This window comes from Panicum virgatum, chromosome 6K (genome assembly GCF_016808335.1).
Source record: "Panicum virgatum strain AP13 chromosome 6K, P.virgatum_v5, whole genome shotgun sequence".
Classification (NCBI taxonomy): Eukaryota; Viridiplantae; Streptophyta; class Magnoliopsida; order Poales; family Poaceae; genus Panicum; species Panicum virgatum.
This window is the reverse complement of record NC_053141.1, coordinates 1,628,115-1,689,344: the sequence shown is the minus strand read 5'-3', so window position 1 is coordinate 1,689,344 and position 61,230 is coordinate 1,628,115. Positions and strand designations below refer to the sequence as shown.

Below are 61,230 nucleotides of genomic sequence, written 5' to 3'. Positions count from 1 at the left end.
TCTTGTACCGAGGAACACGTAGTGTTGACCCACACCGGATCCCAGTTTTAACCTGCTACCGTATTCCTCATCCGCCGTAGCACACGGCACAACTGCCGTACACTTTTCCAAAACAACTCACGCCAACCCATCCAATCCCAAAAGAAACACTAGTTATGCGACCACACCGTAACTCGCCCAGTACCGTGGGCACGACTATTTGAATAGATTTTAACTTTGCAGAGGTGTGCAACTTTACCCACAAGCGGGGTACCACAGCTCGATCACCGTAGTGTCGGTGCAGATCCCAACAAAGCCATTACCCACCTTAGCTAGACCTGACTAGCCATCACGGGCTCCACCAAGGGGTCATTGACCTATCACAGAGGTTTTAACCGGGGCATGAGTCACACAGAGCTAATCCCTTCTCCTTGATCACCTGTTGCTCTCAGCTCTCCTGATGGCTATCAGACTAACTAGTGGGGTTTATGCTAAGCCGTTGCCCATACAACGGTCGAGTGGTTTGCACGATAGTGGAGTTAGGTGAGATGACACACCAACTCGGTCCTTAATTGTGACAAGATGGATATCTCCCTTCCTTGCCTTGCCACACAGGCACGAGCACACCGTTTGGCAAATCACACAGAAGTGCCATCCATCCTGTTTAAACTTATCTTTCGAAATTTCCACATTTTTCCCTTCCCACACACTCACACATTTTCCTTTTATAAAACAAGTAATATTGTGTTTAAGATCCTAAGCATTCTAGCAGCGATTAATGAAAAACAAATCACATTCAGACATTAATCTAGGTGGTCAAGGAATGGTTATAACAAATCAAGGGGTGGCTATCCAATCTTTCTTTCTGCAGGCAAAATATATGCAATTTTATAAAATAGGCCAATAGGTTGTGTTTATAAAAACTAGGACAAAACATGCATCAAAGGGCGGGATTGAACTTGCCGTCTTCGAAGCCTTCCGGGAAGTCCTGCTCGAGGTACTGTCCTTCGGGTTTGGGGTCGCGGAACTGATCCTCGTTCGCTTGTTCGCAGTATTGCTCGTCGACGGGTTCTCCCTCGTTCACACCGTGATCTACGACGCGTACAAACAAACACACAATCAAGAAAAGAAATGAAAGTTTCATCGCTGAGCTCGATTCGGAAACAATTAAGATATGGATATAGGAGTAATATTTTTTGGGTGGTTTCCTATTGGCATGGCCAAAACTATGTTAGAATTGGCGTGGTAGAGTTTCAGGTCGATCGGAGATCATTTGGCTCATGAAATGATAGGTTATATAAATGTTTAGGGGTTAAATAAAGAGTCAGGGACCTATTTGTAATTATTTCTGAGAAGGCAGGGGCTTGATTGGTATTTTAGAAATCATCCGAGTTATTCTGCAAAAGGTCAGGGGTTTATTTGGAAATATGTTTATATGAGGAAAGGATTTATTTTGGAATATAATAAAGGAAATGGTTTAATTTACAAAAAGGCTAAAGGGTGGAAGGGTTCTTAAACAAATAGAAGAGAGGGGAGGGGGTCCGGGCAAATGTGCCCTTCCTCTTCCTCCTTCCTCCCGTGAAGCAGAGGAGGGGGAGCAAGGCGCCGGCGGCCCTGGGGCACGGCGGCACGGGGAGCAGGGGAAAAGGGGGAGGACGACGTGGGGATCCCGTCCCCCACCTCGATTTGGGTCGGAGCACGGCGAGGCGGCGGCGCCACGGAGGCCGGCGGGCGGCAGCGCAGTGACGGCGGCGCTATGGAGCGCGGCGGCGGCCATGAAGTGGTGGGAAATGGAGAGAGGGGTGAGGGGGTTCGGGTGCCCTACCTAGCTCGGGATGGAATGGAGCGGGGCGGCCTGGCCACGAAGGCCGACGGCGGCGGGCGGAGGTGGCCCTGGCGGCGGCGCCGCAAGGCGAGGGGGAGGGCTAGCGGCGGCGGAAGGGTTTGCGGTGGTGGGGAGCGTGATGGGAGGCCTATTTAAAGGCGGGGTAAGGCAGTGGAGGAGGGACACGGCGGTGGTGGCGTCCGACGGGGCGCCATTAAAGGCACTCGACCGGTTGCGAGTGTCGGCGGCGCGATTCGCGGCGGCGGCGCGACGTCTCGGGCAGCTGGCACGTGGGGTGGCAGGCTGTGGAGTTCGGCGTCGAGCTGTACGGGCGTGAGCGTCGAGGCGGGGCGCTGTGCGGCTCGGCGGGCGGCGCGGCGAGCGGCGCGTCCGCGTGGTGCGCGTGCGCGTGCGCGCGTGGAGCACGTGGGGTGGCCGGGCGCGGGCGCGCGCGTGTGGGCGAGGAGCAGGGTCGGTGCGTGGGCAGGCCGGTGGCGGGGCGCGCGCACAGGGGCGTGGAGCGGGCGGCGCGCGTCGCGTGCGGGCCGAGCAATGCTCGGGAGGGCGCGGCAGAGAGGAGAAGGAGGAGGGAGGGAGAGAAGGAGGGAGGAAAGAAAAAAAAGAAAAGGAGAAAAGAAAATGGAAGAGAGAGAGAGAGAGAGAGAGAGAGAGAGAGAGAGAGAGAGAGAGAGACGGCGGGAATCACAGCGGCGACCGCGACTGGACTAGCACGCGCGCCGGTCGGGCGTGACGCGCGGGACGCGGGCGAACAGGGAGTTGGGACAGCAATGGATTCGGATGTCGGGACCGGTTTTTCGGGAGTTCGGGAGATCGGGCAGGGAACGATTTTGAATGGACTGAGCTCAACGATTGAAAATTTTTGAAGATTATTTTCCACGCGTGATTTATTTGTTAGATTTTCGGGATGTTACACTTTGGTATCCCGAACCAAACATCAAACCACGCCTTCATTGTCGGGACATACCCTGGCAGTAGTTGAGGACAAGTCCCAAGCCACAGGATGTCCTCAGCAACAAGTTTTGGCCTCTCCTCGCTCCTCCCTTGCTTGAGCGAGAGGAGTGCAGCCTTTTCATCATCAGTCAGCGATGAGGGGTGAATTTGACGATTTTGTCCACCTCCTCGCCTGACACAGCAAGCTCACCATCCTCTAGGTCCAGGGGAAGTCCTTTATCTGAGGTCATTGCCAAGTTGCTTGAGAGAAAGAGATGAATATACTTGATTGCTTATTGAACTATATAAGATTGTGAATTAAACAGTATGCATGTCGTTGGCCCGAGGAGCGCCCAGCCGAGTGGCACTGATTATAGCAACGCTTATCTATGTCGTTGTGCTAACTACAAACACACAAATTAAGAACATGCATAGCATAACGCCTTGGTCACGAGCGCCCAGCAAGAGGTCCCCATCGAGCAGCCACGCGCGTCCATAGACTTGTCATTTGGCGTGATCGGTGCGCAAGGCTAAGCACTGCGTCTCTCTCTCTCTCTCTCTCTCTCTCTCTCTCTCTCTCTCTCTCTCTCTCTCTCTCCCTCCCTGCAAGCATATGCTCCATGCTGGTTACCAAGACGCCACACGCAAGAATTGCATTCTGGCCCTAATTGCAGCAAGGAAAAAAATGAAAGAAATTAAACAAAAATTGATAGATCTAATTGTGGAAACCTACCTTCCTTGAGTACCCTCTCCTTGGTCCTCTGCCTGTTCGGGGTAGTGCAAGACAGCGAGAGGAGGGGGGAACGGTGGAGTTGGGTATGGACGGTGGCGGCGCTGGTTTCTTACCGGGAGGTGGGGGGCGTGGGCGGGGCAAGAAGAAAGCTGGTTAGGTCAACATGGTTACATGGTCTCTACACTGGACCAGATAGATATGCCCTCATCCAGCAGGCCCAACAAGGGGCGAGTGGGCTAGTTCACACCTCGTGATAGCGTAGGCCCATGCAAGCTTTTATTGAGCGGCACATCGCGTCGCGCCAACGCACTGCCGCGTGACCCTACGCCGGCCTGGTCACGGCCTCCTCTCGTCTCCCTCGCGTCTTTCCTTCCACATTTTACATTTGTTTCTTTTTAAATTAAGCTGTTCATAAAAAATTGTCTTTCTCGTACGGGCTCCATTTTCAAATTCTTGGATTGGGTAATCACACTTCTGCAAATCCTTAGATTGGGTAATCACACTTCTGCAAATCCCCCTTCCCACTCTCCCTGTGGCTCCCCTTGAATGTTGATCCAGTGGCCTAGATTAAAGTTTGCATGGTTTGTACGGAAAGGTTGGTTTGCACCTAATATGTCCCCTTCTTATATTTGAGTGAGACTATCGAGGCGTTCAAAAGTCACACTGCGACAAGAGTTTGTCGAGATCCTAATTTTGAATGTTATATACTCCCTTGGTCTCTCTCATAAATAGAATAATTCTAATTTTTCATGCAAATTAATGGTTATGTGAAAAGACTATCTCATGTCCTTATTTGTTAGCTAGCCACATGTAGTTTGTTTTGACATGTAAATGAAATATGACCACTTAATTAGACAGGTGTCTGATATCAAATTTTTAGGATTGCACTTTTTGTGAGATCTTATTTCAAATGCAGGATTGGATTTTTCTCAGGACGGAGGGAGTATCTATTTATATACAAATTCTTTGTATTTTTTCCAATAATAAATTAAATGACAATATATGATAAATTGACTGAGCGGTGACTGAGTAGCCTACGTGGCGTGCCACGTTACATTCAAGGATGGAGTTGATCCAGTTAGAATAGTTCAGGGACTAAATTGAGTCGAGCCTCATAGTTCAGGGATGATTTTGGCTATTTTGCATTAATCCGAGAAAAGCAAAGAATGATCCATTCTAAATGAAACTAAGCTAAGATGGTTACATACCGTGGCTTCATAGCAAGACAAGAATTTTCTAGAATTAGATATTTTGCATAGTTGGATAAGTATGAAAAAAATCTAGAGTTACATATATATTTTGTAAAGAAAAGTGTGGAAGTTATCATATGGCAACACCAAAAAACATGTGAGCACCTATAAATAGATGTGCTTCCCTCTCCTATTGCCATATCATGGCATAAGAGATCTCAAGTAGGAGGTGTTATGATAGTCATGTAGTGTAGTTGTGTCATGGTCGGGTGCTCACATAAAGAGTAGATGATATAAGAATTTTGTGTTCTAAAATTTAGTAAATAAAGAGTTGTTCTCTTGTTGAGTTGATCTCCCGTGTTGGAAAGAGTCATTCTCTTGTATAGAGTTGAATATTCGTGTTGGTGCGTTGGTTTAGATCCTCGGTATAGTATGTGTACAGGGTCCACAAAAGAAGTGGTATCATACTATTTGCTATTGCTTCTCGGAAGTCGGTATCAGTTCAGGAGCACCAATTTCTCAACATGACTATATTGAAAAGATATCTTTAACATTACTAAATCACAACAAGAATGCAGAATCTAATGCCCGCATGCTATAAAAGTACAGGGCTTCCTTCTTGAGCAGTATCGATTTCAAATATCGCAAAAACGCCTTGCACCAGAGCGACAGAGGATGCAAACTTGTGGTTCAACACCATGTTTCTAGCTAGTCGTCTAGAGCCTAAGCCTCCATATACTTGCGCAGTTGAAAAATAAATTTTCGTAACCTTTTTCATTTGCACCTCCCAACACAACATTATATAAACACTACAAACCGAGCACTTTGTGGCTAGCACATCTCTTCGTCGACTCAAATTCATTTGTATAGTAAGCTATTAATGGACTCAAGCATCGCCATTTTGGTTGACACTTATAACTTTGAAACATGATTACAAAAGAATTCATCAACTGGCCTATGGGGCCAGCAAACCATCCATCCACCTGAACTAGAGGAATAAAAAAATCAAACAAACAGCAACTCCAGCACCCCACTTGTAGTTCTAAGCACACTACACAACTATCTGCAGAAAGCCCATACGCACACAACCGAACTTCTAAGAATCATCTAAAGATAGGTTCAGCTGACGGCTCCGCAGGGTAGCAGTTGTGTCAATAAGCTCATTGCTCTTGGCCACAAGCCAGGAGTCGATCACGAGAGGGTGAAGCTCTGCATCGCGGACGTGGTCGAGCAGGTTGTTCGTGAAGCCATTCAGCTTGTGTGAGCAAAGCCCCCCCCAACCTCATGGCATGAGCCTTGGGCGTAGAACAGCAGCAAGTTGATGTGGCGCTCGTCAGTGGGGTCGTCAGCAAGGACTGGGAGGATGCCGGTGGAGATGGCGTGGAGGAAGCAGTCGTCCATAAGAGCCTTGACATGGTCGCGGTTCAGTAGCTTCCAACTGTTCCTGAGTTCTCCATAGCGGAGGAGCTCTTTGAGAGTTGTAGCGTGGCAAAGGTGGACAGACATGATGATGACCTTGCGCGGATTGCCACCAACCTCGAGTGCGGCCTCCATCGCCTACTTGAGGGAGGTGACATGGACGGTGGGCACGGCCATTTGCAAGGACTTCTTCATCTTGAACCCATGCCAGCCCAACCTCTGCAGCCGCGATCCTCCTCCTCATCGTCGTTGTCGTCCTGCCCCTCCTCCTCCTCCTCATTCATGTCCAACTCCGCCTTCGATGTCTTGAATGTCGCAATCATACCTCGGATGTCCACTCCACCGGGTGGGGGGGTGCGAAGAGGCGCACCTCATTGAGGTAATGGAGAAGGCGGTCCGCCACGCAGTTTGTGTCCTTGTGGAAGGAAGCACCCACCATGCGGGAGCAGTTCTTCATACGGAACGTGTACCGACGGAGCTCATCGCAGGCGCGCTCCTCTGTGGGGTTGTCGACAAGGATGAGGAGGAGAGCGAAGCTGAGAATGGTGATTAGGTCGGTCGTGATGACTACCCGCTGCAACTGTCGCTCGTTCTCACACGCTAGGGACGACTCAACAGAGATGAGATGGAGCAAGGTGGGAGCCTCGTCCACGCAGACGGAGGAGACACTAGCCTTGAGTGGGCTGCTGGCGGCGGTGAGGATCTTGTTGACAGCCTTGCAGAAGGAGGTCAACTTGATGGTCGCGGTATGCTCCTCCATCTTTGGGAGGTGGCGGTGGTGGGGAATTTCGCTGCTAGGAATTAAGTGGATTCTGGAGTGGGGAATCAAATTGAGAAGGAGAGGGGAAGAGAGGGAAGGGGAGGCGGGCGAGGTTGAGAGGAGGGAGGAGGCGGTGGGTTCAAATTGCTGGACAAAATTTCATGCGGCTTTTTGAGAGATAGGGACCGGGAGGGGAAAAATCGTAACTGCTGCATCGACGTCCACGTGCCACCCACATGCCTGCGTGACTAACTTCTGGCTCCACACACTCTCTCTCTCAAACACGAAAGATGCTATGAGCAGGCACATACTTGATCACGATGAACGCGGATTGTGACTTGGCTTGTTAGACGACGTTTCCATAGCTTGCATCAAGTGATCAAATTCTCTCAAACGATAAATCAAAGTTGTGGGCGGAAGAAATGGACAGAGGATGAAGACCTTTTTTTGAACGGGAAGAGAGGATGTAGGGTCTGTTTGGCAGCACTCCACTCTCAAAAGTCAAAACAGTCACTCCACTCTACTAACTGCACTCCACCAACTCCACTTCACTCCACCACTTGTAGTCCATTCTGTTTGGGTATTCTCTAACTCCAGTACTCCACCTCCTTGCATGGGCCTGCTCCACCGCTTGGACCTGCTGCAGCGTTTCGGCCTACTCCACTTCTTAGGCCTGTTGCGTGGATGACTCGTCCACATGGTGCAGCGCTTGGGCCTCCTCCACGACACTCTTTTTTTTTCTTTTTTCCTCTTTCCAACACTCGCAATCTTCATTTTTTATTTTTTTTCTTGGATGACCACAATAAGATTCCAGCAGCGTCCAATCGCCTTGGCCAGCGCCGCCTCTCAGGCCTCGCCCGCATCCCCTGGCTGTTGCAGATCCTCTGTTGTCGCTGCCCGATCGGAGGTCGGATCCATGGCCGGCAGCAAGACGAGAGGCAATGTATTGGAGCTGGGCGGCGTGGGCTTCAGCAATGAGGTTGGGCAGCTCAGCACTAGCGCTTGGAGGAGGATCTCCTCTCCCCACCATTTTGTCGGCGGCGGTGCCGGTCCAACCTGCGGCGCACAGGGAGAACCTAGCGGCGGCGCTAGGGTTCGGGAGGGGAAAGTGGCGCGAGGGTGTCAAGGGGCGAGGGGATGTGTCGGGGAGGAGAATGGGTCGCGGGGTCAGCGCTAGAGTAGACTGTGAACCGTTTTTTCTGTGTAACTAATGGGATAGCATAGTGGTGGGTAATTTTTTCTAACTTCACCAGCTCCAATAATTGGTGGAGCACCTCTTGAGAAGCTCCAATAAAAGTTGAAGTAGAGTCAGTTTTTGGTGGAGTGGAGTTTAGTGGAGCTGGTTGTGGTGTTTGTATATTGTTTTATTGAGTGGAGCTAAATTTGGTGGAGCAGGCCCAAACACCCCGTAAGACCACTAGTGCAGGGCGCGCGCTATTGCGCACGATCCTACCTTTCGCGTTCCTACCTTTCGCGTATCATTTTTTTGCACTCTTCTCTTGTTTCGTTTATTGATGGTCGAGAGCACAATTGTTTGCATGAAAAGTGCTGTGATTCAATGGCAACCATTGTTGATGAGAAGTTGAAAAGTAAGGACTTTAAACCGCAAATGTCGGAGCTAATATGGAGGTTTAAAGATTTAGGACAACCGACGAAAGGTTCATCAGCTCATTAGCTAGCAACGATATGAATCCCACAGGTAACAATAACAGCAGGTACAATATGGAATAATGGTACATATAGGAGTTCCGAGAAGCTAGAGGCATGAATAAGGTTATATCCAGCATGACCACGGCACACCAAAAGCAATATTGGTTACACTTCAAGCTCGCAAATCACTTCTAGATATGGTTGGTACTGCAAGATCATCCCATCCTGCAGGAAATGAGTTATTAAAGGGCAAAGTGCTAGTTTAGGTGGTATCAAAAAGAATGAAGCATCTTATTTTTTCTGTTGGTAGCGAGGTACCATCAAAGGAAGATATCTTGAAATGTTCAAAGGATTCCTTGCTTCGTTAGTTTCTATGGAATCTTCCAAGGAGTAGGCATAACTTGACCAGACAGCATTCAAGCAGGAATGCTATCCTAAATGGCAGCAATACTATTATCCTGTTAGTGCACAAAATAAATTTTATTTAAAAAGAATGTAAAGGTTTACTCAAAAGGTAGCAGCAAGAAAAAAAATTGCATTGGTTGGAGATACCTTCAAGTTTTTCAGGAGCAAGCATGATGAATGTTACAATGTATAGGAGATTAAACATGAATGAGTTGCAGGAAACCTTATGTTGATATGGATTTTCTCTAAAACACCACAGGGCTTTCTTTACCATAGAAGAAAATGCAGGGTAACCTTACAATGATTACACGAGGAGCTTACTAATATTATAATAACAGCTACCTAATTATTTTTCAAGAGTGGTGGCCAATATATAGTTTAGGCACGATGAGGTGGCGGAAGTTCGACATGTTCTGCATATGTACTATAACAAACAAGAAAATTTGGCAGGGAAGGGAAATGTAATGGTACCTTTAGTGCTGATGGTCCGCAGATAAAATATTCAAGACACAGATTAGGAGTCCGCAGCTCTTGCTGTCCTCTGCTTCTTGAAGAACAGGTTGTTTTATGCACTCATAAGTTGGTTCCCTATCAGATTGTCAAAACAATGTGAGGTTCTTAGTGCCTTGGTAAACACAACTAATTTACACATAAACGAGAATGTATGTTGATATAGGTCGTTGAAGTAAGCGATGCGATCTCAAATTCATTGACAACTAATCTGCACATATAATTTTTGTTTGTAGTCCTTTATTTGAGCAGATTAAATTTTTGTGAATTAAAATTCAAATATGCAATGATATCAGATGGCGTCAAGGTCATTTCAGAATTGCAATATTGCTTACATGCTTGTTCTAAGTTTAATAATCTAATCAAGCGGGAATCGAGAATAAAGCAATGATGAGGTGTTTTGAATTTCAAGCTTCAATATTCAGAGATGCATACCAGTGACAGTGTGAGAGCTTCTGCAGATCTAAGGTTAGTGAAAGAAGTATGGGAACTTGTGCTGCATGTTCCCAAAATATAATTGCTAATTAAGTTAAGTATGGGAAAATTGGCCGACATTTATCACTAAGGCTAATGAAAGAAGGATTAATCAACAAGGCTAAAAATAGCTAAAAATGTGGGAACCACCAGCAGGAGTTTTCTTAATATTTGCACCAAGCATATTTTGAAGGAATAACTTGAATAGAGCAGTTTTCTTTTTGGAAGAAGAAAAATAGTAGAAATTACTTAATAGAACACCAAGTACAGAATGACATATCTAGTTTGTTTAGCTCTCATCTGAATTGCTCCTATTTATGAGAGGGCAAAAAAACTGGAAAATATATCAATACACTACGCAATCCTTTCAAACAATATAAATGCATTATGTGGAGCGGTCGTAATTCAATTAATTGATAACCGTTTACTCTGTGTGGATTTCAAGTTAAAGGTAATGGTAATGTTCACTTCCAAACTTTATCTTGGGATCAAAATAGATAGAATCCAGTCCATGGAAGATATATTTGGAATATGCAACTGGAGATGACAACGAAACAAAACGATGTGGCAAATAGTAAAAAGCAATGGTCATATATTCAGTTGGAGTTTCAGTATGAAGCTTTTCGAAAATTTCAATGGCAAGTAAAGACTTGCTCTCACCATCCTCAAGTGACAGACAATGGAATTAGCTTGTAACCATTTTTTTAACTAAGTAGGTTTACCTGCTTCTGGCATAAGTCTCATTGTACGACACTCATTTATTGGAATCCTCAAAGTTTTACATTGCAAACATTAAATCCTAGTGACTACTGGATGGAGAACAGAGGAAGTAGTGGCATCAGCAGAACGGACCTGAAGTCATGATATGTAGGATCTATTCCAGTTCTAAAGAACACATTAAATTAGAAACAAATATTTGATATAAAGGAAGGGAAAATAAAATCTGATTGGCAAACTGTGAAGGTGAAGTGTCATAAATGTTGTACTACAGGACAAACAGAAGGTAAAAAGTAATTAGAGGAAGGTAAAGATGCTACTTACCTATGACAACTACTAAATTATCTGGATTTGATGACACCCCATCAAACTGAAAATGCAGTCTGATTTCAATCGCCGGTAAGAGTCATTCTCAATAGCTAGTCTTGTAGACATAATGCTATCAATATGCAGAATAGAACCCAGCCAACCATAAGAAGCCTCACACTCGAATACAGTAGTAAAGTTGTAAACAAATCAAATTTGCTTTCCCATGGCAAAAGCTGCATGATTAAAGAAGAAACCAATAAAGTAGGGACCCTGGCAAAGAGGAAATCAAAATGCAGCTTTACAAAATGAAAATACACCATCTGAAAGATGAAGAACCCAGGCATAGAAGCATATCCAAGTTACTTTTGATTTTTTGAATTTATTGCTTGGAAAATAAGATTCTTTTATGATATAGAATCATTACCTTAGGCAATTCAAGTAGCCTAAATGTGTCTTCTTATTTTCAGCAAGTAGGTCTCCTTATCATCTGCATATGTAGTTGATTTTTATCCTTAATTACACAAAATCGGGAACATGGTTATCAAAGACCAAAGGATAAAGAATTGTTGTCCATTCGTAAATGCAAATTTGTAGTTTGCTAAACACGACATAACACTGGCGCAGGAGCATGTTCAAGGAACCTTTAGCTTGTCATAACTTTATTGATCTATAAATAAGATTCATATTTCAGCTAGAATCTTTACCTTGTCAGGGCATGTGCGGTTACTTTTATTCTTCGCTGTACACAAATCTGGGCATGGTTAATTGGTCAGTGTTGCCTGACGCAACTATCGAACATATGGCTTCACCTGCAGGGACAAGGTGACAGGTTAGGCCCCCTTTGGGAGGTGTTCGATAGTTTGCCTCTACAGTAACGACCAATTAAGCATGATAGATTTAGCTAACTGGAACTCCTATTTGATGAAAAAAAAGACACATTCATGTTGATTGCCTTATCTTAGACAATGTTTCTAAGTCAAATATTAATATTATTTTTGAAGCAAAATACCTTGGATATGATGTTTTTAGTCGTGCATTAAAATCGGAGAGTGGCTTATGGCAACATAGCTTGCTTTTTCCAAGCACCCATCAGTTCAGTGTTACTATTACCAAGTTTGTTGCTAGCTATGTTACTATTGCAGCTAGATTGGGTGCGTTGGTAACACTGACACACCGTCACTCTTCCATCTTGCAGAATTTCAGGGTTGTAATCTCCGGTGCTTTAAAGGTCTCATCACCCTCCTCCCTATCCCTCTGTGTTCTTCGGCCCCCTTTGGGAGGGCTCCGCGCGCCCGCCGGCTCCGGCTTCATGCTACATGGAATACTACTGTAGTACCACTGTTCTATACTGTAGCAAGAAGCCGAAACGAAAATCGAAGTCCAAAATGAACTACAAAAGAGGTGGAGCCGGTGAAGCTGCCAAAACGTAGCTTCACCGGCGCCGGCTCCGGGGTGCTACAGTAGCAGCACAGTGTGCTACAGTAGTGGAGCTGGAGCACCCCAAAGCCCTCCCAAAGGGGCCTGCATCCTCCATTGCCGAAGCACATGTTGCACAAGCAAACCATGAAAACATTGTGTAGATCCAACAACCGCAGCAAGGAGGATGAAACGGAGCTTAGCAGGAGGAGGACCTCTGCTGCTCCGTCGAGGACGACGACGACCATGTCCGCGATGGAAGACGGCCTGCGACTGCTAATGTGGCACTTCGCTGCCTACGCGCGCAAGGCCACGCCAGGCGGGTGCGCGCGGTGCAGGCGCCTCCTGCAGCTCTTCCGCCTCCACGCCTCCGTCTGTGACCGGCCGGAGCAGGGCCAGCCCTGCCGCGTCCCGCTCTGCAGGTGAGGAAGATACACGGCCGACATTTTTACGGCGGCGCACCAAGGCGCGGGCAGCGAGCGGCGGAGCAGGATCGGATCCGCGCGTCGCGAAGGGAGGAGGGAGCTCGAGGTCGGATCCGCGAGGTGACGGCCGCCGGAGAGGTAGAGGAAGGGGAGGCTGAGCTCGATTTCGCGCAGATCCGCCGCAGCCGAGCTCGGATCCGCCGCCGGGCCTGCTCGCCGGCCGCCCCTGCTCCTCCTTCCCATGGTCCTGCTCGCCGCCGCCTCTGTTGTAGGGGAGGGAGGAGAGGCGCCGGCGTAGGCGGGCCTCCTCCACCCCCGGTCGAGCTCGAGGAGGGAGCCATGGGAGAAGGGACCAGGAGTGGGCATCGAGGCCCACCGCGCCGTGAGCAGGTCGCCCCGCTGAGGCCGCTCCGCCGTGCGGCTCGCGGGCCGCCCTGCCGCGGCCACGCCGCCCTGGCCGGCGGGAGCAGGGGCGACGCGGATCCGGCCCGCCCTCGCCGGAGGGGCCACGCGCCATGGCAGAGAGAGAGGGAGGTGGGGGTGGACTGTTCGCGTGGAGGTGGGGGTGGACGAGGAGGACGCGGCAGTGCAGGAAGATAGGAAGGACGGAGCGCCCCGGCCACGGAGTAGACCGCTGCCGCCGGCCTCGTGGAGTCCCGCCGTTGCCGCTTCACCTCGTCGGGAGGAGGTGGGCGAGGACGTGCGGTCGGGGCGCGTCAGGGAGGCACGCCCTGACGCCCAGCGGGAACCGCCGGCTGAAGGGAGGAGGACAGAGGAGGAAAGAGTGAGGAGGGAGGCTGGTGGAGCTCGTCATCGCCGCCGCGGAGGTCGAGGCCAGCCGAGCTTGAGCGCCGACGAGGGAGGCCGCGAAGCCCGAGCTCCCGATCCGCCACTGGAGAGGGCCAGTCGGAGCAGGAGCCGCGATCGGAGGAGCACGACGCGACGGAAGGAGAAGGGCCGCGGATTCGGCCGCTGCCGCCGCCGGGCTCTTCCTCCTGCCGTGCCGCCAGGAGCAAGGTCCAAGGGCCGGGGAGGGACTGGTCGAGGCCGAGATCAGCCCGCCGTGGAGGCCGGCCTCCGCCCACCGCGCGCCAGGAACCGTGGCCGAGCTCCGCCTCGCCGCACGGAGGGCAGCGGCAGCGCGGGCCGAAGGAGCGGCGTTGGCGACACGGGGTGGAGGGGGCGGGCGACAGCAGTGTGTGTGGGTGGGGATAGTGGTGACGCCGTGGAATTTTTCCCGCGATGGTCGGCACTCGTTGAGGCAGGAGTCAGTGTGAAACCAAGAAACAGGATGAGAAAGACGGGCTCGTCGCGGGTGACACAGTGGACCTGACACAAATGGAATCGGTCCTGACAAAAATTGAGAAGGCAGCGTGAAAAGAAAACCTCGAAAACAAAGCAAAGCTGGAGCGGGCAGGGTTGTGGGCATCGTAGATAGCAAATCGAACGGCCAAGACAATTTGGACTGACGTGGATGTCGTGGTCTTGCTCGAAACTCAGCTCCTTTGTTATATAGAAACTAGTGGATTGTGCGAGCGTTGCGCGTGCATCTTTTCTTTGTAATATTAGAGACAATTATCGTTGAAGCATAGGAGAATGTAAAAATGGTATATATCTTTTATAAGATCCGACGGGGAAAATGGAAACAGGAAGATCGGAGTTAAAAGTTTTTAGAGGTAATTATTATGGTTTTCTCGGAGTTAAAGTTCATTCGCGCATATACACAACTGTTTACAAATAGTCAAAAGTAAAATAGTTATTAAAAATGATTTTATATGGATCTACTTGTTTTTTAAATAAAGGATCTACTTGGTTTTAGATACAAATTCAAACTGGTTCTTGCATGTTTTCGATAGATTATAATAGAAGAATGATGTATGTTGATATGTTAATCACACACACAAATAAAAACAAATACATAAGTGAATAATTTTGTATGGAGGATTTATATCTGTAGAACTTATATCTTCATGGAGCTGATATTTTCTAATGTGAAACCAATTATATCCTCCTTGCTCTGTAATTCTGAACAGGAGCTTCTTATAACTGACCGACTGCTTGGCAAAGCCATCATACAATCTGACACCTTTCTGGAAGAGAGGAGCCGCATCCTTGTCAACATTCTATGCAGTCTAACTGCCTCTGACAAAATCTTGGAAACAATATGCATTATCAAATATAGTATTAAATATATTTCAAGGCAGCTTTGACACAAAGTTAGAGAAACATATATGCTATGAACAAACAGCATTATGCAAATACAAAGGAGACCATATATGTCTAAGAGGGTGCTGATTAACAACATCTATACATATCTTTTCAAAAAACAGTGTTAAACATATATGCAAGAACCTCGATTGGTTCATACCATAGAGAATTTGTATGATAGATATATCAAAATATATCAACAAAAATTTTGTCCTGGTTAAAATATTGATATGTATGGTTCTAGGTAGAATATATGATGAATGGGTATTAATAATAACTACTTTGATGACAATTTCCTTTTGTTTCGAGGCAAACCTTGATGCATTAAGGGGAGATCAAAGTCGCACCAAATCCACACATCCACTGTTTATGATTTTTTTTAGCACTAACATATTTCTATTAACTTAATCAGAGTGTATTCAGAAATAAACGCCCTAGAAAAAATGGGTGCAAACAGGGAGAACAATAATGGACAAAAGTGATATAGAAATTAATATTACTAAAGCAAAAGGTAATAATAAACATTTGTTTCTGTAATCTTATTTTATTTCCTTGCTATCTTGACTAATAAAACTCTGACAGGAAGCCGACATCTGCATTGTTAATAGGAAGTGTTTTGTCATATAGGATGCAATACTGAATTGGCTTCCTCCAAGATAATACACAAGGTAAGTGTAGATGTGTAATTTTGTACAGTGAATGAGTGCATATATATTTGGAATGAACTTTTGCTTTTGATAAATGAGAGCTGTAAAAGTGGAATATGGATGGAAAGAATACTTCATAAACCAAGGAAAGAAAGAAATATTGAAATTTTCATGTATAGAAGGAACAGTTCATAAACCAAGGGAAGAAAGGAAAAGCAAAGGTACATTATATGCTATAAGAATATATTACATATAATGTTTGTAGAAGGAAAACAATTTGGCAGATAATATATATGGAGGTAAATTGCAAAAACACTAAAGGTATTTTCACTCACTTGCAGACATGACTTCTGTTGAATTAGCACCAGATAAGATGGTTCGAGAAAAAAGACACCAGATAAGATGCAGTCAAGCTATTGGAAGCATAGAAAGAGCTTCAATTCTACCCTGTTCCTGCAATCAAATTTTGTGAAGAGTGCAGATATTGTTTTCAGTGTTTAGTTGAGAAACTAAAAGTTAAAATCCAAAAGGGAACATATTTACAAAATGGGAAGACACTTGTGATAATAGAGCATCTCACCAACTAATATTTAATAAGCTTATGAAAAAATAGCATCCAAACTTGGAATAAAAAGCAAAACTATTAAATTCAAAATATAGAGGGACATCAGGCTTCAAAGCCAGGTTAATTCAGTAGACATATGAAATAAGCAAAGTGATAGTTCCAAACCTCAATCTGACCAAAGGTAAATAAATAAACAAATACAACCATTGCAACCATATAATGGATATTTATTGAAGTATATAAAGTAACATGCTATATGATATCAAAGGTCGATGGAGCACATTATCTTTAAGCAGAGATTGTCATTACTCTCTACAATCATATATATTGAGTAATCGCTGGAATATCATCTAATAATGATTGAACCAACCCTGCAAAAAAGAGCAAGTTAATATTGCACATGAAAGAGCACACCAATATATGCACAGCCAAAGAGGCAATAGATCGAACACCTTTCCTACGCCATGGTTGCTGTCCTAGCAGATGTCCAATCTATGAAAAAATAGGCACCTGCAGCATTGCCGTGACTGCATTTTAGTACTGCACGGCAACACGTAGCTGCACCAGAGGAGAGTCCATGACGACGGCTGGGAGGGGAGGCACGACGGGGAGAATAGAGTTGGGAGGAGCGACGCACTAAGAAATCCGGCAAAGAGGAGGGTTGCAGGAAGGGTGAGGCGGTGCTCTGGATAGCGCCAGAGTCTTGGGGGCGAGGCGGACGTGGGAGGCAGAAGGGCGATGCGCGCACAGTGAAGGGAGGGGCGGCAAAAAAATTTACCCTTTGTCCACGAGGCGGTCCGAGCATCGTGAAGGAGCCGAGAGACGTAGCGCCGTTCTTGCCTGAACCCGCGCATGGTGGAAGCCATCGCTGCACCAGGACGCGGCCAAGCATCGAATCGCTGCGGCCCCGCGCGGCTCCTCGGCGGCCGACGCCGCATCCAAAACCTCTGCCCGCGTGTACCCCTAGGCGTCGCGCCGCCGTGGACAACTCCAGGCCTTCTGCTTGCCGGCGGCTGCAGGCCGACCGTGCGCTGCATCTCCTATCGGCGCTCTCGACGCGGCCGCCGTGCGCCGTATCTCCGAGCGCCGTTTTGCGCCGCGGCCTCCGTGCCACGACCGATTGCCCCGCTCCGCCTCGCACCGAGAGCCGCGTCAAGGCAGCGGGAAGTTCACCGCGCTCGCGCAGCAGATCAGGGCTCTGGGCGGCGGCGGGGATGGAGGGACCAGCTCACGGCGCCTCGGATGGAGGGTCGGCCAGCGGTGGTGCTGCTGGCGGGGTTGTCCCGTGGCGCGTCAAGGTGTGGAGGGCAGGGACGGCAGGCTGAGGTGGCCGGTGGAAGCGGCGGGGCTACCGGCAGCGAGCCGCGCGGAAGGCGGTGGGGGGAGGGCGTGGACGGCGGCAGCGGTGCGGGGAAGGGGGCGGGCGGCGGCAGTGGGAGGTCTGGGGAAGGGATGAGAGGGGAAGGGGCTGTCGAGGCCGCACGGAGGGAGGAGGCCGCCCGCACGCCTGGACCCGCGTGGATCCAGCCGGCGGGGTGCCGCCGCGCCATGGCCGCCGGCCTGGGCTGGATCTCGTCGGGGGCGGGGCCCCTGCTCCACTGTGCCGCTGCGAGGCCCGCCGCCGGCCTGTGATCGAGCGAGGGAGGGGGAGAATGGGCGCCGGCGATGGGAGGGGTGGAGGAGCGCCGGCGAGGGAGGGGGTGGAGGAGCACCAGCGCAGGGCGCGAGGTGGGCGGCGGTCCCCCAGGCCGCCGCGGCCGCCCCGCCGTGGTCGCACCGCGGCCGCTCCGGGCCATGCGCGCGTCGCCGTGGCCATGGCCCTCGTGCGCCGCAAACAGGGGAGGCCGACGTGCTCGAGCAGGGGCCCCCGCGCCTCGATCCGTTCCTCGCCAGCCGCGCGCTGCTCGGAGGCCGTCCCTGCTTGCCAGCGCGGGAGAGGAGGGCCGCGGCCGCCGGGAGGTGCAGGCGCAGGTCCAGGATTTGAGATATAGCATATAATTAAGTATCAAAATCATAGTATTTATCATAACATAACTTGAAATTGTTTGACACGTAGATAATAGATGTACTAAATGATCAAAATATTCAAGTTGTAACATGTAAAATAAATAGAGGACAAAACAGCAAAATGATAAGAAAGCTTATAAATTTCAGTCTACAGTTTAACTTAGCTCGCAAGAAGAATTCTCTTTCAATAAATGTGACCAAGCAACCATTCAAAAATTTCTGCCCATCTTACTTCTTAGCTTGTATTTGACAAAGTTCATTATAGAAAAGATCCTCTCAACACCGGTAGTTGCAACAAGAAAAGCATCACTAATTTGAGAAGTTTGTAAATAATATCATATCAAGAAATCTTTCCTTCTTTAACTAGCATCTAATTTTGCTGGGCTTCTCAAATTTTTAACTATCATCATACATAACTCTGCTAGGTGCTAGCAGCGGCGTTTGGTCGGGAGCAGAGCACGGGAGCAAAAGCGGATATGCAGATAGGGAATGGGCCGGTATGGGGAAAGGACTCAGGCTATGAAGTTGCCGAGTGCTGAGCTGTGGAGGGGCAAGCAGGCCTGCTGGGCCGGTGCGGAATGGATGGGGAGGAGGCGAGCGGGGGTTTTCGGGCTGTCGCGGGCCGGCGCGCGGCTGAGCGTGGATACATACACGTATTGTATACTATATATGAATTTTTTTTCACAAATTTTGGGTATTCAGCAGCTGAATACCCATGAATACATGATGGGCCCGCCCCTGGGGATGTGGGGGAGGAAGGGCGGCTGTGGACACGGGCCGGCGGCCCCGCCCCGCGCGACAGACTTGAAAGGTCACTGGAGTGAAACCCGAGATGAATTGTTCACTTTAGGACTTCACGCTACCGCTGCAAATACCAGAGCAAGTGTGAACATAGTGTGAAGGAAGGGGAAAAACGATGAGCAGCTGCTGCTTCAGTGTGAATGCTTCGACGAGGTAGACGGTGCTACAGTTGGCACGGTGAGAACTGATCGTCACCGTCAATTACAAATCGAATGGACAGTGAAATTTTTATTGTGGCCATCCCCAGAGCTCACGGAGCCGGGGGAATCATATATAGAAATTTGGTGGAGCAGAGTGGACGAAATCACATCTACCAATCGAGCCCGGCCCACGTAAGACCATTTTTTTTTTTTTGAGGGAATGCAAGCCCATTTGTCATCGTCGTCTCCTCTTTCTCTCCCTGGATCCATCCCATTGTGGAATCCACACCAACCGGCAGCCGGGGAGAGAGCCGCCACACCACCTCCCCGCCGTCGAAAGGAATCCAGGGGATCAGCGGGCCAGCGGCGGCGCGGCGATGGGGATCGGGGAGCACTTCGAGGGCCTCAAGCAGCACTGGGCGCGCAACTTCGCCTTCCTCGACTATTTCAAGAAGGTCTACGGCCGCGCCGAGCCCCTCCCCAAGTGGTCCGACGCCGACGTCGAGGAGTTCATCGCCTCCGACCCGGTCTACGGCCCCCAGGTCGGCGATCCGATCCGCTCGCTCCCCTAGACCCCTCTCCATCCTCGCCTCTCCCTCTGACTACAGATTCGATGCGGTTCCTGCAGCTCAAGGCCCTGCGGGAGTCGAGGAAGTTCGCGCTCGCCGGGGCCCTCGCCGGCGCCGCCCACCTCGGCGGCGTCGCGTTCAAGTACTCCAAGGCGCCGCACGGTACGATGGGGGGTAAATGCTTTCGCCGCGGTGGCTGCGGGGGTTTCCAGAATCCAGATCGATCGAGACCTCTGTTTCGTTGCTGCTGCTGATCGACGATTTCTTTTTTTATTATTTTTTTGGTCTCTGATTGTGATTGCCTGCAGGCGTCGTGCTGGCGACCGGGTTCGGGGCGATCACCGGCGCCGTGCTGGGATCCGAGGTGGCGGAGCACTGGTACCAGCTCTACAAGATGGACAAGCAGGGGGCCAACCTCAGGTTCATCTACTGGTGGGAGGACAAGGTTTCAGGTCTGTTCCTTGTGCCGTCCTGCCCCCCTTGCTTCATATCATGATACAATTCCTGTTCATCGCGTGCTTATACTTGTGCTGAGTCCTAATTTGCAGTCGTGGTATGTATATTGCCCGAGCTAATTACAGTGTTGTTGTACCAGCTTTAGTTGTGTTAGTTTCAGCCTGATTAACAGATGTCAGATGGTTCATTGTACTTGATCAATGCTATTGTTTATTAAGTCAGTTTTGCGATTGTGGCATGCGTACCGCCCTAGCGAGTTATGACGTTGAAATAGTGTATGTGGTTGTGTCAGTCTTAGTGTGAGCAATGCATGTTTATTTGTACTTGACCAACCGTGATCAGTCTGCTTATGTATTAAGCTACTTTGGAATTTTTCATTAGCTTCTGCAGGACATTGCAAATTATAAATGGTAGTTCTGGTTTTGTCTATGTAAAAGTTGCAGTTGTGAGTTAGCACTGCTAAGTCTATAGAATTACGTTGTGTTCATCCCCCACTTTGTCCCAACTAAATACAACGATTACTTTCTGGAAAAAAAACTTATTGCTCATTTTAGAGAAATTTCTTAATTCTTTTTCTGAGGCCTACAAAATTTTAGGTTAGTATAATATTAATAGAACTGCTTTATGTTCATGTCATAATGTAAATGGTTGGGAGGGAACCCACTTTTCTATGCATTTGAGATGGAAAGCAACACCTAACTCACAAGTGCCTCTGGAGATATCTGATTTATCATAGAGGGTTTTTCAAGTTAGCTCATGAAACCAAAACAGTTCAGCCATAGGTTCGTTCTTATACATCTTATTAACCTAGCTAAATGCACATTTTCCACTTCCAGTTCAGCTGCTTTATGTTTATGTCGGTGTATTTTAGACTAGTTAACATTGTTTTTGTAAGTTAAACAATGCTGGCTCCATGTATTCATCATTTACCTCTAGTTTTCTCATGAGTACCAGAGCCAGTCTTCTGGTCAAGAGAAACATTTGCAGAGGAAGATGGATATGCAAATTCTGTGAGGCACTAAGAAAGCATGACATTCAAATACCAAAGAACGCTTTGCGCAGTGCAAATTGTTGGATAAATAACCTCAGGATCAGTGACGGAGCTAGGATTCTAGGAATAGGATAGGATCAGGTGGGCCAGATAAGTTAGTTCATATACCAATTTACTTAATTTCTTCTCATTCTAAAGGGTCTCAATAGAAACAAATGGATCATGAGTGGGCCATGGGCCCATGGCCCCTGCCAGTCCGGTCCCTGCTCAGTATCTAGTTCCAACTAACAAGTCTTGTGCTCACTATACTGCATACATAATTTCTATGACTTGCGACTACAATATGCATGCGAATTTAGAATATTAAAGTGTATGTATGTAGTTGTAATTTTCAGCTTGAGATTACTCACAACTGATCAAAGTCAATCAACTGCACTATTTTATTACTTTTGTTTTGCAGGTTTCTGTTAGCTTTTGTAGAACATTTTACCTAGTGATTCTGGTTTTGGCCTTACAATACACGATTGTCAATTACAACTGTTAAAATTAAAATACTTGAAAGTGTAGGACGGAGCTGTATTAGTTTCAGCATGATGGTACTTACATATGCAGTTTCGTTGCAATAGGCTGTCTGCTTGCACCTTTTGCTTTTGGTTTTCTTCTACAGCATTGGAGAGTCCTTATTTGTTCTATTCTAACCCTCCAATTTTTTTCCTTCTGTGACAGGTCAGAAGAGCTGAACCACATTAATGATGCATATGTGAGCATACCAGCTTGACAAAACAGTGATCTTCTGTGGAATTTGTAGTTTTTGCTTCCTAGTTTTTTCCAATAAGGTGCATATTGGTTGTGGAAATCAACTGGAGAATGTACTTTACTCTATCGTGAGTGATGTTTATCCTTAGCACTCTACAATCCTTATGCTTGCTCTAGTGTAAACATTAACCCGATCTTTTTTAAGACACGTTTCCTTGAATGATTAGTTTGCAGCTAGTAGTTACAACTAGCAATTGATCCCAGACAAATAAAAAAGTTGTGTGCCGCATTCAAAACCATTTAGCCTATGCAAAGTGGCCCTTGGTTTTGGGGACGGAAGTTATGATGTCCATTTCTGAAATTGCAGTTTCTTCTAGCCTAGTGGATGATTATGATTCATATTGTTATTCAAATACTTGGAAGCAAACTAGAATGTCATGTTCTTGCCTGATGATAAGAACTGCCCGTTTATGTTGCAAGCATTGGTGTATTTGTTCCGTTTAGATATCCATTGTCAGCATTTCTTGGGTAGACGATCCATCTTTAACTACTGGATTTTGGCCCATTTACTGACCCTGAGTTTAGTATGTTCTTTCTACTTTTGCAGTTCTGCTAAAATTATGACTCAGCACAGAACCTGATAGTGTTAGTGACTTCTTGGCATGGTTTCTAATGCCTGTGGTTTTTCTTTATATGTCACTTTTGCTTACATAGTGTGTAAATTGAGATCATGTGTACATTTGTCCAATTGTGCACATCACATGCTCTGACAGTATTGCTAGATAGATGGGAATGAAACACGAACATAGATTCTCAATTAAGTAGATGGGAACGAAACACAAACATAGATTCTCAATTAAGTGAAATAACACAACATCAGAGCTCCTCAAGAGTTCTTTAGGGGAAGTAAAGAACCACAATGTATGATGATACAATACAATACAATACCAGGGTACTCCTGAGGGACAATGGGCTATATAGCTTAAGTTACACCAAAGTCTCAGAACAAACCATTACACAAGCATTATTAATTGTATTGCACACTAGTAATCAACAGTACGAGACCCTCAGGGCGTTATTACCGTTAGAAGGAATAGCCCATGTCTGAGCCCCTACAATTAGAATAGCCACTCAGTATAGTCAGTGGGTTAGTGATCTCTTCTATCAGTGGGACTGTACTAAAATGCCCATTCTGCTGATCTGCTACCATCATGCCTACGTCGAGCAAACCACTCTGTTCTACTATCTGCATGCAACGTCACATTCATACCATCAGCTTCCACCATGTATGGCACAAGACCTGAAGGAAGTTTGTGGGTCAGACTCGGTTAACAATTAGTACCTTTTCCTGGAGAACTTCGTTAGCAGCTTTCAACATTCCTTCCTGCATGAACAGAGATACTTTTTAGTGAGTCAGAATGTCGCATCAGGTGTTTATAGAATCATGTAAAGAGTTTTGGACATGCCTTGCTTTTCAGTGCTTGGATCTCTTGAATCATTATCTGCATCTGTTTGCCAAGAAGGTTTCATCAATGTCTGAAACTATATTTCTTGAAGAAATTCTGTGAGTTTTCGCGAGTTACCTTTGCGGAGCGGATGTTGTACATCCATATCTCCAAGTACCTCTCTAGGGCATTCAGTTCTTCAACATTCATATGTTCATTTGCCCTGTTTCCGTAGATGTACCTGCCGAAGTGTTTCTTTTTTGTCAGTATAAATGTCAGAGTTCAAAGTGTGAGGATGTAAGCAACCTCTGTTGTTTCCTCTTTTCTTTTCTTTTCAAAAGGAATCCTATTTTGAGATGGCAGTTCAGGTTTTCAAGTGAAGAGCTTGGTGTTAAGTGTAAGGGCAAAAGTCTCATGGTTTTGAAGAAGTTCCTGTCTCTTGCAGAAATGTTTTGGGTTACTTGGTTGGTTTGGTACCTACATATGGACAAAAGCATAAATTCTAACCTGTGCCGCAGCTCTAACTTGTAAGCAAATCTAGATGTATATTCGAGTTTCTTTCACGTTTGTGCTGGAAACTGGAGAGGTGTGTTCTGAAGCAAACTGACTCGTACGTTTTCTACAAATTGCAAGGCAAAGATGTGAGAGTAATTACCTCAGGCCCTTGTGGAGCAGATTGATTTCCTGTTGCAGCACCACAGTCTCCTGTTTTGGGTCCTGGGTCACATACATGGCCAATAGCTTTTAGGCAACAGAGGAAAGTTGCAGCCTGAAGTACGATTGCAACAGAGGCAAAGAGGATGCCTGCTGCCCAGCATCCAGCAGTTGAGCAGTTTTAAACTTGTGTTAAAATCTTACAGATGTTGTGATGGCATGATGGCAACTAACAGTTCATCTTCTGTTATGATGCATGAGAAATTAATTCCGCCACTAGCAATCTAATAATGATATCCTAGCTAGGAGCTCATGGTATGTAGGGTGGAAGCTAGCACTAGTGGGCTGCTACAGTGAAAAATGTTGCGTATATTCAAGCGAGGAATACAGGAATGAGCATAGAACATGATACTAAAGTTGTTTTCTCTAGTCTGAGAGCAAAAGATTGGGGAAAAGAACCAGAGCGAGAACATGATGCCGGCAAGTTGGGAGTGAGAGCTAACCATTCTGAGTCCGCCGCCGCCGTCACCCGGTAGGGCCGCTTCCCCACTGGCAGTCTTGTACCTCTCGATCAGTTCTTCCATGGTTCTGCGTCGAGCCAGTTAATCAGCACACTGATCATGGCAGCTCCGGAGAGAGAGATAGGGAGAGAGATGGATGCTGTGCCGCCATATATACCCGGTGGTGGCGAGGTCGTAGAGCTTGCCGTGCGCGGAGAAGATGATGATGCCGATGTGGGCGTCGCAGAGGACGGAGAGCTCCCGGGCCTTCTTGAGCAGCCCGGCGCGGCGCTTACAGAAGGTCACCTGCCGGTGCACCGGGTTCTCGATGCGCCGCAGCTGCACCTTGCCCCTCGCCATGGACGACCCGATTGATTCTTAGGATCGATCGTCACCGGGTAGCTTCAGCTGCAGCAGCTTCTTCGTGGTCTTCGTCTTCCTCCCACAACCTCTCCCACTAGTTTGAACTAGCTTCGAGGTTGCTCACCACATGCCTGCCCACCGCTGCATCTTATATACTGCTGTCCAGGCCTTGCAAACCTGCAGCCTTCTCTCTCTCTCTCTCTCTCTCTCTCTCTCTCTCTCTCTCTCTCTCTCTCTCATGGAATGGAGGAATAAGTTTCATTTGGATTGGTCGGGACAATGCACACACGCATCTCTTGCTTTACACCTGTTGTCATTTAACGTTTGGTTTTCTTTGGCTCGTGCACTCACGCCCCATGTCTTTTGCGTTGCACGGGCGCCATGCTCCTTCTGCGGCTGTTTCTAGGACACCTGTGGCACGCGTGATTCATATATAGCAGAATTGTTCTAGTCAAGGCAGATGGAGAATAGTTCAAGTCAAGATGCGTGGCAACTCTGCAAGTACTACTGGTCCCCTGCTGGTAGAATTTCGGTTTGGAATAGATTTGCAGCTAACTTTGTATGGCCTGATCGATGTTGATCTGGTTCTTGATGATAACCAAACCAGTTGATCATGGCATCAGCTCTGATTCCTTGATGTATGGTAGTCAAAACACAGTGATGCAACACAGTGATGCATTTCTCTTTGAACAAGATTGCTAGATTGGCCTTCTCTGTCTGGTCGAGTTCCAGCTCCAAGAAATCTCTTTCGCAGTTTTATTTCGATCTCGCTCTACAGAAGCCGGCTCTTTCTGAATTCCGCTGGTCTTTTTTTCGCCACTAGGGTTTTGGTGGCTAATGGCGCTACGAATTCCCTCTTGCTTTACGACTATATGTCTTGTTAGAAAGATGGCTAGCTTTGCTAGGGTTCATCGAAAACCGGATGCCCAGCAATTTGGTGTCACGTCAACAACCCTTCCTTTCACTCTCTTTTGTTGGACGGGGCATCTCTACCCAACAATTTGGTGCCCAAAAGGATTCCCTGGCCATTTTCATTTTAAAACCTCAGTGCTCTCTCTTTCGAAGAATTTGCATCTCCATCGCCTCTGCAAAATTTTCTCCTGGCCCACAGACAATTGGCTTTACTAGCTAGAGAGGGTGGGCTCAAGAATACATGGAGCGGAAGGCAGCAATTTTTTTTTCTTGAGGACTTGGAGCCTGCATTATGTGAAAAGAGAGTGCCTTGTTCATGAAAACGATGTTTTTTTAGAAAAGGAAAACTTTATTAATTTCAAGTTTGATACATCGAGGTGATACATCGCCTTGAAATATTCCCGGCCTCTGTCCTAATGACACACAACCCTACAAAAAAGTTTTTGATAGAAGCCAAGCACATTAATAGCTGTCAATCCTAAGACTAGACTGCCACCCATGCACCCGGGCAAAAAAGTCCTTGGCCACCTGGGCCAAAAAATGCGACGCCGCCACAAGGGTGTCCTGCGAAGAGGGCCGTTGTAGGATAGCCCATGTTCGTAACCAATGTGTAGTCACGAAGATAACCTACAAGCAAGAATGTTTTTTGTTATCAAATACCACTGCATTTATGCAGCGCCAAACAGACCAGCAAAGGGCTGCAGCACCTACAAGGACAAGTGGTTTGTAATCTTTTGTCATACCATTCAACCAGTTTCCAAACATATTAGATACACTGCTTAGTTTAGGCAAACCCCAAGCCGTGTAGACCGAGGCCCATACCAGCCGTGTAACGTGACAATCAAAGAAAAGATGTTGTATTGTGTCATCTTCATGACAAAAGCAGCATTGTTGGCTCTCTTGCCAATTACTTCTTGCCAGGTTGTCTTTTGTAAGTATGAATCCCCGTTTTAGGTACCATAGAAAGATCTTGATGTTTCCTCGTCAAAAATCAAGGTTCTAAATAGTTGGCTATAGCCACCACTACAGCCTGCTATAACTTTTGGGAGAGGAGAAAGTTAGGATATCCATCTCATAGCTCTAAAAGACTAAATCCGCTAATAGCCGGCTATATCCTGCTATAGCCGCTAAATTAAGGATTATTTATCCTGCTAAACCATATAATTACTCTTTATTTATTGTTAGTTTAATATTAAACTTCATCATTTATAAAATTTATTATTTTGTCAATGATGTAACAGGGAATGAAATCCAAGTCGTACTTTAGTACATGAAATTTTTTTGATTTCATTTTTTATGCAAAATTGCTCATAGATTTATGCATGGTGTTGAAGTAAAAATGCATAATTATGAGAATCTTTTAGAAGATTAGAGAGTATGCATGAACCATGGTTACCATGCTTCATGGTGAAATATGGAATACTTTAGAAATTAGATATTTGTATGATTAGATAAGTATAAGAAAAAATTCTAGAGTTAGATATTTTGTAAAGAAGTATATGCAGAAGATGGACACATGGTAAAACCATATGATCAATAGAGTCCTATAAATAGGAGTGCTCCTCTCCCTTTTTGTCATACCATGGCATAAGAGGTCTCAAGGAGATGGCAAAGTTGCCATGTAGTGTAGTAGTGTTATGGTAGGGTAGCCACATAAAGAGTGCAAGAGTTTTGTACTAAGTTACGGTGAATAAAGAGTTGAGTTTTCATGTAGAGTTGGTCTCTCATATTAGTATCTAGGTGAAGGTCTTCTTGGTGTACTATGGATATAGTTTCCACAGAAGTCGGTGTCAAGGTTAGAGGGCCGACACTGGTATTTATAAAACCGTTAAATGGGTTATTTAGGTTGTAGCCCGCTATAGCTTTTCTTAGCCTCTACAAACACCAATCGCTAAATGCCTTAGCCCGCTATTTTAAACACTGTCAAAATACATTCTGACATGAACATAAAGCAGATATATAGGTTATACTAACCTACAATTTGCGCGAAAGATAAATGACAAGTGTTTCTAGAAAGGCATCTTTGCTAGTATTTAGGTGTCCAAGAAGATGTGGATGAATCTGGGTTTCAACTTTTGATTGTTCCGATTTTCATGAGCCAACTCGAGAAGCGCATAGACTTTATGATGAATCAGATATCACAAATGGTGATTCTGAATTTTGTGCAGCTTTCAGTTTCAGGTACACTGAAGACTGGTTTCTCTTCCTCTTCCATTTATAACAGTAGCTAATTGATCTGATGCGCAGATACTAAATATTGAGTTCAAAAACATACATTATAACGTGAACGTAAAGTAGTTCTAAATGCTATACCAATCTACAATCTGTACTTCTCACCGAAAAATATAGCTCTACAATTAATGACAAGGGTTTAGCTGGGATGAGGAAATGTTGATGAGTCATCAGGAATCACAAAAAGGTATCAATGAATAAGGTGCGGCTTTGTAAGAAACATGGCCCCATTAGGCCATTGTTTGTGATTTTGGTGATTGAGTGACAACATAATCAATGAGACTAACAAGTTTGTGAGATCACATTAAAGGGGGAGATTGTAAGAAACATGGTCACATTAGGCCATTGTTTGTGATTTTGGTGATTGAGTGACAACATAATCAATGGGACTAACAAGTTTGTGAGATCATATTTGTAGGATTTTTAGGTCCCATGGATAATCCAACATATCCAATTCACCGTCGAGACGCCATGCCCAATCCAACGTCGAGGCGCCAAGTCCAATCCACCATCAAGACGCCATGTCCAATCTAATTGCTTGCTGCGACGCATTGGACAAGTGCAACAGAACTAACTACACCGGTTAAACCGATGCAGAGGCATCGGTCTAATCGATGGTTGCCGGATAAACCGACGCAGAGGCATCAGTGCAATGGACAGTGCATTTTGAAGATCAACGGAAGAACTCAAGAGGCACCGATTAAACCGACGGTGCACAAAAGAGCGTCGGTGCATGCACCATACTATTGCCCAGAGAGCATGTCAAGTGTACATGAGTCAAGAATTCAGCATCAGTTGAACCGACGAGTGTCGGAGCAATGCATCGGTGCAATGGCGTCAGCACTGCAGAGAAGGGGAGGAAGACTTCTTCAGCACCGGTTGAACCGATGAAGTATCGGTGCATATCATCGGTTTAATCGATGATTCTGCAGGCATGCCAGAAGTGCGCAACGGCTAGTTTGAAGTTGTGAGTGACCGGTTAAACCGACGGTCTACCACCGGATGAACCGACGCCTACGCAGAAAAATGCTCAACAGCTACAAACGGCTACTTCAAGTTGGTGGCCTATATATGGCTTCCCCCGGCCATTTTGGAGCCGCTGGAATCCAAGTGAAGTCCTAGACACATTGAAGAAGTTTTCAAAGCCACCCAAGTACTTAGTGATCACATCTTTAGTCCTTAGCATATCTTTGAGAGTGTTAGTGCTAGGTTAGCTCTTAAGTGAGTGAGAGAGCAAGGTGTTGCTGCCTTGTGAGTGGTTCTAGAGTGAACCAACAAGTGTATCTCGGTGTGCCAACCCCTTGGAGCATTGATGGCTCGTCGGCACGTCAACAACCCTCCGGCTTGGTGTGGAGCGGCGTCGACAACTTTGTGTGGGGGACGTGGAGACCCCCATCCTTTGTGGGCAAACTCCTTAGTGGAAAGCGGGATCAATGTGACCGTGATTGTGTTCACGAAAGAGACTTGATTGCCGGGAAGCTATACTCTTGATTGAGTGGTTCAACAACGTGGATGTAGGGGCGACTTAGTGTCAAACCGAACCACAGGATAAATCCTCGTGTCGAGAGTTTGTTTCCTCTCATTCCTCCTTTATGTTTCCGCATTACTTATTACAACTTGTGTGCCTTTACATTCTTAATGTAGTATCTTGCTAGGATTGGCTATAGGTTACAAAACTCTTTTGGGATGAGGGTTTCAGTGTTTCACACTAGAAGAACCGTAATTGCACATCTAGATAGCTTGATTTATGTTAGAGTATATTAGGCAACTCCAGATATGGTAGTTTAGGATTGATGTAATCCCGTGATAGCCTTCCTTATCTCTAGGTGAGGTGCCTTGCCCTCCAAGCCTTGTACTCCTATATATACCGCCCAAGGGGCTCATTGCAATACAATCGACCGTATTATACGCATCCTATCTTTCCTACATGGCATCAGACACCTAGGTTACGAGATCCTAACCCTAGCCGCGCCACCGCGCTGCCGCTTCCGCTGCACTCGCGCGCCCCCGGGGAGATCGAGATTGATCTCCGCCGGGGGCAGCGCCCTCCTAGGATGCACCGCGGATCCCTCTGATCCGTGCTGCTGTCATCGTCCACAAGTAGCAGGAGTGCTGACCTCTACCGTCGCCGTGGCCGTGTCGCTCGTCGGCATCGCCATGGCCCCGCCTTGAGCCGCCGCCGCCTCTGCGTCGTCGTCCCCGACCCCGCTCACGGCTTCCCCGCCCCTTCCGCACCTCAGGCCAGCCCCCCTCCCAGCACCGCCTCTGCTTCTCGAGAAGACGCGGCTGCAGGGGCGGATCTTGGCCTGACGATCGGAGGAGAGCCGCTCGGGTTTTACAATCTCCTCTGTTTCTCTATCCCGTGTTGACCACGCGGGGAAGAGACAAGGAGGAGAGAGGAATTCGCTACGGCACCCGAGATTGTACCCGGAGGTCACCCTGTTGCTGCTGTGTGTTTTTCTTAGGTTTTTTCCCGATTCGTTATCGGGTTTGCGTCGCCCTGCCGTTCGTTGCCGTTCATCGTCGACACTCCTGAAGGACGAGGTGGTTGTTGCGCCCTCCAGGCTGCAGCAACGACGTTCGTGATCAAGCCACCCTACCGGTGCCGTCGCTTTTTCAAGCGGTGGCGCCACTCGCCGCCGGTCTTCATCAAGCAGGCACTCGATCCGCCTCCGCGCCTCCAGCCTTTCTCACGCGGACATCGCCGCCGATGTTCCTGAAGGAAGACATCATCGCCACCCCTGATCCGAGCGTGACACTTGCTGCAACATGCACCGTCGCCACCCCTGTCCTGAGCGTGACCTAAGTCGCAAACCGCGCCGTCTACCATCGTCATCCGCATTGGCCCCGTTGCCAGCTTCCTTATCGAGCCCAGATTCCGTCAAATCCTCATCAATCCCATCATACTTCAAAGCATGTGGTGCAAATCTCACACCACTGCAATCCTCAATGATCGGCCTGCTCCTCACCCGCAGGTAGAAATCCATCGCCGTCGCCTCATGAATCCTGATCTGGTGCGCCGCCATTACAAAAGTGCACCCCTCGACATACTCTATGAGCACTGAGCCAAGAACAGCACCGACGAACACACGGCAATCTCTCAGCTTGTGGACATACAGCGCCCGACATTTGCCCTTGACATAGGCCTCGCATGAAACCAAATCTGCGAGCGTGAAATCCCCATCCTTGTTGCTGGAGGCTCGCAGATCCTTCACCAAGGTGGCGCCGCTCCTGCCCCGGAACCCACACCCTGGTAGGACCGCGTCGATGCTAGGCTTCGGCTACTCCGGGGGCGGCGGCTGTGGTGGTGGCGCGGCGGCAGGATCTGGAGGCGGGTTCTTCGGGGCCCTGCTCTTGTTCCTGAAGGAGAAGGACTTCTTGGGCCGGATCTCGGAGGCCGCGGCCCTGTGCGCTGCGCGGAGGTCGGCGGCGGCGGCGAGAGCGGACCGCAGCTCGTAGGGCGGCAGCGCATGGGACGAATCGGCGACGAGACGGTCGAGGTCGTCGATGGCGGCCGCAGCGGCGGCCAGGGAGGCAGCCGCGTCGCCCTCGGGGGAGGATGCGCGGCAGTTCGAGAGCGCCGACTCCAAGGCGAGCTTGGCGGCGGCGAAGCGGGGGAGGTGCCGGCGGAGTCCGAGGAAGCGCCGGTGCCGGCGCCGGCGGAGGAGGAGTGCTTGGAGAGGCGCTGGAGCATGGCCAGGTGCTTGCGGTGGGCCCTGCCGGTGGCGGCCTTTGGCTGCTCGGGCTCCGGCTCCATTCCGGCGGCGGCGCCAGATGGCATCAGGGGATGTCAGATCAGTCCTTCATCGGGGGATAGAAGAGATATGCATAGTTGACTTGACTTGTACTCTAAGTTTTGTAGACTCTTACTTGTACATCAAGTCATCTCGGCTATATATATGAAAGGTCACCCCCCCAATCAGGGTGTGTGGTGTTTCCCCAATCTCTATCTCTCTACATGGTATCAAGAGTCCGGGCCTAGTTTCCTGGTCTCATCCCTTCCGCAACCCTAACTCCCGTGCGCCGCCGCTCGGCCCGCACGTCCAACACCCACTAGGCCGCGCTAGCCCCCTGCTTGCGCCGCCGCCGCGCTGGTCCCTGACCCAGCACCATGTCGGCGTCCTCCACCACATCGGCCACCAGCCCTAGCACCGGCCAGGGCACCCTCCCCGCCGCGCACGACTCCGTCGTTTTAGTCTTCGTCAATCCGTACGCCTCCGTCAATGTCAAGACCCACGTCCCCATCAAGCTCGACCTCCAGCTGCCCAACTACAACAAGTGGAACACCTACTTCACCGCCATGTACGGCTCCGTCTCCGATGGCGTCCTTGACCTTGCCATGGCGCTGGATCAGACCGCCCGCGACCTCTACACGGCCATCCGTGATCTGTTCCAGGCGAACCAGGAGCCGCGCGCTGTCATCCTGAACCAGGATCTCGCTTCCTCGACTCAGGGTGATCTCCCCATCGAAGCCTACGCCACGCAGCTGAAGCAGAACGCCGACGCTCTTCGCGACGTCGGCCACCCCGTGCAGGACCGTCAGCTGGTGCTCACCCTGCTGAACGGCCTCAACCCGCGCCTCTCCAACACCGCCGATTTCATCGCCAACACGAGGCCGCTGATGTCCTTCACCTCGGCGGTGAACATGCTTCGTCTGAAGGAACTCCGCCTCGCCAATGACAACAAGGTCGCCTCCAACTCCGCCCTTGCCGCTTCGACTACGGTTGCCTGTACCTCGCCTTCCTGCCGCTCCACACCCTCGTCCTCGCAGCCTCATGGCGGTGGCAAGGGCAAGGGCAAGGGCGGCAAGGGTGGCGGCAACGGCGGCGGCAACAGCAGTGGCAGTGGCGGTGGTGGTCGCAGCGGCGGCCGCAACCAACAGCAGCACGGCGGCCAGGGTTCCCAGAGTGGAACGCAACCCGGTGCCCCGCCCAACCGCCCATGGGTCTACTTCAACCCGTGGGCCTGGGGCCCACAGAAGCAGTGGCGTCCTCCCATGGCGCCGCTCCCTCTGGCACACACTGCCTTCGCACCGTCGCAGGTGTCGCCTCCTGCGCCGGCGCCCGCCGGCTACCCTGCACCAGGTGGCTGGGACCAGGCGGGTCTCATTGCTGCCCTGAACCAGATGGCACTTCAGGGTGCCAATCCATGGGTGCTCGACACCGGAGCGACATCGCACATGTCCTCCAATGATGGTATCCTTTTCTCCCGCCTTCCCCATTTGCCGTCTTTCATTACCGTCGGCAATGGCTCTTCTATCCCAATTTGTAGTCGTGGCACTTCTACCTTGTCTCTAGCTGATCACACCTTTAAACTCAATAATGTTCTTGTCGCTCCTCAACTTGTACGCAACTTACTATCTGTTCGACAGTTTACTCGCGACAATAACTGTTCTATTGAGTTTGATGCCCTTGGCTTTTCTGTGAAGGACCCGAAGACCAGGACCGTGATTCTTCGCTGCAATAGCGATGGGGATCTTTACACCATCCCCTCCACCCCGCCCCCAGCCTCCTGTCATCTCGCCGATGCCTACGCCTTGCTGTGGCATTCACATCTTGGTCATCCTGCGCCTGCCGCCATAGCTTCACTTAATAAGTTATCAGCTATTTCATGTAAACATACCATGCGTGGTCTCTATCATGCTTGCCAGCTTGGCAAACACTTTCGGTTGCCATTTACTAGTTCATCATCTAGCACTTCAACTCCCTTTGAACTCGTTCATTGTGATGTTTGGACATCACCAGTGCTCAGTATTTCTGGTTTTAAATATTATCTTGTGATAGTCGATGATTTCAGTCACTATTGTTGGACGTTTCCTCTTAGGCAGAAATCAGAGGTTCATAATCATATTGTCAATTTTGTTGCTTACGCTCACACTCAATTCAGCTTGCCTATTCGCTGCTTTCAGGCAGATAATGGCACCGAGTTCATCAACAACGCCACTGCTACGTTCCTCGCTGCACGTGGCGTTCTTCTTCGCACCTCGTGCCCTTACACCTCCACTCAGAATGGCAAGGCTGAACGGATGCTGCGCACCTTGAACAATACCATCCGCACCCTACTGATCCATGCCTCCATGCCTCCCACCTACTGGGCGGAAGCTTTGGCCACCGCTATAGTTTTGCTCAACCGGCGCCCCTCCACGTCCATCAACAATGACATTCCCTATCATCGGCTATATCACAAGATGCCAGATTACTCCATACTTCGGGTCTTTGGCTGTCTGTGCTATCCTAACCTTAGTGCCACGACATCTCACAAATTGGCTCCTCGCTCATCAGCCTGCGTCTTCATCGGTTATCCTTCCTCCCAGAAGGGCTATCGCTGCCTGGATCTCTCCACTCGTAGAGTGATCATATCTCGACACGTTGTATTTGATGAAGCTAACTTTCCGTTCACGGTTACCAAGCCGCCACCGGAATCACTTGACTTCCTTGTGCAGGGTCGTCCTCCCGTGCCAGCTCCGTCCTCGGACGTTGAGCGAACGCGGTCCTCCATCGATCAGTTAGACCTGGCCGACCTGGACCCTGCCATTATTTGGCATGGCCCCGTCCGCCACGCCCCACTGGCGCCCGCCGGCCCTTCACTGGTGCCTGCAGAGCCTGAGCAGGCCTCTGCCCCGGCCGGCTCTCCAGCCGACCACCAGCCGGCCGCTGCGGCCGTACAACGGCCGCCTGCCGGTGCTCACCGGCCTCTCCACGTCTACGTCCGGCAACTACGACCTCCGGAGCACGTCCAGGGCCCTGTGCGGCCGACTCCTCTTCAGCACAGGGCGGCGCCGGCTCCTTCTCCGATACCTCACGCCCAGCCCTCCCTTGGGCTGATGCAGGTCTCCGTGCCGCGTGCGCCGGCATCATCCCGTCCGGTGACTCGGGCTTAGACGGGCTCCCTTCCACCGCCACCGGACTGCCTCACGCTCTCCGCGACTCACGCCTCACCACTCCCGGCCAACTATCGCAACGCCCTCGCCGACCCCAATTGGCGCGCTGCGATGGTTGACAAGTACAGGGCGCTCATCGACAACAGCACCTGGTGGCTTGTACCTCGCCCGCCTCGTGCCAATGTCGTCTCCGGCATGTGGATCTTCAAGCACAAGTACCACTCCGACGGCTCCCTCGCTCGCCATAAGGCTCGGTGGGTCGTCCGCGGGTTCTCACAGCAGCATGGACTCGACTACGACGAGACTTTAAGTCTGGTTGTCAAACCGGCCACGATTCGGGTCATCCTCAGCCTCGCCGTATCTCGCTCTTGGCCGATCCATCAGCTCGACGTGAAGAATGCCTTCCTTCATGGTCATTTGGAGGAGACAGTCTACTGCCAGCAGCCAACTGGATTTGTTGATCCGACTGCCCCAGATCACGTCTGTCTCCTGCAAAAGTCCTTGTACGGACTTAAGCAGGCTCCTCGGGCTTGGTACCAGCACTTCGCCAGTTACATCAGCACCCTGGGTTTCGCTACTTCGGTCTCGGACACCTCTCTCTTTGCTTACAAAGAGGGCGGTCATATTGCTTACTTGCTGCTCTACGTCGATGACATCGTCCTCACAGTTTCCTCAACTGCCCTAATTCACTGCATCACTGAGCGTCTACACTCGGAGTTCGCCATGACAGATTTGGGAGATCTTCATCACTTCCTCGGGATCTCTGTCACCCGTTCTACTGATGGTCTCTTTTTGTCTCAGCGACATTATGCGGTGGATCTTCTTCAGCGTGCTGGCATGGCCGAGTGTCACTCTACAGCCACACCCGTTGACACTCGAGCCAAGCTGTCTGCAACAGATGGTGATCCTGTTGAGGATGCCTCGCAGTACCAGAGTCTCGCCGGTGCACTTCAGTACCTCACACTGACTCGACCCGACATCGCCTACGCTATTCAGCAGGTGTGTCTCTTCATGCATGATCCACGTGAGCCTCATCTTGCGCTGCTCAAGCGGATCTTGCGCTATGTGAAGGGCACACTATCTACTAGTCTTCACATTGGCACTGGACCAGTGGATCGCCTCACAGCCTACTCTGATGCGGATTGGGCCGGCTGTCCTGATTCCCGACGGTCTACTTCCGGCTACTGTGTCTTCCTCGGCGACAATTTGGTGTCTTGGTCTTCCAAACGCCAGACCACAGTCTCCCGCTCGAGTGCAGAGGCTGAGTATCGAGCAGTCGCACATGCTGTGGCTGAGTTTTGTTGGCTTCGTCAGCTTCTTCAGGAGCTTCATATGCCCTTGTCTTTGGCGACTCTGGTCTACTGTGACAACGTTAGTGCTGTATATATGACGGCTAACCCTGTTCATCATCGTCGCACGAAGCATATAGAGATTGACATCCACTTTGTCCGCGACAAGGTGTCTTTGGGACAGGTTCGAGTGCTTCATGTTCTATCCTCTCATCAGTTTGCGGATATCATGACCAAAGGCTTACCTTACAGTTATTTACTGATTTTCGGTCCAGTCTTTGCGTTCGGGATCCTCCCGCTTCGACTGCGGGAGGGTATTAGAGATATGTATAGTTGACTTGCCTTGTACTCTAAGTCTTGTAGAGTATATTTGGTAGTTTAGATATTGTATCCGGACTGCCATACATATCCGGTGGGGTTGCCTTGCACCCTAAGTCTTGTACTCTTATATATACCGGCCGAGGCCTCAATGCAATACAATCCATTAATTACACCAATCCTATTATTCTACTTGATATCACTAGTTTGGGTTCTAACCCTAGGCCTCAAACCCTAGTTTTTCGCTGCTCCCCGGCGCCCTCGTCCTCCAGGCGCCGCCGGCCGTCCCTGGCTCGCCACCAGCAAGCCCCCGCGACGGTCCCCTAGCGCCCCCCGGCGAGATGTCGATCTCCGCCGGGGGGCGTGCCCTCCACCCCCTCCACGGCAGATCGAGGATCTGCTGGTCTTCTAGGTGTCGTGGCAGATCGATCTGATCTGCCGCAGTCGTCGTCGAGCAGCAATAGATCGTGATGAACTCACCCGGGTGTCGGTGGCGGCGAGAGGGCCTTGGCCTCCCTCCTCCTGCTTCTCTCTTGGCGGAATCAGCCGCCGGCGAGCTGGCTCCGTCGCTCCCGCCTCCTTCGGTGGATCCGCGCCGGTCTCCTCCAACAACGGCGAACCCGCTCCGCCCCGTCCATCTACCCCTCCACTCCACGCCGTGCGCCAAGCTGCCTCCACTCCGCCGGGCCTTGGCCTGTCGGCAACCGCGGCCGCGGCTGGCCATGCTCCTCCTCCCCAGGGCCTGGGGAACTCCCTTCCTCCAGGCGGGATCCGCCGCCTCACGGCGACTCCGCCCTGGCGGGGATCCGCTGCCGGCGCCGACTCCTCCCCGGCGCCCTTCCCCTTCGTCTCGACCGCAGGTGCCCGCCCCCCCTCTGTGGGGCTCATTGCAATACAATCGACCGTATTATACGCATCCTACCTTTCCTACAATTTAGTTTAAGTTTTGTGCAAACTAGTTGGAGCTTTAGGTTAAATTTTTTTAGATTGCCTAATTCACTCCCTCTCCCTCTTAGGTTAGAGCACCCAATCACTTTCAGGCTTTCAGTTTCTTCAGATCTGCAGAACACTAGGTTTTCACCTTTACAATAGTGATTAGTTGATCTGATGTGTGGAGACCAGAGAGTCCCTGAAATTCACCAAAACTTATGGAAGCACAGAGAAATCACAAGAAACCTGCATAAATCCAGATGTCAGTCCACACATTCATCACCAAAATATGCTGCAGTCTGGAGAGGGTGCCACCTGGTGCCATTGCAGAAGTGGAGACATTTCCTTGTGGGATGCTTCAGTAATAGATGCTACCTAGCTAGTGCTTTGGGGCATAAAGCATGAACAGCTGATTCCAATTGGCTTTTGCCTAATGGAAGGCAAAGCAACCCAAAGGGGAGTGAGTGAGTGCTCATTGGACATTCGTAAAAGAAACATTGTTGTCATCTCCCTGCATGTTTGGCCTGTGACACTTGAGACCTTTTAGATGCTCGCTATTTTTCAATGCTCTCTATCCATCACCATAGCATGTTCCTTCTGCAGAGAAAGATCTACAACGGTCCTAGCTAGCCAAGGATATGTTATTGTTCTAGCCTGTTCTTCTCCATAGTTCCTTGGCATTATTCGGTGGTTGTTGTAGGGTAAACTTAAGAACTTGTTTATGTTAAAATACATAGTATCAAACAAGCTTATCTAATATGGTTCCAATGCATATATAACTGGAGTCACAAAGAACAAGATTGTTTGGAGGAATATATTTGGATTATATTGAAGTAAAATGCATTTTTGTCACGAATACGCAAGGTGGCTGAGATTGTAATGTTGTAAAGCTACCTCCTGAAATAAAAGATTTTGCCTTTATATTTAGTAAAGGATTCTCTCTTCCTTTTTGTTGCAATAAAGTAGTCAGTCAGGGAATATAGCATTGGCTGTCCATAAGCATATTCCTCATTGTCAGGTATTAAAATCAGTCTTATTATACATGAAAATGCAACAGTGAATCAAGAATGAACTCCAGCCAATCATATTATGTAACATCACCATATTAAAGCAGGCTGCAAATCTATTACATATATTCTACCTTAGGGGGGGAAAAGCTAGTTGTATCATATATTATATATCTGTGTTAATCATAACAACCGCATTAGTGCTCATTTCGTAAGTGACTAAGTGAGATGCCTAGATGCATGAATTAATCCATTTAACGAATTCCTCCAGGATTCTTATAGTTTGGAGGCTTCTAATATAATGGAGCATCTTATGAACCAATATCCCAAAACAAAAAAAAACTTGGAAACTTTACTAACCTTTTTATTCTCACATTTGTAGCTATCACTCTTTGAGCTCAACAACCATTGGAGCTAGCTCCTAGACAAAAATCTCTTTGCTCTCAAGAAGTCGCTGTTCAGTAATAAATCCATAGCACTGATACAACCTATGACCTCTTTCCTCTCTTTTTTTTTTTACTTGAACTTCGATAGATATAACTTACCGAAACATACTGAAAATGCAACTATGGTGATCCTCTATACCACTCCCATTAAATTCTTGTACTACAGGTTCTCTATGCGTTTGCTGAACAAAGGCAAAGAATGGATGGAGGAGCCGCAAGTACAGTAGATCAAAGCACACTAAAAATGTAAGCTTATCCTACCTAGCCTATGCCTATTGCCTAGGCTAATCTCACTCGACAGATAGAAAACTTTCCATCATGTTAGCGGCAGAATGCTGAGCAATGTGACCGAGCACTTACTCATGTCTGCCATGGTACACTGAACTTTGATTCTCTGTGAGTTATGAGGTACAGGAAGTGATAACAAGTACCCCTGCAAGAAGAAATTGCTGACGCTGGAAAGAAACAAAGATGGTCGGCCTTTCCAAGATGCAAAGACGTACGGCGAGCAGCAAGGCGTCCAGGACCACTCCTTTTGGCTCTGAATCTTGGAACACCAAAAGCAGCCAATGCAGAGCTTGTTAAGTTGCAGGGTCGGTTAGTACAATACAATACAAAGGGGCAGATCAAATAAAATCACATCTTGTACATGCAGCATGCACAATCGGAGATGATTGGCAGATATGATCCCTACCTAGAGCTATGTGCATGTAGTTTATTGGAGTCTTCCTGGTCCAACAAATGTGCACAACTTGATTTTTTTCCTTTTTTTAAGAAAAAGAAAGCAAAAAAAGATATGCTCTTTGCGTTTTTGACTAGTATAAAGAGAAATGATGAACTGGATATAGTTTTTGAGCATGAACAGGCATTGCATTCATTGCCTTCAGAATTTCATGTGTCCATTCTCTATTTTGGGTGAGGAATGAAGCTGTGGAATTAGTCCAACAAATGTCCAGAAGCAAACATGACAAACTCCAGTTTTTATTTTTTACCATTCTCGTGCTCGACACCGACAACAGGCATCAGACATTGTACCACAATGGATATTGACATGATTTGATCGATTTGATTCAAGGTTTGGAACTGAGCCACATTTCACCCAATTTTGTTCGAGATCAAATAGAAAAGGGAACAGACTGTGAGTACACGATGTTGAATTTGAATATATATGGTACAAGCAGAAATACATGAAAGAAACACTAAAATAAACAGAATTACAATCCAAACTTAAGAAACGCCACAGCTGTCTTTTGAAGCATATATAACAGATCTCCAGTGCCTAGGACAAAGAGTTCTGAGCTCAGTACAGAAACTTTGTTTGACTACAATCAGCGCATTCGGCGGGAACCATCATCATTCCCCAGTCCAAGGGACTTCTGTGCGTTGGCAATTCCTTCTTCATCTGCAAGATATCCAGCACAGGGTTTAGTCAGAAGGGGAAAAATCCATGGTGTCTAATTTGTAGGATACAAGTTGAAGGAACATCACATAAGTCAGCTAAATTCATCGATCTAAGAACAATGATCCAGTGAAATCAACAAGCATTGATGCTATTTAGTAGGCCTTTTTCCCCTTAAGGTTCGGAGAAGGACATCAGTAAAATTTATCACATAATATACTGGCCTGAAATTAGTGCAAATCTATTGCTATTGTTTACTATCAAAATTGCCTCTCGTTGCAATGGCACAACGAATCATAGAAATATATGTGGATGCACAGTCATGTGAAATGGTGTCATAGAGGCAGGACAAATGACAAAACATTTATTCAGATAATTATTGCAGCGTGAAGAAGAAATAAGATAGTGAGTAGATTCCTCATAACCAGACTTGGGGGCTTAAGTGGGTAAATAAGACAAAGTATAGGGGCAGAGTGGTGGTGATGGTGTGCCTGCCGTCACCAATAACTCCAATGTTTTAGGTAATAGAGACTATGAAAAAGAACCAGCATGCGGGTACTATGGAGTGGACTATTCTTCACAATGCAGATATTATAAGATGCTCTCAGCTCCGTGGATACGAGGGCTATTGTTTGTATGCAGAGCAAGGTATCAGCCCCTTAGTCTTAATTTGCAAACACAAATGCAAACAAAAACCAACTAAGTTATTACAATGACACAAATAGAAAAACAGGTTGAATAAAAGATCAGAAGAGTGAAAGTAATTGCTAGCACACAATATGATCTTCTATCAACATAGCTTACCCCAGAACTGTGTGAAGATCCGGAAGAAAAAGTTTACATTACGAGATACACTGTATGCCATTACAGGGGGGAGAGGCTTGACAAGTGTATCCACACTAAAAACTCTCTTCAAAAACTGCAAAAGATCCAGTTTAATGTCAATAAATAAAGAAATAACTAACAAATATTCACTGCATGGAATACCAATGAAGAACTAAATTTTCTATAGAATAATAATCCACCACATAGAAGTAAAAGGCTTCAAAACAGGGGTATTGTCCACTTTTTTTGCTTATCTATTTGTCCTGGTTCGATGTCCATATCCAAATAAATCAAAGCAGGACAGTGGGCTAAGATCATGCTGTTCGCACAACTGATTAAAAAAAGAGAGAGAGAGATAACATCATAGATTTTGAAAAGCTGAAAGTAGTGGCACGATGTACTGGACAATGCGGTGCCATTGAGCTATCAACCGAGTACAGATTTTAGGTTACAAAACCTAGACATCACACACAGTGTCAGATGCCTAAGCTGTGTCATTACTTTCAGGTCCTGATATTGCTCACAGTGTTTGCTCCATCCCACACACGAGCGTGTAAAAGTAGACATGACCAGGAAGAAACAATATGCCTTATTTCAGGTTCTGATGGTGGGATGGTACACATAGCGAGGTGGTTGGATGTTACTGCCATGAACAAAATCAGCACATGTGCCTGATTTAACTGCAAACATTACCACGCCATAGCGGAGCATGACAAGCACAGCCTTTTCATTCGGAGAATTGTCTCCATTGCTGGCAGTGAATATAGCAGTAAAGTTACAGTGGCTGCTATAACTATGAAAGTAAATTCAGCGCAACACTAACTTGACAACTCAAACAATATTCATGTGCTTGTATAGAGGCGGAACTATGGCGCGGCATCAAATCCTAGGTTTCTTAAACAGCTGCAATTTACAAGCTTGTGATGCAATTCTCAATAATGATAATCCGGTGCATCTTTTCTTTTCCATACTCTTATGGTTAGCAGCGTGAGGGTCAGGACTAAGGATAATCCTGTTTCTTTTTGGGACCATACAGTTCAATTTTCAATTAAATTTTCGAAAACACAAAGAAGACTTGTGCGTGACACACGTTATTTAGGATTATGAACATGGCAATTGTTCCTGGTCTGGGTGATCGAATACCTAGAGCGCACATAGTTGCATACACATACGGAGGAGGAATGGGGGGAATTGGAAAAGAAAAAAAAGAAGATTGGAAGAGATGGGCGGGTGGGGAGAGGAGGGTAACAAATAAATATACCCTGCTGTTCCGCTGGAAGGAGTAGCGCAGCTCGGGGTCGATCTCCTCCTCGTCGAAGTCGTCAACGGCGAGGTCGAGGTCCTGGCGCCTGCTGCGGGGGACGTTCATGGTGGCCGTCTCGCCGGGGTTGTTGGTGACGCTGACCTTACCCTCGCGGCTGAGCCTGGCCGCCTCCTCGTCCTCCGCCGCCTCCCCCGTCCGCCACGGCGCCGACGACAGCAGCTCCTTCCGCTTCCGCCCCATCCCTCCTCGCCTCCTCTCCCTCTCCTCTCGCGGCGGCTTCGCTTCGCCTCCGCGATTGGTTTCGCCTCGGCTTTCGGCTCTGCGAGGAGGAAGGAAGGAGACGGTAGTGGTGATGCCGTGAGGGGATGGATGAGACGATGACGTTGCAGGGCGTTTTTTATTTTTATATTTTTCAAAATTATTTTTTTACAGAAATATATTTTCGTTTTATAATTTACAGTTTTGTACCCCTGCCGCCCGGCTGCGGGGCGGCCGGCCCCAATGTAAATAAAATTTACATTTGATCGCATTTTGGCCCTTGGGGGAGCCTGTCGCCCCCCTGCCGGGCGGCAGGTACCCGCCGCCCATTGGTGGGGCGGTAGGCCAGGCTACCGCCCGACAGGGGGTGGCAGTCCCCTCCTCACCGCAATGAACGTGCAGTGCGGCATTAGATGTGGTTTTAGATATTTTGGATAAAAATAAAAACATTAGTAAAGTAGATGAATATGAAAAGTATAACTTAGCAATTCATACACATACGCAACTGAGAATGAAATAGGTGATGCATAAGAACGAAATAAGTATAACATGACGACATGTCCATAACAAAAATACAGAAATAATTAGAAGCACCTCCTAACCACCCCGGCCATGTCGACCTCTTTTACGTTGTGCGTGGACGTGGTTTGTATGGTAGGTGTGTCGGTCTGGAGGCCCTATGTCTCTACCTGGACGTTCGGTGGCCACAGGTGTCTGGAAGGTAGGATCGGCCTGCTGGTTAGGTGTAGAAAATAACCGACTCCAGTCTTCGAAATTCGCCTCAAAGATATCCTGTGTGTCCCCTATGTAGTAGCAATTAAGATATCTTAATCATCGTCTTATAAGTCATCTATTTGAGTATATATTCATCATACGTACCTGTTGGTGGTGGATACGAAGAAGGACCCATATCAGGAAGCTGGTGGTGCGATCCTATAAACCGTTCAAATTATTTAAAATATTTATAGAAATAAGAAGAACATGATAAATTCGGGCTACGGATTAGGTATTTACATTGCGTTTCTTCTGCTGTCGCCATAGGGTAATACGAAGAAGGCCCTGCATCATATAACTGTTGTGATCATATATGTAAATACAAAAAGAATTAGATTTTATACCAAAATTAATTGAAATTAAGATATGGACTATATGTTTAACGAAAGGTCGTGGTGGTGCCTGTGTTGGTTGAAATGACATCCCTGCAGCTAGTGCCATGGTACTAAACTGGATCCCTCCGTGAGGTTGATAAGGTGGGTGTCCATCACCTGTATGGACTGAGAATTAATTGTTGTTATCAAAGCGATGATAACTTTAACTCACCGCCCCAGCTAATGCCTCATCCTTATGTCGTGCATAGTCATCCTGTGGGGTTGCAACATGCGGCTGTGGATGCATGTCAGCATATAGCAAGCGGCAACGAGTCTTAGGCTGGTACTAGCTCAGGTACGCCCTGTACGAAGCCTCCGTGTGTGCAGGGATCGGAAGCGCCACGTTCTCCTTTGCCTGGTCCCAACCATCGACCCAAGGCTGCACCCTTATCACCCACATGTTCGAGAAAGGTTGACGAGCCATCGACAAACTAAATATTGATTAGTTAAAGCAGCAATGCATAACTCTAACATTACTCATAACGAAACGAGATATGTACCTGAAACTTCAGGATCCATGACTTGGCAGGCCCTGTTGATTTTGGGTGCTCCTCTACATCAATCGCGATGTCAATATTTGTAAAATGCTCTTCTAGATCGTCCAACCACGTGGACGGGACAATGCGAGGCCCTACGACATCCCCACTGATAGGATGACCCAGCAACATCGCAACGTCCTGTAGGGCCGGTGGGCCGCCGGGCCTCGGGTTTTAATGGGCCGAGCCCTGAGCAGGGTTCATCAAACCGGCCGGAACCGGTCCGGTTACCGCGGTTACCGGTCTAACCGGCCCGGACCGGTTCCGGTTCCGGCCGGTTTTAAACCGGCCCAAATTCAAATTTTAAATTTGAATTTAAAAAATGGAAAAATCCCAAAAAAATCTTAAAAATACTTCAAGTTGCGACGAATCTAATGATGTCAAATTTTTTCAAATATTCGTTCATTTAGTATACTTTGCGAGCATTTGAAGTTAAACAAAAAAACGTGCATACAAAAGTATACAAATACAATGTAAAAGTAGTACAAAAAAGGGTTGGAGAGTTCATTTAGACTAAAACATGTTATACAAACATTCATTTAGTATACTTTGCGGATATTTGAATTTAAACAAAAAAAGAAAATAAATGAATTTAGCGGGTTACCAGTCAAACCGACCGGTAACCGGTCAAACCGGACCGGTAAACCGGTCTAACCGGCCGGTTAGCCGTTCGAAATCGGTATAACTGCGGGTTTTGAATTCAAATTTGAGTTTGATCGGTTTTTACCAGTAACCGGTCAAACCGGACCGGTTAGCCGGAACCGGACGCCGGTGGTTCGGTCCAAACGGTCGGATAAAGAAAACCTGGCCCTGAGACGGGCTGGGCTGGATTCCAATCCAGCCCACCAGAGCGGATATGGTCGTATGGCCATGATCTTATCCTCTTCTTCTTCGCTTGGCGGCGGCTTCGGCTTGGCTTGGCCACTACTGCTCCCTCCCACTCCACTCCCTCACCGTCACCGGCTGCGCGCATGGCGCTCCACGCCGTCTCCCCCGCGGCGGCCTCCTCCCCGCTGCGCGCCCTCTCGCGCCGCCTCGCCGAGCGCCAAGGTCCGCTCCTCCTCCTGCACCGCCTCCCGCGCTACCGGAAATTCGAGCGCCTAGTCACAATTCAGCTGTAGCGAGCAGAAAAATCCGTGGGGACAGTGTTCAAGTGACGCGGTATCGTAATATCACGCGCGAGCGTTTGATTCATAAGCAGAGAGTGACGCTATGCTATGTTTTGGTTTTACAGTATTTTCAGCGATGAACCAGTCACTAGGCGGCCCAGACACTTGGCCTAGGTTATTTGCTTGCCTGCCGTTCTCCAATGCACGACCAGAATTTCTATTTCTACTCGCTTTTAAGATATGCTCGTCCGGCTGCTACGGGGATAATGCCACCGAACAATTGATACTTGCGTGCTAGTTGCTAAGCCGGTTTCCGGGTAATGCTGCCATTTATTGACGCCCGTGAAGCTTTTCCACCCAATAATGAAACAAGTGCTCATCAAATTTTTTCTTGATGGGATTGGGAGTTCCCTTAAATGTTCTGAGTTTTGGTCTGCAGAGGATGCTACTGCACTCAATTCTCATGTACTCAAAATATTGAGTTTACAGTGTGACATGAAACCAACAGTGTGGCTAACTCTTGACAACAAATTTCATATTTTACAGGCTGTGGTTGCCTCCCAAAGCAATTGGTTTACTCCTCCACGAACTTTGCAAGACTTCAGGCTGGACAAGTGGACTTTGTTGGCAGGCCACTCGTTCTTCAGCACTCCGACAAGAGGCGAGTGGTTACAGAAATAAATATTTACCCCATATTATGGACCTTCAGATAATCAGATCAATCTTCATTAGCTTGTGATTCTCATGTTATCAGAGCAGTTTTGACGCATGCCACTATCGAAGAAATTGAAGCAGAAAAATCTGTCATTGAAGAGCAAGCTGTGAGTAATTGTATACTCTATTTGAAAGGACCTTTTTGTATGGTCAGGTTTTGTTCCTCTAGTTTTAACTAGCTGCTCGTTTGTATTTTCAGAAAGAAAAGATGGAGAAGGCAATCGAAACGGTCCAAACTAACTTCAACACTGTGAGGACAGGGCGTGCAAACCCGGCAATGCTGGACCGGATTGAGGTTTGATGACTCACCCTTTTTCCTCATATGGAGTACCAACTGTTGCATGATCAAATATGCTCCTCTGTATTGGGTACACCTTCATGACTTTTCCACTTTTGCATGCATTAAACTATTTTGTTTGATATCCTGCTTAGCTGCAACAATGTACAAGATGGTGGTTTTCGCAGCTCAGTAACTGTAACATAAAATCCTGAGCCGATTTTAGCACGCAATGATCGAATAGGAGTTTCTTACAGGTTGAGTACTATGGAACTCCAGTGAACTTGAAGAGCATTGCACAGATAAGCACTCCAGATGCAACTTCTCTTCTTATTCAGCCATATGACAAGTCAAGGTAAGCTATTTAACCAATTAAGCTTTCCAGTGCAGAGCCAATGTTGAGTTTTCATCCTAGGTTTTCACACCCATGTACTGTGTAGCCTCAAGCTTATTGAGAAAACAATAGTTGCCGCGAATCTTGGTGTAACACCAAGCAATGATGGAGAAGTGATACGAGTGACTGTCCCACCACTGACATCAGATCGCAGAAAGGTTTGTGTTTGGAAATTCATCTATGCATTACATTTTTCACTTGCTATGTTGTCTGGAAATCTTTTCTGCAAATTTTAGAATGGTAACTTGGTGCATACCAAAATAAAATGTAGCTGACATGCAAAAAACAGGTTCATTAAAACACTTGGAAGTGCTGCCATATGTTCCATATATCTCGAGACTATTTGGTGTGTTGAAATAACTGCAAACACTATCAGTTAAATATGTAAAGCTGGTTAACAAAGAAATATGTTTTGCTTTTGATAATTGAAGTAAAGTCCTGCTCATTCTAATGAGTTGTTTAGTAACTTCTATGTATACCGCTTGTCTGCAAAATATACAGCTAAGATCTCTTTTATACACGTTAAATTATCTATGAATCTTGTGGGATCACATCCCATTACTTTTGCTGATAATTTTTTTCAGTCCTATGTGAATTTATTCTGGCCTATACTTGGAAAATGGAAAAAATCTCAGGGGCCAACTTAAAGATGGCAACATGTGTTCGGAAGGTGGCCTCAGAGGTGTTTGGCGTGAGTAGGGGAGGCAACATGAGGGGAAAGACATCTGGTGGTGGAACGACGAGGTGCAAAGGGCTATTAAGGAGAAAGAGTGTTTCAAGCGCCTCCACCTTGACAAGAGTGCAGCCAACATCGAGGGCTATAAATTAGCGAAGAGGGTTGCAAAGCGAACTGTGAGTGTAGCAAAGGGTAAGGCGTATGATGACCTGTATCAGCGGCTAGGCACGAAAGAAGGGGAGAAGGACATTTATAGGATGGCTAGGATCCGCGAGCGGAAGACAAGGGATATCAACCAAATCAAATGCATTAAGGATGGGACAGATCGACTGCTAGTGAAGGATGAGGAGATCATAGATAGATGGAGAGAGTACTTCGACAAGTTATTTAATAGGGAGAGTGAGGGCCCTACCCTTGAGTTAGATGACTCTTTTGACGATACCAACAGACGTTTTGTGAGGAGAATTCAGGAGGTAGAGATCGGGGAGGCTTTGAAGAGGATGAAGGGAGGTAAAGCGATGGGCCCTGATGGTATCCCCATTGAGGTGTGGAGATGCCTAGGAGATAGAGCAATAGTATGGTTAACTAAGCTTTTTAATCTCATTTTTCGGTCAAACAAGATGCCGGAAGAATGGAGGAGAAGTATATTAGTACCTATCTTCAAAAACAAGGGCGATGTTCAAAGTTGTACTAACTACCGTGTGATTAAGATGATGAGCCATACGATGAAGCTTTGGGAGAGGGTTATCGAGCATCGCCTAAGAAGAGTGACAAGTGTGACCCAAAACCAATTTGGGTTCATGCCTGGAAGGTCAACCAGGGAGGCGATTTTCTTAATACGACAATTGATGGAGAGATATAGGGAGCAGAAGAAGGACTTGCACATGGTCTTCATTGACCTTGAGAAGGCATATGACAAAGTACCGAGAAATATCATGTGGTGGGCCTTGGAGAAGCACAAAGTCCCAACTAAGTACATTACCCTCATTAAGGATATGTACAAGGATGCGACGACGTTTGTCCGGACATGTGATGGCAACACCACTGACTTTCCTATTAACATAGGCCTACACCAGGGGTCAGCGTTGAGCCCTTATTTATTTGCTTTAGTGATGGATGAGGTCACAAGGGATATACAAGGTGAGATCCCTTGGTGTATGCTCTTTGCTGATGATGTGGTGCTAGTTGACGAGATTAGGGCAGGGGTTAATAAGAAGTTAGAGCTATGGAAACGCACGTTAGAGTCGAAAGAGTTCAGACTTAGTAGGACCAAGACCGAGTACATGATGTGCGATTTCAGTGCGACTAGGCATGAGGGGGGAGACGTTAGTCTAGATGGGCAAGTGGTGGTCCAAAAGGATACTTTACGGTATTTAGGATCGGTGCTACAAAAGGATGGCGACATTGATGAAGATGTTAGGCATAGAATTTCAGCTAGCTGGTTGAAATGGCGGCAAGCTTCTGGTATGCTTTGTGACAAGAGGGTGCCACAAAAGCTAAAAGGCAAATTCTATAGGACAGCAATTCGTCCGGCGATGTTATACGGTGCTGAATGTTGGCCTACAAAAAGGCGACATGTCCAGCAACTGAGTGTAGCAGAGATGCGAATGTTGCGGTGGTTTTGCGGGCACACAAGGAGGGATAGAGTCCGGAACGAAGTTATTCGGGATAGGGTCGGGGTGGCACCAATTGAGGAGAAACTTACCCAGCATCGGCTGAGATGGTTTAGACATGTCCAACGAAGGCCTCCTGAGGCGCCGGTGCGTAATGGGGTTCTTGAGCGGGTCGATAATGTAAAGAGGGGTAGAGGTAGACATAAACTGACGTGGGGTGAGTCGGTTAAGAGAGACCTTAAGGATTGGAATATCTCTAAAGAGATAGCTTTGGATAGGAGCGCTTGGAGACTAACTATCAATGTGCCTGAACCTTGAACTTATTTCTTTCGGGTTTCATCTCTAGCCTACCCCAACTTGCTTGGGGAAAAAGGCTATGTTGTTGTTGTTGTTTGTTGTTGGTGGCCAACTAGGCCTGGCCCAGAAATGTGTAGCCCGCAGAAACGGCCTACAAGTCCATAGTCTGGCATGGTTTTTGGCATTTGTTCATGTTAGGATAGTAAAAATTGTATGTCTTCCACTGATTCTAAAGTTCTTAGCACTATGTACCCTTCTGAAATTCTTATTTTTTCTGCAGGAATTAGCAAAAACTGTAGCTAAGTTAGCTGAAGATGGCAAGGTATTATCCCATGTTTTGTCTGTTAACCTTTTATCGTCGTGTTTTCACCTCAAATATGGCCTTCTCTTATTTTCTTCCTTGGACTTTTTTACCTCCATATTTCTACCCATAAAAGATCATGTGTTTTGTTATCCTGTATGAATCATTATAATTAGGTAATGTTGTATCTATGACTGATCTTTTTTGCAGGTTGCTATAAGGAACATAAGAAGAGATGCAATCAAAGCTTATGATAAACTACAGAAGGTATGCTGTTTTCAGTTGGCACTAGTTTATATGGGCTATCGTAGCTTTGTGATGAACTGATGATGCACTAGTTTATATGGGCTATCGTAGCTTTGTGATGAAACTCATATACTACATTTGCTTATGTAGGAAAAGAAGCTTTCTGAAGATAACGTGAAAGATTTGTCGGCTGATCTACAAGTGAGGATACTTTTTCAAATATTTCTTCCTGTAGCTGTACTGAGATTCCCAATGATGTGTCGACATACCTTGGAAAGCTTATTTGTTAGATTTAGTTAGTGGGGACTAACTTTCTTGTGCAAATTCTGCAGAAAGTCACAGATGGGTACATGAAAAAGATAGAATCCATCCAAAAGCAGAAGGAAGAGGTACCCTTTTTATCTATTCATTGACCTTTTGTCAACCAAGACTTCCTGTTTGCTGGTTCTATGTTTCCTGCTGAATCAAGATAATTGGCTGGGGCTGATTGGTGATTGCTACATTTGGCTAAAAGCTACTATATTGAATTGATCTTCTGAATGAAATGAGCACACTTGATGCTAGAATAAGACGTTGCAAACCTGCAGTATTCTTGAGTTGTCTGTTAATTGCAGTGCATCTCAGAAATTGATTCAGAATTGTCTGATTTTTTTTTTCAGGAACTGATGAAAATTTAGATCTCAAGCTGACAGTATAACTGGTGAGTTGTTGTTGCCTTGAAGTATGATGTGAAACCAGCATTGTCAATATCTACGGCCAATGTTTTCTGAAGCAATTTGCTGTCTTGTGGTTGGCAGTTTGGTGCTGCGCCGGGGATGCACGTTCTGTGTCGGTGCTTTGCTGGAACTTTTTGGATGCAAGTTCAGACAATGGTAGTGTTGCTGTGCTTCTGTTTTTGTAATGGTTAGGGTTGAAAACGGACGGAAATATTCCCATTTCGGCCCGTTCTGTTTTCTATTTTTGTCCATCCGTTTCTGTATTTGTGGGATCCCGTTTCCGTATTTACGGAAGTAGAAATGAGGTTTCTCCGTCCGTTTCCGAGAAATCCCGTTTTTACATGGAATTGACTCGTATTTATTCTGTTTTTCATCTCGTTTTTAATCTACATAAGATATGTCTAAAAATTGATATGTTCAAAAACATACCAATCACTAAGTATGCATGTTAACATGTTAACACATGGCATACTAGTGAATATTGGACTAATAACTTCGTACGTGTATATTATTTTGTGACTTTGTTAATGTATACTTGAGAATATTTGATCGTGTTATTCTTTCTGGCTCAACGTCCGTATTGGTTCGTTTCTGTACTTCCGCGTAAGATTATCCCGTTTCCGTACCCGTATTTTCCGAACCCGATCTTGTTTCTGCCAAAAAAAAATAGAAACGAAAGTAGAAATGAGGTTTTTCTGTCTGTTTCCGTCCGTTTTCATAGCTAGTAATGCTCGTAAATAGGCAGGCTCTCATCACAGTGGTGGTCGGACCACTACATTGTCAATATTTCTCACCACCTGAATCTCAAATGACCGTGAATTGTTTGGTTCTACTCTCAAGTCTTTGTTGTGAACTTTCTGAGGCTCAAAACAATTTTGCGCACCATAGTTCATGTTTGTGTAAGTTCATATGAATTTATACCTAACTATATGATGGTGGGCTGTATTGTGCCCGTGGGCAGGTAGAGAATTGTGGCTGGATCGTCGGGGATGAGGTTGGGCCCGATTGAATTTCGACCCAGGATGGCCCTGATCGGCTAATTGCCATAGTGTTGGCAAAACGAAATCGTTTGGATTTGTTTTTTTTAAATAAAAGTTAAATTCCATTACATTACAAGAACCGAACTACCTAACACCTCTGTTGATTTTGAGCTAATTCTAGAATTTCTCAGAGCAATCCTATTTGGGAACAACCGGATGTACCTTGATTACCTACCCATATAGCTTCAGAGCAATGATCAAGCATGACTAGAACGTTAAGTTTTGAGTCACGCAAAAGGCTAGAGATTTTAGGAATTGTGCATATAAGCGTAAAAAAACTCAGGAAGTTACTCTTTACCCATTTATTTTTCTTTTTTCAATAAAAAAACTGCCACCCCCTCCCCTCCCTCTTCCTTGTCCCTTTCTTCCTACCCTCATCCTCCCCCATATTGTGAGTGGCTATGTTAATAGTTGGTGCAACATTCCTCCTCTTTATATCATCATTTGCTCCAACCACTTTGTACCTATCTTGTCACATGCTACCAGCCTAGAGAAACATAGGAAAACACGAGTGATAGCGCAATGCCAGAAAACAAGAGTAACTTCCTAGCACTTGTTTTTTTTTTTCAAAATAAAAAACTCCATAGGGATTGATATGCGAATAGCAGTTTAAATAAGATATATAATTGTAAAAATATGGGTTGGCTAAGTTTTGGGGTGCTTAAAATTTTGTTGCAATATGCATGGTGGCAAATTTTGAAATAGCGACACCGCTGGTACTAACTAATTTTTGTAGCGATAATCTATATGTATGGATAAACAAAATGCAATCCCCGTTTTTCATGAAGTTGTAATATATTTCAAGCAGATCGGTGAAGTTTTGCAGGCCTGGAGCGGCTCTCTTGGCGTTGCTTCCTTGTCATCATGGTTGCCCTTCACTCCCAGAAAGCTCTGCTTGCTTGGAATGAGTCTCTCCCTAACACGATGGCTGCAGTGTAACTGGCACCAACTCTCCCTCCGAAAGCAACCCCTTAACTGACCTGGCCGTGTCTGCTTCTGCTTCCCACGTTACTGGATCTTGTTGCATTGCTGCCTGGTGAGGAAATTAGGCATCCTACCGTAGCTTTTCTTAATCCATTCTCATGGTGCTCTGCCTGTGTGTAGTGTGGTGGTTCCTTTCAGGCAATCACAAGGAGTTGTTTCCAAGCACAAGCAAAGACACACAAGTTCATTGCCAAAAAAAAAGAGCTGGGAAAATATCTCTTTCTTCAGTCGGTGCATGCATCGTCTGAAACTGCTGATGTTTGCTTGCAAGGCATAATTAGTTCCCAAGATAGGACGTGACCAAGTCATGAAACCTGTAAGATTTGTTTTTTTTAAAAAAATAATGATGTAATTAACATCTTCATGGTGCATTGAGACCCTTTTGACTAACCTCTATTTTTGTTATTTTTTTTACCTGTGGTCTCACGACCTTTTCAACCTCTTTTTTCAGTGGAAATCTACTAGAGGCCGACACCTTGAGAGAGGATGTTGCTATCGGTATCTATCAACCTAAATGACAGATAGCACCTCAGGAGCAAAGCAAAATGAGGACAGTGCGTGTCTGGCCACATGCATTATTATTCGTTCGTGTTGCATATTTTCTCGTGAGAAAACGTGTGCCTGAGATTATTGACCATCATATCTCCAGTCCATCTCATTGTCTCCTTGTTGTGCTGTGCATGTGTTGTCACTAAAAGAACAAGGCTAAAAAAATGGAGTAATTAAAAGTTCAATTTGAATTTAATCATCATCAACGAGAGATGATTAAGAATCAAGTATGCATTGATTATTTTGTTTCTTTTTGTATTTGCACGAAGACCAGCTTCTGTTTTTCTTGCTCATGCCTTGCAACTCTTTTCCTCCAATTTCCTATTCCTTGTCCAACGCCATCCATAGGCCATAGTTCAATACGTGTACCCTTTTTGCATAGGAGCAGTAGACCTTTGACCTTATTCTCTCCAAGATAGAAAAGTCACCTCGCAAAAAAAAGTCTTAGGTGCTAAGCGTTTGACAAACTCATAAGCTAAGCAATTGAATGATGTATGCATTTTCCAGTCCTACAAATGATCATTTTTTTTCAAACCGATTCAAAGTTCCAAACGTTGTAATTGAATTCAAAATCTTTGATGCTGCTGACTAGAATGTCATCTCTCTCTCTCTCTCAACATCTGTTTCTCTCTCCTTTTTTTTTCACCAACCAACGTAATTTCTGACTAAATAAGAGGAAAGTAATAAGCGAAAAAAAACCCCCCGAACAGAAGGGAAAACGACCAAGTGCTTGCCAAAAACCAAACAGAAGGACCAAAGGAAAAGGCCATCACTGGCTGCAAGAGCGAAGAGGGAGATCTCCCGAGAGCCGACGCCTCGCGATTTCCAGCGGCAAGGTTCGATTTTGATCCCACTCCCAGGTTCCCCATCCCAGCCGCTGCTTCCGGTGGAGCACTGGACAAAAAAGATCCCGTTTTTTTTTCTTTTCTCCAGTTGTAGTTCGTGGCGCCGCTGCCGCTCCTGTGTCGTGTGTTTCCGATTCGGCAGTTGCTGGACTGAGGGGAGTTGGTGCTGTGGGATTCCGGTTCGGATCTGCGGAGGGGGCAGGTCTCTTGCTCCAATTCGGCCAGCAATGAGGGTCCCTGAATCTTGTTGACGCGCGGCCAGATGCGGGAGGCATATTGGGAGAAGGTTTCTTGAAATCTTCGTTTGGGCTTCGTGGAGTGAGGTCCCTCTCCGGGATCGCCCGGTCGTCCTATGGGCTGTGTCAGTTCCAAGCAATTCCATGGCGGGGACGAGCATGGGGACGGGAAGCCGCGCCGGCGGCCTTCGAGCAACTCGCTGAAGCACTTGGTTAGTTACAGTTCCAGCAAGAGGCATGAGGACCTGGAAGAGGAGGATGAGGAAGGCGCGGTTGTGGCAGCCATGTCGTCTAGCGCTGGCCGCCGCGCCGGAAACAATGCCAGCACTGCAAGGCTGATCCGGAAGCCGCCAGCACCGGTAGTTGAGGCTGTGGCGGCATTGCCGGAGGAGGCCGCCACTTTGGCGATAGGTGTAGTTGATGCGGAGAGGGCAGTTGCTGCTGCAGCTGGCAATTGGAAGTGGACTCCCACGGATGTACAAGTTAATGGCGCGGCAGAGCAAGAAACCAGGAGTGCAGGTCCTAGGACTGAGGGGGAGGCCAAACCAAGGATCAGGGGTGTGCCCAATGGAGTCCAGGGGGAGCATGTGGCAGCAGGGTGGCCGAGATGGCTAACGGAGGTGGCGGCAGAGGCGGTTCGCGGGTGGCAGCCTCGGAGATCGGAATCTTTCGAGAAGTTGGACAAGGTTTGTCATTATGATGACTGTTACTTTTGCGACAAATTTATTATCCTTGTTTCCTTTTCCAGGACCTTCATTAGCTACCTACTGGATCATCATTATGTGTTGTTGCTTATTGGGCATCACTGTTTCAGGTGGCTGATTGTTCATAGTATGTTTTGATAGGGGTTGAACTAGACATATTTCTAGGGCGCATAATATTTTTGGAATGTCATTCTTGAGGGCTTGGAATAGTAAAAAAGGAAAAAAAATACTGCAACACTAGGAACACACTACACACCGCCAACACCTTTTGTAAACATGGAATTTATTTTGTATCACCGGGTTACGCTATTCCATTTCGGGCATAAAATGCATTACTGGATCTAGAGTCCAGAGAGACCAACAAGTACACAAAGTAGACAAACAAGACATCCGCCATCTTGTGCTGTCCTGCTAGATGACAACTTCTTTAGAACATATAATATAATTTTCTACTTTTTGTAATAGAATACAATGTTACAGAAGAGTTCCTCTTACAGTTGACACTATTATCAAACCACTGATCCTAAGTGGCTTCACTTTTCTCATGCCATCTTTAAATATTTCAGATAGGACAAGGTACATACAGCAGCGTTTACAAGGCACGTGATCTTGAGAATGGAAAAATTGTGGCTCTGAAGAAAGTTCGGTTTGCCAATATGGACCCTGAGAGTGTCCGATTTATGGCAAGGGAAATTCACATCTTAAGAAGGCTTGATCATCCAAATGTTGTGAAGCTTGAAGGTTTGGTGACGTCGCGCATGTCAAGCAGCTTGTATCTTGTATTTGAATACATGGAGCATGACCTTGCAGGACTTGCAGCTACACCTGGCTTAAAATTTACGGAACCTCAGGTTTACCCTCTAGACGTGTCCATTAGCTTTCCATTTCGAAACCTTTTCCATCTTATTGAGGTTTAAGTTGTTCTCACTTTGTAAAATGGTCATTTCAGGTCAAGTGTTACATGCGACAACTACTTTCTGGACTTGACCATTGTCATAACCGTGGTGTTTTGCACCGGGATATAAAGGGTGCAAATCTCCTACTTGACAATAATGGCATTCTTAAAATAGCAGATTTTGGTCTAGCTACGTTCTTTAATCCCAACCAAAAGCAACATTTGACAAGTCGTGTGGTAACATTGTGGTACCGGCCTCCTGAGCTTTTGTTGGGTGCCACTAACTATGGCGCTGCTGTTGATCTCTGGAGTGCCGGTTGCATTCTTGCTGAGTTGCTGTCAGGCAAACCTATCATGCCAGGACGAACTGAGGTACTGTTTGGCTTTTATTGTGATCGAACTCGCAGATGGTTGCATTCTAAGAATAATGCTATATTTTCTACACGCAACAATATAACAAATCTATAATATTTCTGTGAATCAGTCATTTGTTTTATTACAATACTACCTCTGGTCGAAAATACATGATTCGGCCAGAGATGTGAACCTGAAGCAAGATAATCTGGCCGGTTGGAACTTCATTTAGAAAAAAAACTTGACCTGCGGGGGGGGGGGGGGGGGGGGGTGATGACCCCCGGGCATTTGCTAAGAGAAGACCTCTCACGCAGGTCAAGAAAACCCCTGAACCCTTGCCCCACCCTTACACAAGGGTGCCGTAACCCATACCGTTGCCCGTGTGAGAGCGGGCCGGCCGGCCAGGACCACTTTCCATGTGGTTTGGCGTGTAGGCAAGCGAGGGGATATTTTTTAATCTCAGTCTGAAATTCGCTCCCACCGGGAGTCGAACCCAGGACATGAGGAGTGCTACTGAGGCCACCTAACCAGTCCAGTTAGGCACCCGAATTTGGAACTTCATTTAGCATCGACCGGAGGGAGTCTTTGTCAAAACTTAAAAACGAATTTGGGTAAAAGATTAACGAAGAAGATGAACGCGTGTTAGTTCCTTTGAGTACTTGGCATGATGAAGGGTATTTTCAGTTGGGAGTTTAAACATGTCAAGGAAAATGACATGGTGTTTAGCTCAAGATGCCTGTAGTTTATGCATCAAGATATTGTCATGTTTTTAATTTTATATCCCACAACATGTTCTTATATTACTGACATACATACAGGTTGAGTGATAATAGGCCTATTTTACTTCCAGATGGACCAGTAGCAGTTTAAAGTGAATAATATTATCTGTAAATTTTAATATTCATGATAAATGGTCGGTTTATTTGTTCTACATCTTTGTAGTTTTAGATTTTTAAAAATCAGTGTGAAACTCATTCAGGTGGAACAGTTGCACAAGATATTTAAGCTTTGTGGTTCACCGTCGGAGGAGTTTTGGGCTAATCTGAAGTTGTCCCGAGCTACCATATTCAAACCTCAGCATCCATACCGCCGATGTGTGAATGATGTGTACAAGGACTTCCCTACTACAGCTTTAACTCTACTGGACCGTCTACTTGCCGTAGAACCTGGTAATAGGGGTACTGCTGCATCCGCCCTTGACAGTGAAGTAAGTATTGCCCCTTAAATTGTTGATCTGCATGTTTAGCTCACGTGTGCACTAAATTGGCTTGTCGATTTCTCAATCTGCATGTCTAGTATATTGCCTGCACTAAATTACCAAACTATGATGTACAGCATAGTTTTGCATTGTTTGGCATGTGTGAACTTTGGCATTTTTAAAGTTTGTTTATCTGTAATTTTTCTTTCTTATGTTTCTCTAAGTTGCAGCCTTGGCCCTAGATGTTCCTTTTCTTGTTTTCCTTGCCAGGAATAAATTTTACTCTTAAACATGTGGGCATGCATATGCGATGCTGAAACTGCTCTTAGATTTATGTGTTTACATCCAAACATCATTGGCACGGATCAGGTTTTCCAATCCAGAAAGACGAGTTTAGTGACATTGCTGTTAATATGTTCTTTTCCTTTTGTAGTTCTTCACAACAAAGCCTTATGCCTGCGATCCATCAAGTCTACCCAAATATCCACCAAGCAAGGAATATGATGCTAAGCTTCGTGATGAAGAAGCTAGGAGGTGATCCCTCTCAGCAACTATGACATGCTAAGAATCTGCATTACTGATCTTCTGTTTTTACATTTCTTATTTAATCCAAGATCATGGCTTCGTTTACAGGCAAAGAGCCGCTGCTAAAGGACAGGAAGCTGAAGCTGGACGGAGGAAGCAACTTCCTGCACCTGATGGCAACAGTGGATTGCAGGTACTAGGAATTCACTCTTGAACTATCGAGGTCTTTTGAGTGAAAGTTGATAACCATCGCACAAGAACTATATTCTTGTTCTCTTTGCTGGTGGCAAAATGATGTTAGTATTGAGATTTTGAAATATTGCTGGGAAATTATTGAACCATCAAGTACCACATGTTAAGAGTTCAATGAATTTTACCAAACACTTGATCCATTACAGTCAATAGCATGCTACATAACCATTTTAGTGTTCTTTTGGAAGTTTGTATGCATAGATTCTACAAATTCAATTCCAGAGCGAAATGTACCATATATGACAACTAATGCTGTTGTATTCTTCTGTTTCTTGTTACTGAATATTTTTTGTTCCATGATTCTGCAGCAACGCCGAGTTCAGGTGAATCCCAAAAGCACCAGTTACAAGTTCACTCCAAAGGAGGATGCTGTTTCTGGTTTTCCAATTGATCCGCCAGCAGGAGCTGCAGACAATGGTTACCCTCAGCCTGTTCCTTTGATGCATGCTGGCCGTTCATCCTCCACTCTCGGCAGATCAAGCGGAGTGGATCCAAAGGCCCAAAGATTTCACACCTCCCAAATTGTTGCTGCTGATATGTCCAACCAATCTACTGCACCTGGACAGCGTGGCAATGCTCCTAAGATGTCTAACCTTGGGGAAAGTGCCAGGAGACAATATTTGAGAGAGCATCGGTCCAGTTCAAGATACAGTCAGCTCACTGCTGCTGACCCTTCTGACAGACCTGAATGGACTCATCAATTCCAAGAAAGACTGTCTTCTTCCCATAGGAAGGATGATGTGGCAGCGAATAAAGAGCCCACAGTGGTGAGTTTTAAATTTCGATGGTTGTTTAAATACATGTTTTCTCTAAATGCCAAAATAGTCTTTGGTCATTGCATATACTAGTACTCCCTCCATATAGGAAATAGATGATGTTTAGGACAAGGTTTGAGTCAAACATTGGGAATATAAATCATGAATAACTTTTAAGTTATTGAGTTTGAAAAGGTGAAAATTATATGAATAGATTTGTCTTAAAAAACACTTTCATAATAATATACATATATCACTTTTCAACAAATATTTTTATAAAAATAAGCAGTCAAAGTTATGCTTCGAAGACCGTGTCGCTGTCCTAAACATCATCTATTTCCTATATGGAGGGAGTACAGTTTTCTTCCTCCATTCCCATATTCTGTTGATACTTTGTGATCAATATAAATGGTTGCACATGGTTGTAGAATGAAATTGGAAATGGTTGCACATGGAGTGTATTCCCACTGGCATATGATGAGAATTTTTCTCCTTCTGTAGGTGAATGGTACAAAGAAGAACAGAATCCACTATTCTGGGCCATTGATGCCTCCTGGAGTGAACATGGATGAGATCCTTAGAGAGCATGAGCGACAGATCCAACAAGCGGTACGAAGAGCCCGTCTTGACAAGGGAAAGGGGAAGCACAACGGTGAGAGGGACCAGTCAGAGGCACTGCTGTATACAACTGGGAATATCAGGGCTGATCGCTGAATGGTTTGGTTGGGTTTGGTGTGGATCCCAGTTTGAGCAACCATCAAATGCATAGAAAATGGTGTTGGATCCCTTTTATTTTTCTGCCCCTCAAGCGGAGAGGTTTTTGTTTTGCCAGAAACTTCATTCCAGATGTGGTTTGGTACCCAGGAGGAAGCTGCGAAAGAAAACCTGTTCATGTAGAGATTTACCGCCCGAGTTTAGCATAGGCTGTCTGAAATATTTTCTGAAGATTTGTTGGTTATCCATAGTTGTCAATTGTATATCTCAATAGCACACTCCCTGAAAATTGATTCATACACCTGTTTTGGCATATGACAAGAGGAATACAAATCAAATTACAGGCCATTGCTATCTACGATGCTTGAGTGATGTATTTCCTCCTATTTGGATTCCTTTCGACATCCAAGGACCAAAGGCCATGTTCAACACTGATTACTGAAACAAAAGCTGTATGCTAATTAGCCCTATTTTTGTTGACATGGCATCTTGATGCACTTGTCGTGACATGCATGTCTAAGATACTGATCCTCCAATTGTGAGGAACGAACAATCCAAAAGTAGGAGAATTTAGAGAAGGGAAGTTGAGACAAAACACCCACAGCGACAGCTGCTGATCATTCATTCCTTTGGATAGATGAACAAGTTCACGATACAGGATTCTCCAGGAGGAACTAGATCTGGTGACCTAGATCTACTGCTACTTCTAGGTTTAGAGTTGGTACTCATCGATAAGGTCTTGCAAGCCTGGACCATAGCCTAATACAGATGGTTGGTCATTACATTAGGGAGATGATTAGCTCAAATAAACTACTACCATTTAACATCTGTTATATGGAGGAAATGGTACTTAGGCGCAAATGACAAGCCTAGCCAATATCTGTGTAAGAAGATTCAAGAAACAAGTGACAAGCCTGACCTGCAACGCAAGACGAATGATGCAACGCGATCAGCAGCATTTCTTCTCTGGATATGAGTTGCCTCTTGTTGTTGTTAAGGCAAAGCATCGAAATCGCAAACAAGGGGAGACGACGATGGCGTTGGCATGCTCATGGAGTTCAGGAGTTGACACTTGACAGAGGAAAGGATTGGCCTGAGACGCCGAGCGGTCCGCACCATCGGTGAGCTATGCAATCCACGTAGCCTCACTGTCTCTGGCCACCGCAGAGCTATGAACGCCAGCCCGTGCCTTGAGCTCCCTTCGTTGGCAAACACCTGACCGGAGGAGCTGAGCTCGCTTCGTTGGCAGACGAGGATCCAAGATGAGAGAGCAGCCGCGCCTTGAGCTCGAGCGGAGTCCGGGAATGGCCGTCGCGGGCCGCAGGTGACCACTGCATCTCCTCCTGAACGGCGGCCGGAACCTATGCAGCGGACGCCACACCGCACACGCAATGGTCTTCCGTGACTTTGTTTTGTGTGTGTGTGTGTGTGTGTGCAGAATGACACTTGTTTATGGGGGTGTTATGAAAGCTTGCACTTGGATTCTTCGTGCTGGGATGAACGGATTCACCAGAGAGGGTGGTGGTG

The 61,230-nt window shown here is 46.8% G+C and overlaps 7 protein-coding genes, 1 long non-coding RNA gene and 1 pseudogene across 21 annotated transcripts in view; 5 read left to right on the top strand and 4 right to left on the bottom strand.

Annotated features, from left to right (window-relative positions):
- Window positions 1–8,451: 8,451 nt before the first annotated feature.
- Window positions 8,452–18,132, bottom strand: LOC120711179. 10 transcript variants are annotated; one of them, XR_005690200.1, is made up of 9 exons: window positions 16,636–16,955; window positions 16,465–16,554; window positions 15,954–16,071; window positions 12,554–14,915; window positions 11,627–11,731; window positions 11,347–11,409; window positions 9,384–11,155; window positions 8,826–8,965; window positions 8,452–8,732 (listed from the first exon to the last, which is right to left on the bottom strand). It is a non-coding gene; the product is annotated as an uncharacterized LOC120711179 (long non-coding RNA). The 10 variants fall into 10 exon arrangements; XR_005690196.1 differs by lacking the exon at window positions 16,636–16,955 and adding an exon at window positions 16,962–18,132 and having other exon boundaries at window positions 15,954–16,554; XR_005690199.1 differs by lacking the exons at window positions 16,465–16,554; window positions 16,636–16,955 and adding an exon at window positions 16,962–18,131.
- A 1,245-nt stretch (window positions 18,133–19,377) lies between these two features.
- On the top strand, window positions 19,378–22,202 carry LOC120711178 (succinate dehydrogenase subunit 6, mitochondrial). Of its 2 annotated transcripts, none has more exons than XM_039996633.1 (4): window positions 19,378–19,673; window positions 19,760–19,862; window positions 20,009–20,195; window positions 21,874–22,202. In XM_039996633.1, exons 1-4 carry the CDS (start codon window positions 19,509–19,511, stop codon window positions 21,923–21,925), a joined length of 507 nt encoding a protein of 168 aa, XP_039852567.1. In that variant the 5' UTR covers window positions 19,378–19,508; the 3' UTR covers window positions 21,926–22,202. The 2 variants fall into 2 exon arrangements, with proteins under 2 accessions (XP_039852567.1, XP_039852568.1); XM_039996634.1 differs by having other exon boundaries at window positions 19,382–19,673; window positions 20,009–20,152.
- Window positions 22,203–22,737: 535 nt separating this feature from the next.
- On the bottom strand, window positions 22,738–25,102 carry LOC120711177 (MADS-box transcription factor 26). Its single transcript, XM_039996632.1, has 7 exons — window positions 24,681–25,102; window positions 24,506–24,590; window positions 24,004–24,065; window positions 23,487–23,589; window positions 23,370–23,411; window positions 23,246–23,287; window positions 22,738–23,149 (listed from the first exon to the last, which is right to left on the bottom strand). Exons 1-7 carry the CDS (start codon window positions 24,860–24,862, stop codon window positions 22,988–22,990), a joined length of 678 nt encoding a protein of 225 aa, XP_039852566.1. The 5' UTR covers window positions 24,863–25,102; the 3' UTR covers window positions 22,738–22,987.
- Window positions 25,103–30,359: 5,257 nt separating this feature from the next.
- LOC120713846 lies at window positions 30,360–31,766 on the bottom strand (annotated as a pseudogene).
- Window positions 31,767–32,120: 354 nt separating this feature from the next.
- LOC120639297 lies at window positions 32,121–33,475 on the top strand. Its single transcript, XM_039915267.1, has 2 exons — window positions 32,121–33,204; window positions 33,438–33,475. The coding sequence occupies exons 1-2, from the start codon at window positions 32,121–32,123 to the stop codon at window positions 33,473–33,475; spliced, it is 1,122 nt and encodes a 373-aa protein (XP_039771201.1).
- A 6,450-nt stretch (window positions 33,476–39,925) lies between these two features.
- LOC120711176 lies at window positions 39,926–42,745 on the bottom strand. The gene is made up of 3 exons (XM_039996631.1): window positions 42,365–42,745; window positions 41,083–41,197; window positions 39,926–40,281 (listed from the first exon to the last, which is right to left on the bottom strand). Exons 1-3 carry the CDS (start codon window positions 42,605–42,607, stop codon window positions 40,208–40,210), a joined length of 432 nt encoding a protein of 143 aa, XP_039852565.1. The 5' UTR covers window positions 42,608–42,745; the 3' UTR covers window positions 39,926–40,207.
- A 2,402-nt stretch (window positions 42,746–45,147) lies between these two features.
- Window positions 45,148–51,041, top strand: LOC120711175 (ribosome-recycling factor, chloroplastic-like). 2 transcript variants are annotated; one of them, XM_039996629.1, is made up of 12 exons: window positions 45,148–45,359; window positions 45,965–46,079; window positions 46,178–46,239; window positions 46,332–46,427; window positions 46,667–46,764; window positions 46,850–46,961; window positions 49,670–49,711; window positions 49,901–49,957; window positions 50,087–50,137; window positions 50,269–50,325; window positions 50,596–50,636; window positions 50,734–51,041. In XM_039996629.1, the coding sequence occupies exons 1-11, from the start codon at window positions 45,174–45,176 to the stop codon at window positions 50,611–50,613; spliced, it is 894 nt and encodes a 297-aa protein (XP_039852563.1). In that variant the 5' UTR covers window positions 45,148–45,173; the 3' UTR covers window positions 50,614–50,636; window positions 50,734–51,041. The 2 variants fall into 2 exon arrangements, with proteins under 2 accessions (XP_039852563.1, XP_039852564.1); XM_039996630.1 differs by having other exon boundaries at window positions 46,173–46,239.
- A 2,890-nt stretch (window positions 51,042–53,931) lies between these two features.
- LOC120711172 (probable serine/threonine-protein kinase At1g54610) lies at window positions 53,932–60,061 on the top strand. 2 transcript variants are annotated; one of them, XM_039996619.1, is made up of 8 exons: window positions 53,932–54,992; window positions 55,577–55,861; window positions 55,960–56,277; window positions 57,239–57,466; window positions 57,891–57,991; window positions 58,091–58,175; window positions 58,543–59,001; window positions 59,491–60,061. In XM_039996619.1, the coding sequence occupies exons 1-8, from the start codon at window positions 54,423–54,425 to the stop codon at window positions 59,701–59,703; spliced, it is 2,259 nt and encodes a 752-aa protein (XP_039852553.1). In that variant the 5' UTR covers window positions 53,932–54,422; the 3' UTR covers window positions 59,704–60,061. The 2 variants fall into 2 exon arrangements, with proteins under 2 accessions (XP_039852553.1, XP_039852554.1); XM_039996620.1 differs by having other exon boundaries at window positions 53,961–54,061; window positions 59,491–59,762.
- A 189-nt stretch (window positions 60,062–60,250) lies between these two features.
- LOC120711173 (cysteine-rich receptor-like protein kinase 28) overlaps window positions 60,251–61,230 on the top strand; it is a 6,238-nt gene continuing 5,258 nt past the window's right edge. For both annotated transcript variants that reach the window (XM_039996622.1, XM_039996621.1), the window contains exon 1: window positions 60,251–61,230. This exon is cut by the window's right edge. The gene's annotated coding sequence lies outside the window, so the exon portion shown is untranslated.

Coding starts and splice junctions, on each gene's coding strand:
- LOC120711178 (XM_039996633.1), top strand. CDS start 19,509: ATGGGGATCGGGGAGCACTTCGAGGGCCTCAAGCAGCACTGGGCGCGC. Junction 19,674..19,759: donor ACCCGGTCTACGGCCCCCAG/GTCGGCGATCCG, acceptor CGGTTCCTGCAG/CTCAAGGCCCTGCGGGAGTC. Junction 20,196..21,873: donor CCCCCTTGCTTCATATCATG/ATACAATTCCTG, acceptor CTTCTGTGACAG/GTCAGAAGAGCTGAACCACA.
- LOC120711177 (XM_039996632.1), bottom strand. CDS start 24,862: ATGGCGAGGGGCAAGGTGCAGCTGCGGCGCATCGAGAACCCGGTGCAC. Junction 24,591..24,680: donor TACGACCTCGCCACCACCGG/GTATATATGGCG, acceptor GGCTCGACGCAG/AACCATGGAAGAACTGATCG. Junction 23,288..23,369: donor TCCAAGCACTGAAAAGCAAG/GCATGTCCAAAA, acceptor CTGTTCATGCAG/GAAGGAATGTTGAAAGCTGC.
- LOC120639297 (XM_039915267.1), top strand. CDS start 32,121: ATGTCGGCGTCCTCCACCACATCGGCCACCAGCCCTAGCACCGGCCAG. Junction 33,205..33,437: donor GCACATGTCCTCCAATGATG/GTATCCTTTTCT, acceptor TTTTCTGTGAAG/GACCCGAAGACCAGGACCGT.
- LOC120711176 (XM_039996631.1), bottom strand. CDS start 42,607: ATGGGGCGGAAGCGGAAGGAGCTGCTGTCGTCGGCGCCGTGGCGGACG. Junction 41,198..42,364: donor CCTTCCAGCGGAACAGCAGG/GTATATTTATTT, acceptor GATCTTTTGCAG/TTTTTGAAGAGAGTTTTTAG. Junction 40,282..41,082: donor GATCTTCACACAGTTCTGGG/GTAAGCTATGTT, acceptor GATATCTTGCAG/ATGAAGAAGGAATTGCCAAC.
- LOC120711175 (XM_039996629.1), top strand. CDS start 45,174: ATGGCCATGATCTTATCCTCTTCTTCTTCGCTTGGCGGCGGCTTCGGC. Junction 46,080..46,177: donor CTTCAGCACTCCGACAAGAG/GCGAGTGGTTAC, acceptor TTATCAGAGCAG/TTTTGACGCATGCCACTATC. Junction 49,958..50,086: donor CTTATGATAAACTACAGAAG/GTATGCTGTTTT, acceptor TTGCTTATGTAG/GAAAAGAAGCTTTCTGAAGA.
- LOC120711172 (XM_039996619.1), top strand. CDS start 54,423: ATGGGCTGTGTCAGTTCCAAGCAATTCCATGGCGGGGACGAGCATGGG. Junction 54,993..55,576: donor CTTTCGAGAAGTTGGACAAG/GTTTGTCATTAT, acceptor TAAATATTTCAG/ATAGGACAAGGTACATACAG. Junction 59,002..59,490: donor CGAATAAAGAGCCCACAGTG/GTGAGTTTTAAA, acceptor CTCCTTCTGTAG/GTGAATGGTACAAAGAAGAA.